Genomic DNA, 53,959 nt, shown 5'->3' on the forward strand with positions numbered 1-53,959 from the left:
AGATCGATGTTCATGCCGTTGATCACTGGATTGTGTGGTCCAAACGAGTATATACATACCGCCGCCATATATCTGGAATACTACAGAGTGCGGCGTTAAACAACAAATAAACCAAACAAATCCAAAGTGGGTGATCAATTGAAACAAACAAGCGAGATCGGGGTTCGATCCTCGGTCGCCTCATACCAAAAGTTGAAAGAGGGTATTCGATGTCAGCCTTCGCGGTGCTCGGAACTAAGGGAAGATACAAAGACTTGTCAGAATTTGGAGTCAGTGTATGCCGTGTTTGAGAGGGGTACCCATATCAAACTTAGTGGCATCTGAGTGGGCTAACACCATATTACAAGAATTACTACGAAGAAATACAAGCACAAGCATACACGCGTGTTGTTATTTACTGTTATAATTCTGAACGCTACATTAAACCACATATCACCTTCCTAACACGAAAGCCCGAAAGTTCGATACAGGTTTTCCTACTTCTCGCATTAATGGCAGGGCTCAGCTGTTATTCAAGCCTAACAATTGATTCAACAGACAGCTCAGATCACAATGTTTAGAGCTTGGCTTTAAACAGCTTTCTTGTATTTGGTTTCATAATCCATCTTAATTCGAGGTTTCATTCAGAAACTTAAAGGGTCACAAGATATCAATTTATTACGGATTTGCGTTGCTGTCATATCACTAGTACTAAGACTTGTATTCTGTCTATTACTATCAGTGCACTTGTGTCGATCATCGATCTCACAGCGGGTATCGCACCTCTCACTTCGATCCGGGCTTGCTTACACAGACATCCCCTCTATTGATCTGGCTGTATTCATGGTATCTCTCAGTGATTGATGAGACAGTCATTGTCTCATCACAACCAATAAGTACCAATTCACGTTTCAAATTAATTCCGCTATCTGGGAAAAGAATGATCCGTGGCCTCGCGGGGCTTTTTCAGTCCGTGCACAACAGGTGCATAGCCGTCACTTGTTACAATCGTAACGCTCAGTTCCAACAAGACTGTGCCTCTGATTCCGAGTGACAATTCGTAACAATACCGACTCTTCGCTTTACTCCGGAAAATCATGATTCTCGTGCAAGGGAATGACAGATGAAATGCATGTCGCATAACACGTGTTGATCCATGCAACCTAAATAGGGCCCCTAGGCCCAGATATCCAGTGAGATCGCATCTCCAGCCTTGTGTTCGGTTACTGTGTCTCGCACTGCTCACCAAACATGGAGCTTACGTTATTCTGCAAATGTCAGCTGATGCGTACTTCAGACTTGCTCGAGTACAGTTGGATGGTCTTTCCGCTATGTATCTGGGTTGTGTGAATTGTACTGCACACTTGAGTCTTTGTGTTGTGAGCAGATCGCCATTGTGTGGAATCGGGTCTCTTATTGCGCGTAACAAAATACAATACTGGCAAGGAAGCCGATTAGTCTGACTGACTGAGTTTGGTTTGACGCCGCTTTTAGCAATATTCCAGCAACATCACGGCGGGGGACGCCAGAAATGGGCTTCACACATTGTACCCATGAGGGGGATTCGAACCCGGGTCTTCGGCGTGACGAGCCAACGCTTTAACCACTAGGCTACCCCACGGCCCGGAAGCCGATCAGTAAATGTGCCGTTTGTTTGTTTGTTTGTTTGTTGTTTAACGCTGCCCTCAGCAATATTCCAGCTGTATGACGGCAATCTGTAAATAATCGAGTCTACACCAGATAAACCAGTGATCAACAGCGTGAGCTTCAATCTAAGCAAGTTTGATACGATGACACGTGTCAACGAGCCTGACCACCTGACCCCGTTAGTCGCCTCTTACGACAAGCATGGGTTACTGAAGACCAGTTCTAACCCTGATCTTCACGGTTCCTGTTCTGTAAATGAGTGAGTTTACTCCGCTTTTAGCAATATTCCAGCAATATTACGGCGGGGGACACCAGAAATGGGCTTCACACATTGTGCCCATGTGGGGAATCGAACCTGGATCTTCGGCGTGGCAGGTGAAAGTCTTAACCACCAAGCCACCCCACCGTTCCGTTCCGTAAATGATTGTTCACTCAACAACACAAACCTTCAACGTAAACGTAGCTATAACTTTGACTTCACAATACTGGCTATTACACTAGATAAAGAATTCCAATCGCCATAGCATAATGTTCTGTTAAAAACTAAAGAGAGTGGAGTGTATATAAACGTAAATTACACTAACTATTGGAAGGTGTGAAGATTTGTGTGTGTTTAAGTATTATTTGAAATTGTTAGAGTGTGTTAAACACTGACGCGTTTGTTTTGTTGTTTGAAAAAAAAAGAATAAACATTAAAAGACTGTAGCTTTAATTTAATTTCACAGATTGCCTGTAGGTAACGTTGTTTCACTTTATTCACGTCCACGTGTAAGCTGTGCTTCGTGACATCCGTGTTATGTAGAAATAAGAATAGAATGTTAGTTTAGAGTCTCTAAATAGTTAGACATGGTGTCGACGCAGTCGTGGCAATGCTATCAGCATCATAGACTAAGGCGAGTCGCTGTATTTAGTGTAGCAAGTACACATTTATATTGAAATGGAAAACAGCAGAGTTCCTGAACCTGGAATTTAGACTTGCTTTATTTATGGGCTTTAGCACTGCAGAGAAGCACAGCAATTAATGGAATTAATGCCACAGAAGTTCGCAGACAGACTATCAGCATCAGTGCGATCGCTGTTTTAGTGTAGCAAGTACAAAGCAAAACAGCTGTTCACCGGAGTTTACCTTGGAGTCAAGTTTGTGTGCAGACTCTTTCAGTGTTATCACAACCCCTAGTGTACAGTACACAACCCTGTGTACTTATGAAAACCCACGAATGTTGGTATATGACCAAATGGTGGCCACATGAATACGTGCAAACACCGAGTGTTACGGGTACAGCAACGTGCAGTTAACTTGGACAAAGTACTGTGACTATGTGTCCCAGTCCACCCAGCTGTGAATGGGTACCTCGTAAGGATGGGAAAGCCACAATAACCTGGTGCGCCTAGTGGCTGCAAGAGTTGTATAGTCCCCAGGGAGTTGAGATTGACAATACGATGTGCCGTTGAGATTGACATCCAATGATCGAGGAGAAAAAAACAAAGCGCCTTCGAGCACCCTAGCTGGAACTTGACGCTATATAAATAGATTATAAGTCAATCAATCAATCAATCAACCAACCAACCAACCAACCAACCAACCAACCAACCAACCAACCAACCAACCAACCAATTAATCAATCTATCAATCAATCTATGTATTCTTTCCAAATGAAATTACGGGCCCGGAAACACTCAATGCCCAATATCAGCTGACCAAGCTAACGGCATTAACAGTCAGCGTTTTACTGTGATATACAGTACATGTATGTTATAGTTTCAATGCGTCTCTATGCGGTAATAGGCTAATTTCGCATATTTTATCAACAATCACAAAAGCCTCTGCAAATCATGTAATATTATCAAATCGTTTTATTTATCTGGGTGTGTATTTGTCATGCGTTCAATGACAGTGTTAGAAATGCAAACTATCCGTTAAAACATATGTTGTCAGCATCCCCTCTGAAACCTGGATGTTGGAGCTCTGAATCAACGACGCTTCCTAGACATACAATGACTATTTGTTAACTCTCCTTAAGGCAATCTTATGTGAACAGACATGTTGGCCTACTTCTCACACATGTCTCATTTATCATATGTAAGTATGGCGTATGTGTGTTTCATAAACGTCAGACATGTATGTCATATCTCAAAGACAGGGTAGTGTTTGTGTCGCTTTTCTCCTTGTTCATGAAGCTGAACTGCACTAAATATGAACCCCAGCCTGACTCCACTGGACGTCAAAGTCCAGCGATTTTGTACGCCCTTGTTGTACTGAACATTGTACTGTAAAATTGAAAAATTGATTTCACATAACTATAATTATAATTATCTCTCATATCCTCAGTTAGCAAAAGCGACACACATTATCCATAATTAAAATATATACCAGGTTCCACTGCACGCTTTTGACCTCACAGGACTCTCAACAAACATTGATGACAAGTCCAGAACAAAAGGTTTTGAAATCCCCACCCAGGTGCCGGAATACTCACAACCCGACCAAGCATGATAATTACAGACATTTTACCTCAACTAAAAACTTACATGACGTATTCCATACAATTCGTGGAGCTAATCGTATTTTCCCAAATGAATCTTCTTATGACATTAGGAGCAGAGGGGGTAGCCTTGTGGTTAAAGCGTTCACTCGTCACGTCGAAGACCCGGGTTCAATTCCCCATATGGGTACACTGCGTGAATCTCTTTCTGGTGTCACCCGCAGTGATATTGCTGGAATATTGCTAAAGGCGGTATTAAACTAAACTCACTCACTCTTATGACATTGATTGCAAGTTCTTGTTTAAAAAATACTACGGTGTTAACAGCATGCATGTAGGTGCTCTGCTTTAAAGATGTGCTTATAGGCTAAGCTACAATAATGAGCACATAAGCTACAACAATGACATATGTTGTTTTCACCCTTCTTTCACTATATATTGAAATTAAGTGGATTAATTACAAAGATATTCGTAACAGCTTCGATTACTAGTTAATTTGATGATTGGTTCATTTCTAAACACACCCCTGCGTATTTATTTAAACTCCATGTTCCCATGGTAAAAACATCCCGCTATGGGGCGAGAACATTTGCATATTCAGCCACTAAAGCCAGGAACTCTGCCCTGGAACTCTCTGCCCCAGTACCTCAAAGACTGTGTAATCATTGTCTAGTGGTTAAGACGCCAGCTCAAAACCTTCCTCTCCACACCGTGCATTCTCTAAAAACGGCGTACTCAGCCAGCATCTCCTCTCGTGACATGTGCGCTTAGAGCATGTACTGTGCATGGATTCAGCGCGTTACAAGTAGACTATTATTATTATTATTATTTTAGCAGAGCTAAACAATGCTGACCTCTCCCATATATCAAAGGGGATTTGGTTGGCACCTACAACAGATACAACAGATTCCTAGCAGCTGCTCATTATATACTATTATTATTATAATACTTCAATACCTTAAAATTGCCACCATTACTCCCTCTCAGCGTCCTGCTGTACAACTTACGTCATGAGAAATTCACAGGGTACTGGGGTTTGATATCACACAGACACCCACACAATATACACAGACACTCACACAATATACACAGACACTCACACAATATACACAGACACTCACACAATACACACAGACACTCAAACAATATACACAGACTCTCACAATATACACAGACACACAGACACTACACAGACACTCACACAATACACACAGACACTCACACAATATACACAGACACTCACACAATATACACAGACACTCACACAATACACACAGACACTCACACAATACACACAGACACTCACACAATATACACAGACACTCACACAATATACACAGACACTCACACAATACACACAGACACTCACACAATACACACAGACACTCACACAATATACACAGTCACTCAATAATATTAAAGTATGCCGGCTATATTTTAAACGTCTAGAATCAAACCGAAACATGAGTCTCATTAACCAATTCAGACAATGACCTACTCTTCAGCCGATCCCAATTTTCTCGTGTGAAAGTGAAATGAGACACTACAAACAACTATGGTTACACTGAATTCCAATTCATTCTTTCATAAGAAAATGGTATATACAAATTAATTTTAATTTTGAAGTTTAAAATCATCGTATTTCTATATTCTATGTCGAGGTTTAGGGAGCATGTGGCGTCACAGACTGCCCCTGTCATAATTCATCTGGCTCACTGGTTACACCTGTTATGTGTTCCAACTGTTCGAAACCTTAATACCTCAAACACAAGGGATTGCATAGAAATGCACTATTTTTCATGCAGTGTAAAGAAACGAGATTTCTATGTTTGTTTGATTGTTATATTTATTCAGCAATGTCCCTGCTATATTGCGGCGGTCTAATGATAATCGAGTCTAGACCAGACAATCAAGTGATCAACAGAATGAACATCGATCTATGCAATTTGGGATACGATGACATGTGTCAACCGAGTCAGTGAGTCTGACCACCCGATCCCGTTAGTCGCCTCTTACGACAAGCATTGGTTGCTGAAGACCAATTCTAACCCGGGTCTCCATCTGTCTAAGGATGCTGAGACGCAGGACTGTTCATCATGGGACTAACGTCATACCCAACCAATTCTAACCCGGATTTTCACGGGTAGAAGGCAAGGAGAAAGGATAGATGGAGCTGATGAGGGGATGAGAAATTATGGAAACCATCTTCTCATTCACAACTTTGCCTAAATCTCTACTCTTCATACCCTTATGTAGCTGAGATATTTTCAACTGTGCCTTTCTGCAACATTCATTCACTCGTGTTATTTCCACCTATGCACTTTTTCAGAAACCTGCCACCGTCCCAGTCTACCGTGTATGGGTAGTTTTGCAGAGAGTGTGCCAGGGCTATCCTAGTGACCTTGCACCGGCACCGGCAAGTGTATGATGTGCCAAGATATCTGGCTTGACTGAATTGTCGGGATTTTTTCTTTTCACGTGGTGCCAGAATATCCGGGCTATTATCTACCCAGGAGAAATAAGCAAGACTGTGCATATTACATAGCATGATGTCAGCATGAAGATTAGGCTGGGATACACAGGAATGGTTCTCGGCAATCTACATATCCCTAATTTATAACGCATCCCTAATACATCAAGGAGAATCTGTTGCCCATGCTTGACAACTGCCATTGTTTTGTATTTTTGTGTTTTTTTAGCATTCCCTCCCTTGCCGCAGTAACGATATAAGAAAAAATCCCCACTTCCTCTTCATATTTGAGAAACATGTGTCTGAAGAACTTTTTTATACCGGCTAATAGCGCGATAACAGCCCCAATACATTCGTCAATCATAGAATCTTGCTGCCATCAGCATATTGTGATTCTTTAGCGGTTTGCCAGATGGTTGGTTGTTGTCTCCCTTTGTGCTAGGCTCGGATGCACACGCGTGAGCTTAGACTCTCGGGAAACAGCAGTTTTTGTGAGAGATGACTGAAGAAGATTGTGTTGTTACCTGGGTGACATGGGTGAGTGAGTGTCGTCATGGTCCAAGACGTTTCTTGTTATCCTTGTAGTCAACCACTGTGTCATCTGACCCAGACTTGATTATATTCCACCTGGGTTCCGATCCACAAACCGTTCGTAACGTTACGACCTATCGTAACTCTATACTTTATCACAGGCTTAGCTATTGGAACGTTTTGTGGATTGGATCCCTAATGTGACATTGTTTATCCAATACACGATCACACAGGACATGGGCACAACTACTTTGTATTTTAATGTTACAAAAATGTGCATATATACGTACAAACTCCATGGCATCACAACGCCTGAGCATTTCGCGGATCCTGGATAGAGAATTTCTCGTGCCTCGACTGCGGATACTATTTATGAACCACTGTCCCTACATTGGGATGGAACTCATTTTTACTACAGGTCTTACCTTGCGGGTGGAACAGACACTACACGAAGGAATAATGTTTCCCAAATTGTACCATCATTGTGTAAATAGACGTATCATCCGAGGCCCATATTGCCAACGTTTGAAATGTACGTGTCATTTGGCCGACAAATTTGTATTTGTTTCACAGGTCATGAAATAAAGGAGCATTTGGGAGACAGTAAACAAATATGACAGAGGTGTTAGGTGTGTAAATATGACAGAGGTGCTAGGTGTGTAAATATGACCACCCTTTTCATATTTTTATAAGGTCTGAAATAATTGTAAATGTTATTCGTTTATGTTTTAAATACCCTTGAAATCGTGTATGACCAGATTTAGACAATGTCGAATGAGACAAGTCAGATGTTTTGATTTATATTTTCGGGACATTAGTTCTTGAAATGCACGACGGTCTGGCTTCCACCGGGTGCTCAATAAATGCAGTGTCTGTATATCAGTATCTGCAGTGAACATTGCACTCTCATTGAAAACAAAATCATCGTTATTGCAACATGAGCTGTGCATGTAATGAAGGATAAGAAGCATCCTTTTCTATGAAGCATTAAGCAAGAATAAACCAGAACGCCAATCTACATGCAACGTGACTTTGAAAAATACGAAACACCCATTGAATAGAAAACACTTGTCCAGCATAGTCAACAGGATTAAATAGATTCACATAATTGTTTTGAATAGGACTCTTGCTGACTTTAAATGTGAATCGGGGACAATTGCACTCCGCTAATTGTGATCTAGCTGGAGGAATAAAATGAAACATCACTCGCGATATTCTTGGACAATATTTGTTTCAATAGATTCCTTTCAATGTTCATAAACTTATTCAGACGTCCATTTTTGTAATAGCAAATGGTATATATAAGGCGTATATGTAACACGCTACATACATATAACCTATAATACTCCTCAAACACAAATGTCGTTCAACGGACGGCAATTACAGTCAGCGTTTTAATGTGATATACTTATGCAGCTGTTCTAACTAGGTCTCACCGGTGGAGCTGAATCAGTACCATAGACGTCCTGTCTCGTTGGTGGATCTCATTCTGTTCCAGCTAGGTCTCAGCGGTGGAGCTGAATCAGTACCATAGACGTCCCGTCTCGTTGGTGGATCTCATTCTGTTCCAGTTAGGTCTCACCGGTGGAGCTGAATCAGTACCATTGAAGTCCTATCTCGTTGGTGGATCACATTCTGTTCCAGCTAGGTCTCACCGGTGGAACTGAATCAGTACCATAGACGTCCTGTCTCGTTGGTGGATCTCATTCTGTTCCAGCTAGGTCTCACCGGTGGAGCTGAATCAGTACCATAGAAGTGCTATCTCGTTGGTGGATCTCATTCTGTTCCAGCTAGGTCTCACCGGTGGAGCTGAATCAGTACCATAGAAGTCCTATCTCGTTGGTGGATCTCATTCTGTTCCAGCTAGGTCTCACCGGTGGAGCTGAATCAGTACCATAGAAGTCCTATCTCGTTGGTGGATCTCATTCTGTTCCAGCTAGGTCTCACCGGTGGAACTGAATCAGTACCATAGAAGTCCTATCTCGTTGGTGGATCTCATTCTGTTTCAGCTAGGTCTCACCGGTGGAACTGAATCAGTACCATAGAAGTCCTATCTCGTTGGTGGATCTCATTCTGTTCCAGCTAGGTCTCACCGGTGGAGCTGAATCAGTTCCCTTTGAAGTCCTATCTCGTTGGTGGATCTCATTCTGTTCCAGTTAGGTCTCACCGGTGGAGCTGAATCAGTACCATAGAAGTCCCGTCTCGTTGGTGGATCTCATTCTGTTCCAGCTAGGTCTCACCGGTGGGGCTGAATCAGTACCATTGAAGTCCTATCTCGTTGGTGGATCACATTCTGTTCCAGCTAGGTCTCACCGGTGGAACTGAATCAGTACCATAGAAGTCCTATCTCGGTGGATCTCATTCTGTTCCAGCTAGGTCTCACCGGTGGAGCTGAATCAGTACCATAGACGTCCTGTCTCGCTGGTGGATCTCATTCTGTTTCAGCTAGGTCTCACCGGTGGAACTGAATCAGTACCATAGACGTCCTGTCTCGCTGGTGGATCTCAGTCTGTTTTTATAGGTCTTATATCACCGGTGGAACTGAATCAGTACATACCCTTGAAGTCCTGTCTCGTTGATGGATCTCAATCTGTTCCAGCTAGGTCTCACCGGTGGAACTGAATCAGTGCCCTTGAAGTTCTATCTCGTTGGTGGATCTCATTCTGTTCCAGCTAGGTCTCACCGGTGGAACTGAATCAGTACCATAGAAGTCCTATCTCGTTGGTGGATCTCATTCTGTTCCAGCTAGGTCTCACCGGTGGAACTGAATCAGTACCATAGAAATCCTATCTCGTTGGTGGATCTCATTCTGTTCCAGCTAGGTCTCACCGGTGGAACTGAATCAGTACCATAGACGTCCTGTCTCGCTGGTGGATCTCATTCTGTTCCAGCTAGGTCTCACCGGTGGAACTGAATCAGTACCATAGACGTCCTGTCTCGCTGGTGGATCTCATTCTGTTTTTATAGGTCTTATATCACCGGTGGAACTGAATCAGTACATACCCTTGAAGTCCTGTCTCGTTGATGGATCTCAATCTGTTCCAGCTAGGTCTCATCGGTGGAGCTGAATCAGTACCATAGAAGTCCTATCTCGTTGGTGGATCTCATTCTGTTCCAGCTAGGTCTCACCGGTGGAACTGAATCAGTACCATAGAAATCCTATCTCGTTGGTGGATCTCATTCTGTTCCAGCTAGGTCTCACTCGTGTGGAACTGAATCAGTACCATAGACGTCCTGTCTCGCTGGTGGATCTCATTCTGTTCCAGCTTGTTCTTATCTCACCGGTGGAACTGAATCAGTACCATAGACGTCCTGTCTCGCTGGTGGATCTCATTCTGTTCCAGCTAGGTCTCACTTTGGTGGTACTGAATCAGTACCATAGAAGTCCTATCTCGTTGGTGGATCTCATTCTGTTCCAGCTAGGTCTCACCGGTGGAGCTGAATCATTACCATAGACGTCCTGTCTCGCTGGTGGATCTCATTCTGTTTCGGCTAGGTCTCACCGGTGGAACTGAATCAGTACCATACACGTCCTGTCTCGCTGGTGGATCTCATTCTGTTTTTATAGGTCTAATATCACCGGTGGAACTGAATCAGTACATACCCTTGAAGTCCTGTCTCGTTGGTGGATCTCAATCTGTTCCAGCTAGGTCTTATATCTTTGGTGGAACTCAATCAGCACCCTTGAAGTTCTATCTCGCTGGTGGATCTCATTCTGTTTCTATAGGTAGTATATCTTTGGTGGAACTGAATCAGTTCCCTTGAAGTCCTGTCTCGCTGGGGGATCTATTTCTGTTCCAGCTTTTTCTTATATCTTTGGTTCAACTGAATCAGTACCCTTGAAGTTCTATCTCGTTATTGGATCTAATTTTGTTCCAGCTTGTTCTTATATCTTTGGTGCAGGTATATCTCATTCGGTACCATTGTGGTCTGTAGAATCTAACTAGATATCATTGAGGTGCTTACTCGCTTGTGAAACTAACTCTGGACACGTAGCTTTCCATTTGCAGGTCCATATAATCAAGAACATACTGACCCAGAGATCAGCATTGTAGACCACGGCATCTGTCAGCTATACCTGATATCTGGGTGCAATTAGCGGGAGCGGGTTATATGTCAAGGAAGATACGACCCTCTCTGAAAACGCACAGGAAGTAAACCATATACGGTCAGTTGTAATTGACGCATCACTATACGAGTCAAAATAAAAGGTGATGTTGGGAATCACCGACCATCGTGAAGGCAGCAGTAACACAAGCTAGCCCAGACCAGAGATTCAAGAACCTGGAGGAAATCTGATGTTTATTTGCTTTAGCACTGCAGAGAGGGCTTGGCAGTAGGGAAAATAACGTGGTTCAGGGACTGTGAGACAGACTATCATCGACCGTGCACCAGAAACAAGGAAACGTGCGAACTATCACCTATAGTCTATGTTTAATCTTGATAGGAACAAACAGTTCCTTTTATATGGATAAGGAGCTCCTGTGAGTTGGGAGATTCTGAACCTGAGGAACTCTAGACTTGCTTCATTTAACGCTTTAGCTAGGCAGCACAGGCCCTCGTGTCTTTGCGAGGATTAAAGATTTTATAAAATATATTAAATAATTTGAGATGACCCCGACTCGAATTGCTTGCTTCACAGTATAATACATTATGACGTCATGATGCATTGTACTGTGAAGCATTTCGAGTCGGGGGTCATCTCAAAAACAATATTATTTTAAATCATTAATCCTGGCAAAGACACGAGGGCCTGTGCTAGGCACTAGGTAGACTAACGCTTAGTCTCTGAATATATATAATTGTAACAAATAAACCCATTTAAATTGAACAGGAGCCCGAGAGAGACCAGAGAGGCAAAACAATGCGGTATAGGGACAGCGAGGCAAACTAGAAGACAAGGAGACGAATCGGACTGGCGATGAGGAAGTGAAAACTAATTATTATTTTGTTTGAGTTTTCACTGCAGTCAAGATTGTCAAAGATACCCTTGGGGCGGGAAGTCTCGTGCGACCTCGTAATTTACCAGCAAATTATGATGGTGGATGTTGCGTAAGTTCGGATGAAATATTAACGTAGTCTGGTCTTACGTTCAAAGTAGTTGGGTTTTTTTATCTGCCCTGATGATGTGATCTGTGACAGTAATAGAGTTGGGTTTTACGCCGCTTTTAGCAATATGGGCTTCATACATTGTACCTATGTAGGGAATGGAACCCGGGTCTTCAGCATGACGAGTGAGTGAGTGAGTTTGATTTTACACCGCTTTTAGAAATATTCCAGCAATATCACGGCGGGGGACACCAGAAATGGGCTTCACACATTTTGCCCATGTGGGGAATCGAACCCGGGTCTTCGGCGTGACGAGCGAACGCTTTAACCACTAGGCTACCCAACCGCCCTTCAGCATGACGAGCGAACGCTTTAACCACTAGGCTACTTCATGGTTACATTGATGCGGTTAATGTAAGTCGGTCCGGTAATTTGTATGTTTCAGTGTGCAGTATTATCAGTTTACGAATACCATCAAGCAAACAATGTCAGTCACGGGATTGTCTGGTCGGTACCGTCTGGTCCACACTCGATTGAGTACAGTCCAGCGTCATATAGCTGATATACTTCGACGTTCGGCGTTAAGAAACAAACATGGCTTGAATATTGTAGAAAGTAGCGTATAATATTACTTACTCCTTTCAACCGATAATGATCCAGTGGCTGACATATAATACGTTCATACGCCCTAACTGATGTCACCTAGCAATAGTCAGGCATAACAGTTAACATATTAATAATAAAATTCTGAAATACAAAATAGCGAAACCTAAAACCGGCGCATATATCGTCAAGACAACAGGTCCATTGAACGAGTCAGGGTATTATACATGTAGTTCATCTTGGTACACAGCTGATAAATGTCATTCTCTGCCATGACGTACGTCAATCTGCTGACATCACCGTCACTGAGACGTACAAGAATAGTCTCAACTAGACTGACATTTAGTCTCAAAAATACGTTTATCATTTAAAGAAATTACATAACAATAAATAAAATTGATAAACCTGAAAAGAAGACCAGAATATATCTTAATTTCCGAGAACTTAGGCAATGTAGACTTTGCCCATTCAGGGGTGGAAATAACCCATTGCCCGACGCCCGAGTCCAGTTTTTTTTCTGTCGGGCAAGCAAATTTGTATATCACTCTGTACCGGTGTCCAGTTGATATTTCGATGTTAATTATGTTAAAAATCAACAAGAAAACGGCCGGTATAGTGGAAAGATTATCAGGGCAAGTGAATTTACATGTGCCACTGTACCGGAGTACACTAGCAATTTTAAAGTTATTTCCACGCCTGCCATCATTCTAGACTTTAGCTAGTTTTCTTTTTCTTTTTATTCAGTACACAACGCACAGCCAATCTATTGTGTATCCATTTAGGTTGAAGGTCCTGTTCTGTGCCTTACACGGACAGTGAGTGAGTGAATATGCTTTTACGCCGCTTTTGGGAATAATTTAGCAATATCATGGCGGGGCACACCAGAAATGGATTTAACACATACTACCCACGTTGGGAATCGAACCCGGGTCTTCGGCGTGACGAGCGAACGATTTAACCACTCGACTACCCCATCGCCCCTTTGACGGACAGACATAAATTTATACCTCAATTCTGTACTACTATTTTACAACAACAACAACAACAACAACAATAGCAGAAGCTTTACAAAACCGTACAACAATGATAGATGAGTGACAATTAAAATGCACGGTTAGACGCCACATAGCGTATAATATTCATACAAATTAGTATTTTTTAACTGTGCGCTGAAAAGCAAGGTCTCGTAAATGTTTAACATGTTTGCGTCATGAAATATATTTTGTAATGAAACATTTATAAAAATATAAAGTCTGTATATTTAGCAAAACATGTGATAGAATCTGCTCATGTGTCATCGTATCAGACGCAGTGGCACATTTCATTTCATATATTACCGTCCATATTGTGGACATTTACAGGTTTGAACTCGTGAAGGTCCGGTTAAGAACTGGTTTTCAGTAACCCATGCTTGGCGTAAGAGGCTACTAACGGGATCGGGTGGTCAGGCTTGCTGACTTGGTTGACACATGTCATCGTGTCCCAATTGTGTAGATTCATTGCTGTTAATCACTGGATCGTCTGGTCCAGACATGATTACTTACAGACCGCTGCCAAGCTAGTGATCCAGTGAGCTTGAGGTGTAGGGATCGAGCCCACCTGTGACCGGGTGTAAAAACCTTGGAGTCAACTTTGTGTGCAGACTCTTTCAGGGTTGTCACCACCCGTAGTGCACAGTACACAACCCTGTGCACTTGAAAGAAACCACGAATCCGTTGGTAAATGACCAGATGGTGGTCACACGAATACGTAAACTTGGACAAAGCACTGTGACTATGTGTCCCAGTTCACCCAGCTGTGAATGGGTACCTCGTAAGGATGGGAAAAGCCACATTAACTTGGTGCGCTTAGTGGCTGCAAGAGTTGTATGATCCCTAGGGAGTTGAGATAGATAATGCGATGTGCCGTTTGAGATTGACATCCAATGATCGAGGAAAAAACAAAGCGCCTTTGAGCAGCTGACCTGGATATTGGCGCTATACAAATATTAGCAGTATAGTATAGTATAGTATAGTATAGTATAGTATAGTATAGTATAGTATAGTATAGTATAGTATAGTATAGTATAGTATAGTATAGTATATAGTATAGTATAGTATAGTATAGTATAGTATAGTATAGTATAGTATGTAAGTAAGTTTCATTGTCTCTGGTGCACGTATTATCTACGTAAATGTAAGCAAGATTTATGTAGATGGTTTGTTTTAGTCAGTGGCACCATTAAGCTTCCTTGAATATTCTTATACATTGTATCTGCCATTTTCTATCCGTTTAAGAGCCTCACCAAGACGTATTGTTTCTATGGGAACGGAACATTTGGTTTGAACCATACATTCAGTGCAGTACCTCTTAAAGACGACTCATAAATGCTTACTATATTCAGACCTTGAGGGCCTCATTTTGTCCCATTAAACCCTTGCATAATTTAACACAATTTAACCATTGCATAATTTAACACAATTTAAAGACAAAAGCTTTGCTTAGGAACATACAAACTTCTTAATTATTCTATTACGCGTATTAAACACATGTCGTACACAAAATAACGGAATTCTTTCTTGGCCTACAGTTACATTTTTTAACCTTTCATCGCGAAGTTTTCAAACTGTTCGAGTGAGTGGTTATTATTTTCCGCCGTACTTAGCAATATTCCAGCAATATCACAGAGGGGGGGACACCAGAAATGGGCTCCACACATTGAACCCATGTGGGGAATCGAACCCGGCTCTTTGGCGTGACGAGTGGACGCTTTAACCATCAGGCTACCCAATCGCCCGACAGAACATTCGTACACACATCTAATCACTACGGTACACATATACTCCGCATCTAGGAGTTATACCATTCAGTCCAGTCCTTGCTAGTGTCCGCTCGTCACGATGATGACCGTTGTACAACCCCCATTCCGACCCAGTGATACTGCTGGAATACTGATAGAAGCGGCGTAAAACCATACTTACTCTGAGTGAGCAAGCACTATTATATCGTTCCAGGTACCATCAGACAGTACCAGTGAAGATCCGGGCCAGAACTGGTATTAAGCAACCCATGCTTGTCGTAAGAGGCTACTTACGGGATCGGGTGGTCAGGCTCGATTTGGTTGACACATGTCATCGTATAACAGTTTTAGATATGGATCGATGATCATGCTGTTGATCACTGGATTATCTGGTCCAGACTCGATTATTTACAGACCGCCGCCAAATAGCTGGACTATTGATGGGTGCGGCGTTAAACAAGAAAACCATCCAAACAACAGACCGACACACGTGCATGCTGGTCACAATGTAGGTGTTGATGTTGATTTCAATTTCACCCAATCACCACACGTTGAAATGGAATAGTTTACTCGGCAACCTCGAACGTTTGTATTTAGGCAAGCATTTCATTATTTCTCTTCGTTCATCTCTCAGTCCCTCAACTGTACTATATTCCATTCTGCTTCGCCCTTTGTGCAGTGCTAAAGCCCTAAATGAAGTCCAGATTTCATCAGGTTCTGAATCTCCATTCTCATTGGGTAAAACGACTATTAGTTTCTTCCAAATTATATGTATTCAAAAGATTTAGCATTAGTCTGACCGCCTCCGTGGTTAGAACGTCCTCGGAAAATTATATGTATTCAAAAACGTTAAAATATGGCGGTCGGCATTAATGGGTACAACAAGAACTGGTCGGCTCGGAGTCAGTATAATGTGTCTGAGTGGGGTATTCATGCTTCACTGCGGTATGGTATCTCAGTGGGCTAGCACTATAAAACCAGCTTCAGTCTGGGCTAGTACAAGCAGCCGCACATACCCATACACACGCATGCACGTCGTCATATGAGCGAAATATTCTCAAGCACGACGTAAAACCCAATTTCACCTCACCTCACCTAGCATTAGTCTAACTGGACTCGTTCATTGAGAGACACTGCCTGCTGTATGTACCCTACCAATTTCGACATATGAGTGTTATGTAGGTGTGTTACCATAGTACCAAGCATATATACTTTTCTGTTCGATTGAGTTGCCTAGCAACGAGTTAATTAGACGCTTACACTGAAAGCTATGTCTACAGATATACTGCTGCTCGCCAAACAATCGAAGTCCTATGCTCTTCTGTCTGACGCGAGCCGTTGTAGCATCTCATTGTAGACAGTGCGTTCATTATTAGGGCCAGGGTCCTGGCGGATGGCAATGCTGATATCGTTACGCCTCGTGCCGCACAGCTTTTAGCACGAAGTCATCCACAACTACTACTACTACTACTACTACTACTACTACTACTACTACTACTACTACTGCTGGTTAGAGCGTCCGCCCGGATAGCGGAAGGTTGCGGGTTCGATCTCCGACCGCGTCATACCAAAAGACATTAAAATATGGTACTTGTTGGTCCAGAGCTCTGCATATTTGTTCCAAGGACTGGTCGGCTCGGAGTCAGTATAATGCGTCTGGGTGGGGCATTCATGCTTCACTGCGGCATGGTATCTCAGTGGGCTAGCACTATAAAACCAGTTTCAGTCTGGGCTAGTACAAGCAGCCGCACATACCCATACACACGCATGCACGTCGTAATATGAGCGAAATATTCTCAAGCACGACGTTAAACCCAATTCCACCACCACCACTGCTACTACTACTACTACTACTACTACTACTACTACTACTATTACTACTACGGGTTATAAATGGGAATGGTACAGAGTAATATTTGTTCCATCACAAATATGATGGGTAACCCCTGATGATGGGGTGTTTATAAGTTACAGCAAAGTGATTATTGTTGATACTGAAATGATATGTAAGGAAGCTTACAAGTGATTACCACTCACAAACCCATCATACTTGTGATTATGTTCGTATGAACCTTTCACCTTTGTGAAGATCGGGGTTAGAATTGATCTTCAGTAACCCATGCTTGTAAGAGGCGACTAACGGGATCGGGTGTTCAGGAACGCTGACTTGGTTGACACATATCATCGGTTCCCAATTGCGTAGATCGATGCTCATGCTGTTGATCACTGGATTGTCTGGTCCAGACTCGATTATTTACAGACCGCCGCCATATAGCTGGAATATTGCTGAGTGCGGCGTAAAACTAAACTCACTCACTCACTACTACTACTACTACTACTACTACTACTACTACTACTACTACTACTACTACTACTACTACTACTACCACTACTATTACTGTTACGGTGATTGAGGTGAAGGAGAGAGGAGGTTACGGGTGGCCAAGTCATTCAAAGAGCCCACCCGTGAAGATCCGGGTTAGAATTGGTCTCCAGTAACCCATGCTTGTCGTAAAAGGCGACTAAAGGGATCGGGTGGTCAGACTCGCTGACTTGGTTGACACATGTCATCGGTTCCCAATTGCGCAGATCGATGTTCATGCTGTTGATCACTGGGATGTCTGGTCCAGACTCGATTATTTACATACCGCCGCCATATAACTGGAATATTGAGTGTGGCGTTGAACAACAAACCAACCAACCAAAGATAGAACAGGGGCCTGACGGGTGACAATGCTGATGACGTTACATCACGTACCCTACAGCTGCCAGAACGACGACATCCACACTACTACTTCTACTACTACTATAGTGGTGTTCTGGTGGGGGTGGCCCAGTCGGCCAAACCTGTGACTGAGTTTTCGAATCCCAATTCAGCCCTATTATGATGCTAGGTTTGTCGGCAACATTTCCCGTGCTTTTTGGTTTGTCCAATGTGGTTAACGTCTCACGGAGGTCAGGATGACTTCTGGTTTCCCAAGGCGGTGGAATAGCCTAGTGGTTAAAGCGTTCGCTCGTCACGCTGAAAACCCGGGTTCGATTCCCCAGGTGGGTACAATGTGTGAAGCCCATTTCTGGTGTCCCCCGCGTGATATTGCTGGAATATTGCTAAACTCACTCACTCACTCTGGTTCCCCTCCCACATTAAACTGACACGCCATGATATGACATGGGAGCGACTTCTACTACCACTATTTGAATGTCACTACAATACACTGAATAATTTACAATGATTATACCATGCAATGTGAGTAGTATAAGAGTAGGCTTTTGCCGGACATTTTCCAATGGAGTTTTAACATTGGAATTACTCCTTCGGCAAGTCAAGCGGAACGAACTAACCACTGACGTCACAACACGACCGAGCGACGGGTGCCATCAATCAAAAAGAGAGAGTGGACATTTTCCAATGGAGATTTAACATAGGAATAACTCCTTTGTCAAAAACAGCACTCTCCACATTAAGAGTATATCCACAGTTTGGTTGTGGTTTTCCCCCGTAAATAAGAGGTCATTGCACGGAATTACATATACACTATGAATATATATCTCAGGGGTCGGTGGACAAGAGAGAAAAATATTCTCCGTCTCCACATACCAACGTCGTTTATGGTTTCATATTAATAGTAATTCTTTTACTCGTCCAAGCTCTGCCCGGACACATCCAGATTCCGAACATCGAACAGAATCGAATGCTACACATAACCATATATGGCTATACCAACACACGAAGGCATCTACGGAGCATCGGGACCAAAATACTACCTGTCTTATACACAAGGCATGAACTCGGTAGCTGGTATATTAGAAAGAATAAGACAGAGAAAAGGTTCACGAAACTAAGGCCCACATTCGTTTATATAGTATTACAATCACCTCATCATTTTTATTATACTGTACATCGGTAATGTTTGGAATCCTGGAAGGGACATTGTCGCGTTGTCGCCCTCTCAAAAACAAATAAAATGAGGCAAAATAAACCAAAATGCGACATCGCGACAACGCGACATTTCGCCCATTTGTCGCTATGTCGCGTGTCGCGTGTCGCGTTTTAGTCAATTTTAGGCTTCTTTACACATCTTAGATAGGGCAATACGTGGCAATGCGACATATTTTGACCTTGAAAATTGTCGCTATGTCGCGTGTCGCCCTTTGGAGGAATAGAAAAAATATTATTCAAAACGCGACACGCGACATCGCGACAATGCGACAAATGGGCGAAATGTGGCGTTGTCGCGATGTCGCATTTTGGTTTATTTTGCCTCAGTTTATTTGTTTTTGAGAGGGTGACAATGCGACAACGCGACAATGTCCCTTCTCGGATTCCATAGTAATGAGAATACTGCATGCATGCATTCCACAAACTTTATATGTGAATATATTTCCACAGAATATCATAAAAATCAATTTCGTTCTAACTGAGGAGAGAAGTAGACTAGACATGTCTTGGTATGGTGAGTGTGATGTGGGTATGGTGAGTGTGATGTGGGTATGGTGAGTGTGATGTGGGTATGGTGAGTGTGATGTGGGTATGGTGAGTGTGATGTGGGTATGGTGAGTGTGATGTGGGTATGGTGAGTGTGATGTGGGTATGGTGAGTGTGATGTGGGTATGGTGAGTGTGATGTGGGTATGGTGAGTGTGATGTGGGTATGGTGAGGTGATGTGGGTATGGTGAGTGTGATGTGGGTATGATTGTCATGTCATAAACCTTTGACAGAGAATGAACCCATGTACGATAGGAATGAAAGATAAGAAACATCAGAACGTGATATGTTCAATATGTAACTTCATCAGCTTAGACTCGTTCACAAGTACAGTGGAAGATACCCCATTCAGTGGAAGATACCCCATTCAGTGGAAGATACCCCATTCAAAAGACAGCTCTATAGGTCAGGCCTGACTGCGCACGTATAGTCCTTTCGGTCACGTGAGCACACTTATAGCCTGACTCTCTGTCTCCCGTTCTCTTCATCACTTCATCCTTTTCGCCAAAACATGATATCTTCCCGAAAAGCAATTCTAGATTTTTAGCCCAGTTTCTTTAGAGGCTCCTTTCTAACAGTGAATAAAAATTTATTTAATAGTCATTTTTTTATATGAACTGACACATTAAAACTCATAGTGTTTTTTTTCGTAGACTAAGTGTCAGTCTACCAGGAAGTGTGTACTGTATAGCTTTAACCTACGGCCTCCTGTAGCTACAGACATTAACATTAGATTTGCCTCCACCAAACGGTCTGTCTACATTCGCCATATGAAAATGTGGATATGTTGACCATTTCAATACATACAATTTTCCCCTCCTATTCGTTTCAGATTGAGTGCCGAGTGTGTATTGCATCGAATGTCCTCAGAGAAAGTGTATCACTGCTCAGTAATATAAGTAAGTAAGTAAGTAAGTAAATAAATAAATAAATGAATGAATGAATGAATGAATGAATGAATAAATGAATGAATGAATGAATGAATGAATGAATTAATTAATTAATTAATTAATTAATTAATAAATAAATAAATAAATAAATATTTTAATATCAAATGAATAAATATGTAAATAAACACATGAACAGTGGTATGTAATAAATGTAGAATTGTACATTCCATGTATATCTGTTATCAATGAACTCAATGGACGGGCGTTGTGTCAATATATTCTCGCTGTCGGAATGTTAAGGCTATGCTAGAAAGACATGAGCCATAACATAGATACTATCTTATATTATCTTAGATTGTTGACTCAGTAGGTCGACTGTATTTTGAAATTATTAGATCCTGTCCGCATGACCAGCTGTCTGGGTTAACATCATCTTATGAGTCGGTGTTTTACGAGTGGGTAATTATAAGCCTTTACTGTACCATTACTGAGAGAAAAACCCAAACAACGTGCATGAGCTATAAGCTATTCATTGAAACCAAAGCTGTGATGCAAGTTAACAGATATTCGCAATGATATATTTTACATATGCAGTAAACTGGATATATTCGGTACATGTTGCATAGATAATTTCTAAAACCAACATCGAGTTTTGAGTTCCATGTAACACCTTCAGTGTCTCGGCATCAGAAGCAGCGTTTAGGTGTTGTACACAAATACTTTCGCACATCCGTGTGTTTAAAAAGACTGTCTGCTTCGTCAGAGAGACACAATTCCACAATAGTCAGAAGTTATTGCCTGTTGGATGGATTGAGTTTTGTTAACGATTTCACTCCAGGGGGTCCCAGTTTTAAGAGTCCTCTCACGTATATGGAAATCTTTGTCTCCTTCGTCTTGCCATTTGAGCGTTTGAGTTGATGAGGTGTTTTCAAGATATGAATCAAACTTGACCTGGTTTGAGACCGCATCCTCTTCCTTCCACTCGTTGGATTCGACTAACAAACAGATGCCCTGAACACACAGATACCTCCACCTCGACCCATATGGGAGGTTGAGTCTCTGACGACATTGTAAACATCTTCATCATTGCCATTCTCGTCACTCTCGAGTGTGGCACGCTTTCTCTTTGGGTTAAAGGTATTTTCCGGACGCCAATGTTTGATATGTCGCTGTAGATCATGCATGTTATCTATCAGCACCCCACAGTCAGCTCAGGCCGTGGCCATCGTGAATGGACCCTCACTACTACTCGTGTCAGAATCCGTGTTTTCTTCCTGAGTGAGTTGATGACGATCGTGTGATCTCTCTTCTTCAGTCGTGGTCAGCTTGAGAGGAACACAATCCAATGAGGCTCCTGTGATGGTGCTGGTGGTGGTAGTGAACTGCTCCGTAGGCAGATGCGGTTTGCTCTGAGCTTTTGCTGTCTCATACTCGTCTTTTATAATGTTAATTCACATGCAGACGATCCTTGTCATTCGTGTTAGGTTTCAGATTGATAGTCAGTTGTCCAAACGTGTTTTCTGCAACCTCTTCATACATGGACATAACATGATCAATGTTATCGGGGAAGATTCTGCGGGCAAAGACTTTGATTTGTTGTCTGTCTATGGGCGAATGAAACAGGGTGACATAATGAGCGTTCAAAGCAATGTTCAAAGCAATGTGGGGGCGGTGGGGTAGCCTAGTGGTTAAAGCGTTTGCTCGTCAAGCCGAAGACCCGGGTTCGATTCCCCACATGGGTACAATATGTGAAGTCCATTTCTGGTGTCCCCCGCCGTGATATTGCTGGAATATTGCTAAAAGCGGCGTAAAACCATACTCACTACTCACTCACTCACTCACTCAAAGCAATGTGTCTGGATTCTTTACCTCTCGGAAACAGATTTTGTATTAGAAGGAAGATCACTACATTCTTGTGATGAGAAGTTTGAGCAAACAGTCTAGAGATACGCTTGTCATGTTTTACTTCAGCCAGGAAATCATCCAAGACCAGCACGTTGCGCTGACAAGCATCAAAGTAATCCTCCTCAAATATATTATCAGGAATTCCTTTCACAAAGGTCACTTTAGGCAATTGCTGATGGTATGATATCATGGCTGCCACTGAGTATAACACCAAACAATACGGTCAGGGAGGGGTTTGATCAAGCCGAGTTGTAGCAGATGGAAGGTAAACCCAGACTTTCCACAGCCACAGGGTCCAACAACGAGAACATTCGAAGGAATCAGGAATTTGAATCCCTCCTGTCGGTCCATATCCAGAGGAGGAGGATGAGGAGGAGGAGGAGGAGGAGAGGAGGAGAGGACGAAGAGAGGAGGAGGAAGAGGAGAGGAGGAGGAGGAGTCTTGAGTTGTTCTGTGCCTCTGCTTCTGATGTCTCTGTAGGTTGTCTTTCCGTGTAAAACTCTTCCCGCAAACTAGACAGGTGCTCATGTTGCAAGAGGATGTCTTATACGTCAGCAGGCAAGAGTGAAAATGTCAGTCGTTCGACACTACAGTGGGGTTCTATACTTCTTTGGTAGTGTGACATGTACAAGAGTGAAATTTTGAAGACATTGTTTTCTTCACAACACACTTGTTGATGTGTATTGAGTGTTAAGTCTCTTAGTAAACAAACGTTTACCAGTGTGCGTGTGTATGTGTGCGTGCATGCGTGCGAGCCTACTCTAATACTAGACCTATAGAGCTGTCTTTTGAAAACGCAACCGCCTTTCTCCAAAGACAGTATGTAGCACAACTGCACCGCTTTCGATAACGTGACACAAGATCTAGTTAATAAACAGGATCAATTACTGTCATATACATTGCTTTGATTCTGATCAAAGTGCCTCTCTGAATGGACATGAAATTGAGAAATAATGACACACCGTGACACGTGGTGTCAGCAGTTAGTTGATAACACGGCAAGAAGCCATCAATGAAATTAACCAGATAAGAACACGAATAACGTGACGTGGATAACTCTGTTCATTGCTACTAACAACGTTAAAAGGAGATATACAATCCTCTGTCATTCCGACATTTCTCTGGAATTCCTCCCTACAAGCTCCGTGTTATCAGTTCCGTAACTTTATAAATCCGTAGCTAGAGAGAGAGAGAGAGAGAGAGAGAGAGAGAGAGAGAGAGAGAGAGAGAGAGAGAGAGAGAGAGAGAGAGAGATAGAGAGAGAGAGAGAGAGAGAGAGAGAGAGAGAGAGAGAGAGAGAGAGAGAGAGAGAGAGAGAGAGAGAGAGAAAAATTGTGTGTCTGTGATGGCTTAAGTAGAGTATGATGTAACGGTCAGTAAAAGGATTATACTTTAGCACTGTTTGCGTGAGGGGAAGAGTAAGACAGAGAGAGAAAGAGTAAGAGAGAGAGAGAAAGAGTAAGACAGAGAGAGAAAGAGTAAGAGATGTAACGGTTTGTTTGTCAGTTGAATGTACACAATGTAGACATATATTTTGATTATACAGAGCTCAATAGAAGCTTGGGCGATAGGGTAGCATAGTGGTTAAAGCGTTCGCTCGTTCACTCTAGAGACAGTGAATGGAGCTTACAAGGCATATAGCCCTCACTACAGTGTCACTACGATTCTGACAGCGTCCGTTGTTCTCTCCTCGCACCAGACAAGGGGACTTACTTATACCATTGTCGCGTTGACCGGGGCGATAATCGGTCATGTCCTTAAGCATGCCCTTCACTGTGACGAATCTAAATAGGCGGACTAATAGCATTACAATGGCTGTAGATCCGAGGCCTGGTTATAGTCGGATTATAGTCATAGTCGTAATTCAACAACGGGGTCTGTGTCAGACTAACATCTAGTCTCTCAAATAAACATATATTACAGAAAAAACCCAGTTTCTAAAATATGTTTATAAAATATAATAGAAGCCCAGAGACTTTCTTTATTTTCAGAAACTGTAGTAAGGTATAGACTTGCCATCTAGTTTTGGATGAGCTGCATTGGGTATATTTGTTTCAGGGTCTGTATGACTGACTTGGGTCTCTGCATTTGTGAACACGTTTCCAGTAGAAACTGTTAGCTGCGTCTGAAGGTACAAAAATTACAGTGAGTGAGTGAGTGAGTTTAGTTTTACGCCGCACTCAGCAATATTCCAGCTATATGGCGGCGGTCTGTAAATAATCGAGTCTGGACCAGACAATCCAGTGATCAACAGCATGAGAATCGATCTGCGCAATTGGGAACCGATGACATGTGTCAACCAAGTCAGCGAGCCTGACCACCCGATCCCGTTAGTCGCCTCTTACGACAAGCGTAGTCGCCTTTTGCGGCAAGCATGGGTTGCTGAAGACCTATTCTACCCCGGATCTTCACGGGTCTAAACAATTACAGCATCATTGGTACGGGTAAAGATGACGATTATAACTTCATATAAAGTGATAAATGTTTAAATGCGGCATAATTCATAAACGTCCTAACCAAGTGTTTAAATGTATTTCGAACAAATGAAGTACGTCAATTTTGAAAATATCCACAACATAATGTATATTTCGCGTGTATCTGTAAAATATAAAAAATCAACGCCTGTAACAAAAGTCGGCTAGCCGCTGAAAAAGATTCTGTTAGACGTGAAAATGATAAACTAGTGATGACAGTGAGGCTCTTGGCGAATGAGTATAATCGATAATCGATAATGTCCAGGCATATGCAATGATAATTTAAAAATAATAATTCGATTACATTACATTACATTACACCTGGTATCATCATTATTTGATAGTGATCCATACACACATCAAGTAGTCTCTCATACAGACCCTGGGGCGGTGGGGGTAGCCTAGTGGTTAAAGTGTTGGCTCGTCACGCCGAAGACCCGGGTTCGATTCCCCACATGGGTACAATGTGTGAAGCCCATTTCTGGTGTCCCCCGCTGTGATATTGCTGGAATATTGCTTAAAGCGACGTTAAACTAAACTCAGTCAGTCAGTCAGTCATACACACCCTAAAACAAATATATCCAATGTGGCAAGTCTTGATTTCAACAGGTTCAGGAAGATGAAGAAAGTCTCTGAGCTGCTTTCATAACATTTTGTGATTATTTTTTATGAACAGTTATTCCCCGTAAAATATGTTCATTTCAGAGACTAGATGTTAGTCTAATGATCATCGTACAGTAGGAATTGTACTGGCGACTCTGCTTTAAGTAGACATGTCTTATTGATGTGTAATAGACCGGGTTTTATTGCTTTATAGACTTTATTATTATAAGAAATACGATACGCCTTTTTCCAGCCGACCTGAGTAATTCAAAACTTTATGGCATACCAAATATATTTTAATCAATGGTAAAATGGTAGCTGAAGATCATGAAAACAAAACACAGAGCTATAGTAAAATGTGCTACATGATTGACCATATATATATAAATATCCTATAATATAATAACAATAATAGATATACGTTCGTGTCGCAGCGGTTTGGAACGAAAACGATTTACGGACGATTGAACAATAGTATGAAAGGTTTTGTTCATATAGATGCACGTGTTTGATCTTGGTTGACAAAATCACTGAACTGAAAGAACAATTGATTTAATATGTTTTATATACACGAAACAGAAACAATGCTTACGTTTTGATTAAAATTAATTGATTAAACATTCACAGATAGTTTCAAGTAACGCGGATTTACGTTGCTTCCATGACGCCATCAGTTGAAGGATAGCCTGATGGTCCGTGTGCTCATCAAGCTGAAAAGTGTTTGATCCTAAACTCTCATTTTTCGCAAAGTTCAGTATCCAGATATTTCTTGTGTACATCGTGTTTCTTTGCGAAATCAGTTTTCGAAGTCAAAATTAGGAATACAAACACGTTTGAAAGAAATTTCTTTCGCTGCACGACAATACTGGTCCGTTGTCATATAACAACTCTGTAGTTTGTGAAAGTGGTGCACAAGGGACAAAACATGACGTAGTTTTGGCACGTAGTGTAACGTGAATATCTATTGGAGACTGGTTCTTTGCACTTTATACAATAATAACTTTGTATTAAAATATTTTGCCACATTTATCAGTGTATGAAATAAGCCCCAAATCCAGCCAGACATCAGGGCTGGCTACTTCAAAATGTTACCAGGCCAAAATGGATTTAACCAGACCAAATATGGTGAATTTACTCAGATGTATGGAACATCTAAAAATTTTACCAGACCATCGGGCTGGCTAGCTGTAAATTTAGACCGTCCGCCAGAAATCTAGACTGTCTCGGGCGGTCGGACGGGCCTTATTTCATACACTGCATTTATACAAAAAAACGTCAGTCCCAATACACGCCCCTTATAAAAAATGAAACATTTCCACATTTTTTTGGTGCTTGCTGACAGAAAATTAACGTCAGTGCAGAAATGTTTCACATATATTAAAATATAGGCATGGACAGTTCAATTAGTGCAATTGGTCTTCCATTTCCTTACGACATTGTCGACTATAGCACTCCCAGGATCCGATACTATGGACAGAAATGCATTAAATATGATGTAAAATATGAACCAATCAGGATAATTGTAACATCAACATAACATACGATTGGGTGTCGTATCCTGATCTAAGATACACGTTTCTGATTAGATGCTAAGTGGGCGGTTCCCCGTAAAGTACCACACCGAGTTATAAGGTACTGATGTCACAAGTCCGCTGGGATATGTCGAACTTTAACCGATGTGAATACAAAGATACGATTCTATTATCTCGAAACTGAACACCAGACAAATGCAGTTAGCGAACTTAACCGAACCCAACCGATGGTAATGCAAGGGCGATAACTCTGGATGTGGTTACTGCGTCTACTCGCTGTCAAATTGAGGACAGCATTTAAGATAAAGAGTCGACAGTCGGCGTATATTATGTAAGAGTTATTTTTCATCTTGGGACAGTTATCGGGTAGCGAAAAGGTGTGACCTTATATCAACGCACTTAACCACAAGGTAGTCTATGATTTTTGTGTTCTTGTGTCTATCCGTTTAGTGTAGACAGCTGAGGTTTTGAGGGTCTAAACGTGTTTAACAGATTAACATATTTAGGGTCTAGATGTGTTAAGGCTGGTATCCCGGTATTATCTAAAACAGATGAAATACATTACATTCTGTTGAATGCATCAGAATATGAAATTGAAAGGAAAAACAAGACATCATCACTTACACTATAAGTGACACTGCCACAAAGAGGCGTACATCAGACCGTATTACCCGAGGGTGAAGCATACAACGTAGTTATCTTACCGCCATGTTAAATGTACAAAATATCATTTTATTTTATGTGAAAGATCGCTACCGACTATATGACATGCAAACAAAATGGCGTATGCCTCTCGACTGGATTTTTAACATCAGTGAAACATTCTGAAAAGCATAAAACTGTTATAAAAATTGTTAAACTATGTTTAAGCTGAGTGTGCAAACCACTCAATGTATAAAATAGCTTAAATAAAGCATTGAAAGTCGGTAAAATAAATCTGTACAAAGTGAACACAAAAACAGCTGATCGAACGGTTTTCGAACTCCGGGCACAGCATGCGTCATATTATGACGTCATATGATTGTTAGCACTTCAGCTTCTCGGCGGAGAGCTTGGCGGTTACCGTGGCAGCGGGTATTATTTTTTCCAGTTGTCACCCTCCTGGGAAGGTGACACGGAAACTTGTTAAACCGTCATTAACTAATGAAATTAAAGTATTTTATTTTATTGTACATGTATTATCTAAAAGAGACGGTTAACCTGCTGGATGTCTTTCATTGTTTCATGTACTTAAAGATCAAAGGCATGAACTGAAAAAGAGAATTCTTTATTGGGCCATGCCATGTACGTCATGCCAAGTACGTCAGATACAGGCAGTGTGCGAAATAGCCACTGGCCCGCTAGCCCGTGGCTAGTAAAAATCCAGTCACTGGCCCGACTGGCTAGTGAATTTTCATGGGGTCATTGGTTCTTTTTTTTATGGTATTTTACCTTTTTGTAACCTAACGCTTAGTTTCTACATTCAAATTGTAGTGAATTATTTTGTGGGCTAGTAACTTTCAGGTATAGCTAGCCAGAGTGGCTAGCAAAATTTGGAATTTCGCACACTGGATACAGATTTGTCATATTAGCCACAGAACACATTGTTGAAAGAAAATGAAAATGAACACTGCCCCAGTGTAGATCTCAAACCGACCCTTTCCTACTCCACCCAACCCCAGAGGGTAACATTAGCTTCTCCTGTTTATAGCTATTGGTAGTTTTGACGGGATCGCTTCTTGAATATATAACATATACAGTTTGATAGATTTATTACTGAGTGCTCTTTCATCCTAGTTTTGCAAAATAGACAATGTTTGTCATATTTGGGTTATTTCTATAATAGGAAGGTCTGTAGAGTTTTCGAAAAATGTTATAGGATGGACACATTAACAAACGTGTTATTGATTTTCAATATTTGTCAGACAAACTGGAATAATATTTCTGTAATATGTAATTTCGGATTTTTCCACCTACCCCTTTCAATCATTGAACACTGTGACCTTAATCTGAACGTGAAAGAACCAATCTGAATCTTTAAACATCAGTATAATTTAAATCATCTTCCATTTCTAAATTTTGCTTTATCAATAGATATATTCTTCAATATATAAAACAATGATGTAGTACGTACTTTTCCTAACGCCAAGAATTGGACTCAATAGCTACTTCTACGGAACCACATACCACGCTAGCATAACATATACGTGAACAGTAGATATACAACACTGTTATGTCTGGATTATTTCGAGAGATGCGATAAATGAAAGGTAGAACCTTAGATAACTGATCCGTTCAAGCTTTCTGTGCTTCTGCAAAGCTAAGTTTTGGAGTAAAAACCACAATTTTCAAGATTTCTTAATTGCACAGTCATTATTTCATCTTAATTTCTTTACAGCCAGCATTAAGTCTTACAACGAAATATCAGTGTCTAGTTTGATCACATACAAATGAATATTATCAGTGTCTGAACTACCAATATCATTTACATCTGGTACATCGTCATGGCTTGCTACATCACGTAAAGGTTTGTATTTGTTTTGCTAAGTGTCACGTGCTCTTAAGGTGTTTTCCCCCCAATTGTCTTGAGACGATGGGGGCGTAGGGTAGCCTGGTGGTTACAGCGTTCGCTCGTCACTCCGAAGATCCGAGTTCAATTCCCCACATGGGTACAACGTGTGAAGCGCATTTTTGATGTCCCATTATATTTCTGGAATATTGCTAAAACTAAACACACTCATTCACTCTTGAAACGATGACCTGGTTCGTTGTACAAACCAGATGAAGTTCGAGGAGTTCGTACAGATAGCCGCCATAGTCACTCGTATGACCCTTCCTCTTACTTCAGAAATTCATATGAATGACTTGACACACTTGTCGATTTTACTTCGGGTGTCAGCTGATTAATCCAGTATACTAGGGATATTACAGACTTCAGATTTTATCTTGTTACTCTGGAGCGCTCAAAAATGATTGTTTCTTCAATTCGATCCTTTTTTATTTAATTTGTTTATTGACATTGATGTGATCAGGAACTTGTGAGGTTCCTAAGATGTTTAGTGATTTGTACATGATCAGAGAAGTCCGTCATGTAACTTCCAGAAAACAAACAAACTGCAAACAAACACATCCATGTTCAAAATCGCATAGTCCAATGTTCTGTTTTGGATCATTTCTCAGTTTAGTTTAGTCCATTAAAACTGTATGTATGTTGTACGTTTGTTAATCAAGTGATTGAGTTTAGGTTTACGTCGCTTTTAGCAATATTCCAGCAATATCACGATGGTGGACACCAGAAATGGGCTTCGCACATTGTACCCATGTGGGGAATCGAACCCGGGACGTCGACGTGACAAGCGAACCTTTAACCGCAAGGCTACCCCACCGCTCCTAATGTCATAAGACGGTTCATTTGGATAAATACTATTTACTCCACAACACTGCTCCCATAAATGTCTGTAATTATCATGCTTGATCGGGTAGTGAGTATTCCAGCAACATCACGATGGGGGCACCAAAAAATGGTCTTTCACATTGAACCCATAGGGGTAATCGAACCCGGGCATTTGGTGTGACGAGTGATAGCTTTAACCAGTAGGCTACCTCACCAGTCCTTATTAAGGAAAGAGAAGCCCAAACTACATATCGACTTAGGAATGGCCAGCAGCCAGGTGGCATCGATCTACCACATATAATAGCACAGCCAAGAATGAGATGACTTGATCTGATTTATGTCACAATATGCATTTGTCCATTCTGGGCATAGAAAATGCATTACTGCAAGAGTTATTGCAGATGATTTTTCTACAGAAATCTCTGTCAGCAACCGGGATAATCCAATAGATATTTGCCTCTGGGAGGAAAATATATCCATGAGAAGCAATACTATCTATATCGTATAGTATATTGTAAATGTATTTCTGTTAATTGTGGACTGGAGGAGGAATTATTCGCAAGTTCACTTTTAGATGGTTCAGCAGAGTTATGTTGTTTGCCTTCACAAGAAATCAATATGCGTTATGACATTTCCTGGTTCTTCAAGAATGTGTGTTCAGATTGTAATTATTCAAATTGAAAAAATATGCACTATGTTTAAAAGGATTTACACTTCGCTGGCGAGAAATTCATTATATTGATTCGAAAACAAGCCGCTTTCGTCAATTTCGATGTCTTTTTCCGCCTGTACCGCATCGATGGAAGTACTGTTGAATTTCCAATTCACTTGTAATGAAGGTTTGTTATATGCTCATTATACAATCAATATTGCTCGTTACGTTCAATTAGCAAAACAGCAGATAGCAGAAAATATTAAGAGGAAACTGGAAGTTGAAACGACTTTTGACATTCACGATGATAATGAATTACATTTTAATGATTAACTGTCACTTTTCAGTTTTATGGAATAATCTATAAAGCATATGTATGATTGCATATTCTTAACTCTTAATTCAACTCTTTGGCAACTTTCAGACTTCGTAATTCGTACACTGACACCATTCTTGCAGTCGGGTATGTTCGTTGAGAACTATTCAACCATTGCTGCCATGCATACTTTATGTACGGCTTGGTGAATGTCATCTTACATCGCTTGTGATGTAAACGTTGCAGCGTGTTGTGAAGACATCGTTGCAGGTACATGGATTGCAGTTTTTTTGTTAGTCGAAAGCCTGCAGACATGTCCATTTCTTCATTATATTTTTTGCGCAAAGCTCCATAAATATTGCAAGATGTGTGAACTGCATATTGTGAACATTGTACGCAGTGGTCATTCCAAGAGGTACCATGCGGGCTCCTCTTCTTCCGATAAATCTGTTTCCTGATGCAAACGAGTCAGAATTTCTGCTTGGATTGCCAGCTCAAACCAAGAGGATCTGGCACACAAATTAAGATTCATGACTCGCAAAAACCCTTCCTTACACATCTTCCCGAGAAATAAGGAAGATCAATGAAAACGCCTCATACCGGGTCATAGATGTCGAGTAATATTCCAGTAACTCACCCATGGCGTCATCATTGCCTACGTCCGTGGTTCGATCGAGCGTACTCGTTCTCGGAACAGAGTTTCATTTACACAGAGAGCTTCATAATCTGGGTGTGGCATTGAGTTACTTAATATTGGTGGACTTCGCTAGGGAATACGTTCATTCTGGCTACAACGTTACCAAAGTGAACACAATCGTTGGGATAAACAACGATCCTTGACAGGCAGGTCTCCTGTGCCTTAATGTCCCCTCCAATGTCCCGGGTCTGGCATTCTGTGGAGACATCAGCTGAACGATGTAACCATTTTGGAGTCTTCGTGCATCTTTCACCTATAAGATTTGTTTCAAATCAAGGACACGTTCCTTTGAGAAGTTAATTTTAGAATTTCCATAGAAGACCATTCTGCGACATATTCCTCGTACAAATATTACCAATTCATACATTTTACTTGTTTAAGTGGGGATAGTATTTGAAAGCCTTCTGGAAAGGTCGACCCGTGAAGATCCGGGGTAGAATAGGTCTTCAGCAACCCATGCTTGCCACAAAAGGCGACTATGCTTGTCGTAAGAGGCGACTAACGGGATCGGGTGGTCAGGCTCGCTGACTTGGTTGACACATGTCATCGGTTCCCAACTGTGCAGATCGATGTTCATAATGTTGATCACTGGATTGTCTGGTCCAGACTCGATTATTTACAGACCGCCGCCATATAGCTGGAATATTGCTGAGTGCGGCGTAAAACTAAACTCACTCACTCTGGAAAAGTCAGGTATGTTGTTCAAGTCGAGATTGCCGCTGGATTTGTAGAATACTGCTTCAAACAACATTCCATCTCTCATTCACCTGATATGTTTGGTCAATCACTTGATTGTCGTATTTGTTTACAGACTGCCGTCGCAAGGCTAGCGTGTACTGCTGGGCGACGTTAGGCAAAAGACTTACATGTACATTTCTATGCAAATTGTGTGAATGAATGAATGAATGAATGAATGAATGAATGAATGGTTTATTCTCATGAAGATCACGCAATAGTGACATAGAGAAAAATACAAATGTACAGATTTGTTTCATGGGAGCATACGTAGTCCGGTTTTCACATAGTTGCTTATTTTAAACAATAGAGCTCTATGCGTACAAGACATGAGGGATATAAATGATGGATAATTACAGTAATAATTTGGTAGGAATGAATTTCTTACATTACTTAAACATGGACAATATAACAAGAAGTGATGTTCATCTCCTATTGTGTTCTTACACAGTGTACATAATCTTTCTTCTTTAATAATATTATACCATCTACCTGTTTCTATTGAAAGTTTATGGTTACAAGTTCTAATATAGGTAAGCCAAGTGCGTACATTTAATGGGAGATGTAATAGATAACTTTCAAGGTATGGAGATATCTTAAACATATTATAATAGTGGCCTTTAGTAGATTTCGATTTACATTCGTGTGAACTGCTGCTACTGGTAGAACATGATTGGTTTACCATTATTTGTGAAATATTATTATTATTATTTGTATTCACCAATTTTCAGTACACAATAGAATCTGTTTCGTCCTATAGTCGAGACTGGTTAATCTTTCATTTTCCTTTATGTATGTATCACTGAAAGCAGAATACCAACAATCTGTCTCATTTGAAATCATGAAAAATAGTCAAAGCACCAAGATTGCCTGTCCACAACAAATATGAGAAGTGTCAACAGGTGTGAGTTCAACGTTTGCCCAGGTAATCCCCGATCATTTCTTACACAATATTCTGAATCCAGGCGATGACTTTGAACCTAGTACTGAAAGCTAAAGGGTTAATGACAAAGTCATTGATGGACACTTACACTGCATACAATAAATATATATAAAATTTGTCTCGCATTGTTAAACACTAATCACTATTACTTGCATCAAACAGCATTAAACAACAACAAAACAAATAGGGTAGCAACACGTGTCTACAATTGCCCGATACTCTCCAGTAAACATAGTAATATACCGTAATTAAGATAAGCCAAAATATCATGACCTTCAACTGATCGGTTAGATACTCACAGTTCTATAATTCTCTTTTTAAACCAGCATTCTCAACATGGATGATTATGACATAATAAAGTCCGTATTAGCTAAAATACCTAGTGTTTCCACCAGAGATATTCTTATCCCTGCCCTAGTAATCCGCTCAACATTGAGCGATCCTTGTTCAAACATGACCCCAACTGACTATGGCGACCGTCTGTTTACCAAAGAGTCATGTAACGGCGTACCTGATTGGCTGAAATGTTATCAGCAAACTTTATCCAGGACATAGGTGGGTTCCATGGTTGTCGTGAACGCACATATATAGCTAGTCCTGTTAGTACATTCCACCAATTAGTCTCAAGTGCATTTTATTATTTCTATTTCATTACTTTTTCTTAAAAAACCGCCATCATGTCCGTGGAAGAACTCTGGAGTAAGCTCAAGAATGCTGCCGGGTGTAAATCACTGCTGAAAACACATTTAACTGAAGAAAGGTATAAAAGTCTGAAGGGCAAGAAAACTGATTTTGGAGGAACTTTGGCAGACTGTATACGTTCTGGTAAGTGGGTCTGGGTTTCTTGCACGTTTTCATACATTCCGAACGAAGTCCACTCAGAATCAGCTTCATTATTGATTGCGGTGACTTTGCATGTCCTTGACGAATGGGGCTGAGTGTTGCAGAAGAAAATATTACAACGTTTAGTTCAATATGTACCATTTCAGTGAATGTGTGGGTTTTAAGATAGTATTAATAATGATTAAAATGTCTATGTTATAGTTTGTTAAATAAGGGACATACCATGACGACGACCAGACGCCATTTTATGTCGGACTTACATTGAAACAAAATAGACATGTGATCCCTCATAAACATATTTCCATTCATTTTTTATGTAATTATTTTGTGTGTAAATAACTAGTTGTTTAAAATTATATAATAGCTGAACTGATTGTAACATTTCCATGTTGTGGAGGTTTCACCTTGACCTTCCCCCATTTGACCTGTGCAAGTGGCAGATTGTTGATACACGAAGCTGTTGAAAGTGATCCTCGTGTTTGTTTCGGAAGATGGATTATGAGGGGCAAATGAAAGAGTAAAAATAGTTTCACCCCACATGTGTTGTTAAAACAGCCGCACACCATTAATCACTGTATACATGCAGGAAATATTTCAAAACAACATGGCCCTCGCCACATAAGAGAAAGCTCTCGTTTTTTCATGTATCTATTTGAATGCAACATATGCACTGCAAAAAAATAATTATGTAAGGATTTAATAATTTAGTGCTCGGCAATGTATATTTATATATATGTATTCACTTAGCTTCACACATTAACAGTGTAATTAAATGGCAATTGGTTGCAAATGATGACTCGCTACGCCATATCATTTACGTGCAAGTTTCACTGAATTTCTGCAATCAACGTCACATTCAGATTACGCGGAATATGACTGCAGTCATATGACAACCTGTGCCATGTTGAAACAGAACCATCCGAGTAACAATATTTTTGAATGATGACGAAGGAATAATGGCATAGTTCTTACTGGCTTACTAGTTCTTACTATACTTTTTATACATGCTTTAGTTTAACGGAAGGCGAAAGTGCTGAATCAGCAGAATTTTGTTATCCTGCTTATTAGTAGGTATTGATGTGGTTCACATTGTTACAGCGGATGATTGCATCAACATATTCCAATATCAAATCTAGCAGCCATAGCTTGATAACTATCAGACGGGTATTATTTTCGCAGCAGTCGTAACGTCAGACAATATTTAACCATGGGTAAATAAAAATATGGGTAAATGGTAAACACGTTTTAGCTGATGAAACAGGGCACATCAGCGAGTGGGTTGAGCTTAAGGTCGTTTTACCATGAATAACACTCATTTCTATGTTATTGAAATGATAAATGTATTGTATCAAGTGGTTATCTTGAATTTTGCTATCGGTGTGATAATTATGAAGATCAGAAGAAAATACATAATGTTCACATGAGGAAATAAAGTAAGGTTGATTGTATCATCATAATAGGAGAGACGGGTTGGTTGGTTTGTTGTTTAACGCCGCACTCACGAGCATTCTAGCTATATGGCTGGTTTGTAAATAATCGAGTCTGGACCAGACAATCCAGTGATCAGCAGTATGAACATCGATATACGCAGTTGGGAACCGATGACAGGTGTCAACCAAGTCAGCAAGTCTGACCACCCGATCCCGTTAGTCGTCTCTTACGACAAGCATGGGTTCCTGAAGACCAATTCTCCACGGGTAGTAGACACGGGGTGCCTGCAAGGGGAGAAGTAGACAGACTTCCCGGGGAGGGGGTGGACTGACGTGAAGCTAGGTTGGTGTGCTGGGGGTTGGGGACTAGTTGTGGGGGTGGGGGACTAGAGATACGTCTGTACACGAGAGTTCTCAATCAGTCAATATCACATTCCACCGATCACTTAACAGACCTGGTACGACTGACTGACTGAGTTTGGTTTTACGCCGCTTTTAGCAATATTCCAGCAATATCACGGTGGGGGACACCAGAAATGGGCTTCACTCATTGCACCCATGTTGGGATTCGAACCCGGGTCTTCGGCGTGACGAGCCAACGCTTTAACCACTAGGCTACCCCACTACCCCACCTGATACGAACGCTAAGTAACAACATAATGTGGTAAGCAGACCACAGATTTTCACTGCATGTTAATTACATTATTGTAAATCGGTCTGTACTAAAATAGAATATTCATTTATATACTTAATCCCTTTAAATCATATTTCTACAAAGCATTATCACCAGTACTCAATCAACACAGGAAATGATTTGTGGTTCTGATTCATATTAGCTCACAAAGGGTACAATGCGGGTATTGACAATATGGCTCACGTTACCCATTGGTGGATGAAAGGCAGACTAGGCGTATCCAGGGCTCTAATCTTGAGGTCGAACAAGGACGTGGTATATTCCGCTGACATGGCTGATTTGATATTCCGAAGTCTAGATACCGTGCGTTATAGATAAGCAGATTGATAACACGGTAGGTTAACTGTATGATAGGTAAAGTAAACTTAAAAGCCTAGCAGAAAAGTAAATTGGTCAGAATATTGACAGGTCAAGAGCTTGACAGGCTGACTTATGTAGATCGATATACAGATAAATAGATAAATGGTCAGACGGATAAATATGTAGGTAGGTAAATATACAAGCGTACAGAGAGGTGTGTGTGTGCAGCAGGTTGGTGTACGGGTAGTTATAAAAGTAATGCTGAGTCAGAGAGAAAACGAACATGGAGCAGGAAGTTAATAACACTCGTAGCTCAAGGATAGTGTTGAACATTTGTATCGAGGCAAAATGAGACAAGGTTTGAGGGAAAATAGCGATCACGTGTTTCTTTTTATTATGAAAACTAATGAACATCAACGACCAAATTTTATTTATTGCACATTTGTGTAACATGAATTCGGATGTGAATTCTGTTCATTGATTACCGAGTCATAACCAATCAGGGCTCGATTTAAGAGATGTTAACCTACTTGCACCAGGTGCAACCTAAGATAAAAACCTAGTTGCACCAGCCAAATTCCAGTTGCACTGATTTTATGGAGAAATGAAAGAAATGTAATGAAAGAAATATGCTATTGAGTTATTTAGATGTTTTATTCAGAAGTTTACCCACTCAAAAAATGACCTGCACCTGGTGCAAGTTAGAATAATAACTACGTTGCACTTTGTAATATTGGCTAGCATCAGTGCAAGTAACAAAGCACTAAATCGAGCCCTGCCAATACATCCGCAAGTATGACCTGTAGAGGAAGGTTTTGTCACCCACTAAAGATTACCTGGCCAGTAAATCAGTAACATCATCAAACTACTTAAAGTAAAGAAAGTTACATGATAAAATACCTTAACATATAGCAAAATGTCTTCAAAATGTGTACTCCTGACGTAGAAGATGTGCGGGCTTCGCTGATTAAGATCAGCAAGGCTCTGCGTGTGAATTCTGTTTATTGATTACTCAGTTATAACCAAAGCCTGAAGTTCACTACGCAGTCGATGCACACTATGCACTGTTTCTCCCAGTGTTATGAAACAAAAACAGCAAAGCTTGAAAATACACCTGACATGCAAGTCCAGATCTGCTTATCACCTGCATCATACACTTATTTTTAGCTGTATATACATGTATATAGACAGTTCCTACCCCCAATACAAATCCCAAACAACGATACATCGAAAAATATATCATTCTTAGATGAAAATAAAAATACTGGCATAACTACACAAAGTTTTGGACTATAGCAATTCAGATATTTCTCTAAGTAGACATATAAAGGATAAGCATATGAATGACAAATCTACAAACTACTTACTGCGAAGAGGCGAATATAATGATAGGGGGGTTGGGGTGGGGGTCACTGACTTTGTTGATTCACGTCCCCGTATTTCAACTGAGTAGATAGATGCTCATGATGTCAGTCACTGGATTGGGGCTTAGTACGGCGTTAAACAACACACAAAACGTCTTACTACTGGTCAAAGTGGTATCAATGAATGTGTTGTATCTATTATAAACAAACACACCAGAAATATGTCGTGTAGACCTTGATTGCATGCCACAACTAGATGATGAGTGAGTGAGTTTAGTTTTACTCCGCTTTTAGCAGTATTCCAGGAATATCAAGGCGGAGGACACCAGAAGTGGGTTTCACACATAGTACCCATATGCAGAATCGAACCCGGGTCTTTGGCGTGACGAGCGAACGCTTTAACCACTCGACTACCCCACCGCCCGTTCCACGGACAGACATACAGAAATTTGTTAATTTAAACCTCATTTCTGTACATCATCATCATCATCACCTCCACCACCACCAACAACAACATCAACAACAACAACAACAACAACATCATCATCATCATCATCATCATCATCATCAACAACAACAACAACAATAACAGAAGCTTTACAAAACCGTACAACAATGATAGACGACGGACAATTAAAATGCACGGCTAGGCGCCACATAGCGTCAAATTATGCAAACAAAATAGTGGTGTTTTTAACTGTACACTGAAAAGCAATATCTCGTAAACATATGTTTGCGTCATGAAATATGTTTTTCAATAAATCGAACCTGGGTCTTCAGACTGCATAGTCAAAATATCTACACATATGGACATATGCTAATAATACTAAATTTACACTAAAGTAACTTCCGTACACAATACCCTGAAGCGTGTTGATCTTATTGATGAAATCTAGTAGTTCGTATGAATGTGGAAAGGTTTTGTCGCTTCTAGAATATAGGCATGTCTATAGATCTGTTAAACGCCGCCATTCATAACATATAAATACCTACCATCCCAGCACCATCAAAAACATCCACACTGTACAATATATTTACCGTATGCTTGATGAAAGCTAAAAACTGAACACGGACAAATAGACGTTCAGATGAAGAGAGAAACAACCAAACCCAAACACACACAAGCGCATTCACCGACACGATGGTAATTATATCTATACTAGTATTATACTTTTTAGGTTATAATGATTATCTCAATCCTCCATGTGTGTAAATGATTTGCACGCAGTACGTATCCAATCTGAAGTGTACCGAATACTGCACGCTTCAATAACCTACAACTGTGTGCGACAGGGGTATCTTGTCTTCTTTATCGATGAGGGCGGTGGGGTAGCCTAGAGGTTAAAGCGTTGGCTCGTCACGCCGAAGACCCGGGTTCGAATCCCCACATGGGTACATTGTGTGAAGCCCATTGCTGGAATATTGCTAAAAGCGGCGTAAAACCATACTCAGTCAGTCAGTCTTTATCGATGAAAGAAGAATATACTCAAACGGCGAGGAGCTTTGGGGTAGCCTAGTGGTTAAAGCGTCCGCTTGTCACGCTCATGACCCGGGTTCGCTTCCACACATGGGTACAATGTATGAAGCCCATTTCTGCTGTCCCCGCTATGATATTGTTGGAATATTTCTAAAAGCGGCGTAAAACCATACTCACTCACTCACTCAAAGGGCGATGTAATATGCGGAACCTTTTCCATACTATATCTGCACATTTTTTTTCCACATACGCTTTGAACATATTAAGCGACCAAGGAAAGCAAGTAGAGGTTTACTCGTTCAACATGTCCAATAAATTTTACAACAATATTTAGCAACTAGTCTTGTCCTCCTTGTCCTGGCTGTGACCTTGACCTGAAACATATGCATGTCTGTCCTTTAGGATGTGAGAACCTCGACAGCGGTGTCGGCATCTACGCCTCCGACCCCCAGGCCTACACCGTCTTCGCCGACGTTCTGGACGCTGTCATCAAGGACTACCACAAGGTCGACAAGCTTAATCACCCTGAACCTGACTTCGGGAACATAGATAAACTCGGATTCTCTGATCTGGACCCTTCTGGTGACTTCATCATATCAACCAGGGTCCGCGTGGGCAGAAGTCATGACAACTATGGGTTCCCTCCCGTCATCACAAAAGAGGTAACACGCTAGATAACATTCAGATGTTCGAGATTGAGATATTTAACTAAACTCACTGGAAGATTAAGCTAAGGGAGGGGGCGTTCTTTCCATTTCTATAAAGATCGTATGGGTCAGGAAGAGATTTTAAATGAGTTATTTGGAGATTTGCCTGAAATGAATTGTGTGTTGCCAGCGGTAAAACATTTAAACGTCTGTTTTGTGGAAAAATCTCAAATGTCAAAATATTTGTTAATAATGAAAATGCATAGACTGTTTTGTGGTGCTTAGTAACTAAAGAGCTTGTTAGAGATAGCTTGGAAATTACAGGTGTTTCTCAGGAAGATCCCCTCCCCTTACAAAAAATAGATATTCTCTAAAAACTCAGCTGAATATCGTCTGCTGCGAAATCTAGATAAGTGTCTGCTGCAAGATTTAACATTATAAATGTCGTCTGTTTCAAGTTTCATGAAATGTCGTCTGCTTCAATAATCACCAAAATATCGTCTGAAGTTTGAAATATGTCCCGTCCATTGCAATGTTTGAAATATTGGAGCAAGACTAGAGAACGATTGATGTATTTTGTATTTGCACTGGCCACCGTTGCTGGAAAATCCACTGACAACTGCTTTCTTTATTTAAGCAACGTCTGGCAATGGAAGCAGCGACTGTGTCTGCACTGGATAAGCTGAAGGGCGAACTGGCCGGCAAGTACTACCCCCTCACTGGCATGACCAGGGACACTCAGAAACAGCTAATGGACGATCACTTCCTCTTCAACGACAGCGATAGGTGAGTGCATCTATTTGGTATTCACAACCACAAACACTAGTACACTCGATATAAGTTTTCTGGTACTTTTTGTTCCTACCCAAAATATCAGCCATCTTCCTGTTCGCTTACATGTCTCTTGGCAATGTGTCGCTCCTTCTGGACTAAGAACAACCAAGCTATGTAATTCATCCCTCGGTCCAAATTATAGCCATTGATGGGCCTGGACTATGCTATGTGTTCGTGGTAGCCTAGTGGTTAAAGCGTTCGCTCGTCACGCCGAAGACCCGGGTTCCATTCCCCATATGGGTACAATGTGTGAAACCCATTTCTGGTGTCCCCGCTGTGATATTGCTGGAATATTGCTAAAAGCGGCGTAAAACTAAACTCACTCACTACTTGAAGTGAATTAGTGTTAAGCGTCAGCTGGAACGTCATGATATAACTGAACCAAAGCACAATGCTGACTCATCGTTTCTGTGTTTCAGGTTTCTCCGTGACGCCGGCGGATACAAGGACTGGCCATCCGGCAGAGGCATCTACTTCAACCATGCCAAGACCTTCCTTGTGTGGGTGAATGAGGAGGACCATCTGAGGTTTATCTCCATGCAGAAGGGAGGCAACCTCGGGGAGGTTTACAGCAGACTGGTCAAGGTCAGACATCACATACAATCTCGCTGTCCAACATTAGTTTATATTCGTAGATTACATCAGTAATCTTGAATGTAGCACGAAGACATGCTAAACATCTGGGCCAAGATTTTCGAAGCTCTCCTAGAGCTAAGATAGTTGTAGGTTAATATTTATGTATGGCACTTGCGACCATCTTAACACTAGGAGAGCTTCGGAATTTTAGGTCCTGGATTCTTAATACAAACAGATCTCTTGCTACAAATAGATGAATTGTTTTAGCTGAAAATCAGATATGATACTTAACTAAATATTTCTAAACTAGAGGATCTTCTGCATGGAGAAGGAATCTGGACTACTACTACTACTACTACTACTACTGCTACTACTACTACTACTACTACTACTACTGCTACTACTGCTACTACTACTACTACTTCTACTGCTACTACTAGTACTACTACATACTACTATATACTACTACTCCTCCTCCTACTACTGCTACTACTACTACTACTCCTACTGTTACTACTACTACTACTACTGCTACTACTACTGCTACTACTACTACTACTACTGCTACTACTACTACTACTGTTACAATTATATTGTTATCACCTGCTTTAGGAGGTTAACGGCCAAATTAGCAGCTCATCCTATCGGGCACCCACTAGATCATCCAGCTTGTAGACGACAATGGTTTTGCATTACTTAAACGGCTGGGCGAAGGGGAAAATAATAGTATTACAGCTTCTTGACTGTAAGACAGGCTTTAAGAGCATTTTGATTTGAGATAACCTTTAAATGGCGTCTATCTCTCACAGGCTATCCGTGCAATGGAGTCTAGTGGTCTGTCATTCGCCAAGCGTAAGGGTCTTGGCTACCTGACCTTCTGTCCCTCCAACCTGGGCACCACCCTCCGTGCGTCCGTCCACATCAAGATACCCAAACTTGCCGCCTCGCCAGAGTTCAAGGCCTTCTGTGATCGCTACAACGTTCAAGCTAGAGGTAAGACTCTTTGCACTGCAGTTATTACTCCGGACAGATGAATCAACAACTCCGTCAGATTACTGATTACTCCGAGGCCAAATGTAGAGGTAGTATCAAAATCAGGCAATATGGTACATCCGTCCTTATCACCCATACTGAATATCTTGACCGTGTAAAACATCAGCCTTTGTCACCCTCCATTAGACCAGGGGGTTAATATTCATGCAGTTGGTCTATGGACATTTGGACAGTGTGGGTCAAGCACTGAGGCAAACTTTGTTTGTTTTTTGTAACCTGATACATTCTGTGGTTAGTTCCATATTGACAAGAAGTTTTGGACGGTAACACTGTTACTTCTGCTGAGAGATCCTAAAAGATAGGCACTTTTCTGGCATCTGGCCTAGGACTATGATTGAGAGTTAGCAATTGAGAACTCATTTCAGAAAACAGTGTATCAAAGAAACGTGATGCAAGTTTCAGGAAGCAGTCAAAATTTAAACATGGATGATAATTCCATATTTCCAGGCATCCACGGCGAACACACCGAGAGCGTGGGCGGCGTCTACGACATCTCCAACAAACGTCGTCTTGGTCTGACGGAGTTCGAAGCTGTTCAGGAGATGAGGAAAGGCGTTGAGGCCTGCATTTCACAAGAAAAGAAACTGGGTAAATGGTGGAGGATTTGGTAAAAGTCAGTTAGGTAGCAGACGACAGTGAAGCTTGTGAGGCAGACGACACCAGGGAAGATCGAAACATCTTCATCCAAGCTATATCTTTGCAGCTACAACCACCAAACATTCATTGATACTTGTGTCTGCGGAAAACCTAACTAAATAACAAATTATGACGAACTTTGACGAGTTGACGTTTCATTGCTTTGCATCGTGTCTGTGCATACGGTATATTGAAGTATCTGAACGACTACTCGGACTTCCGGGATCTCAGTAGTCAGGAGATTCGGAAAAGATAACATTTCTGATGCTTTTACAGACTTTTTTTCGAGAGCTTTCACCCCAATTCCAGGGGTCTGTGATATGTGTGACAATAATGTGTTTTACGAAAATGCAAATAAAGTTATATTTTACGACAAAAATTCTTATCTCGATTATTTTGATGAAAGTAAGCTAAGTATATTACTCAAACAAAGTTGAGGACCATCCGATTCCTTCATATTAACAGTTATTCGGTCATTAAGAAGCTGGTATTCCTTAACCGACTTTGAGAAGTATATTTGCAGACCATATAACACCATGTCAATGACACACGCAATTACCTCCGACGTCATTCGTAGAAGACTTTGTTTGCATCTGATATTAAATATATATATTTCCTTTTTTGAGGAAACAATTGAACATCAAATCAGAACTCCCCTTCGGGCCAAATGTTCTCTTCATTCTTATTCATTCTGATATAATTATATTGATGAAAATGGGACAGAACAATTACTTGGAAGCCTTGGTACATGAACATATCCTTGGGTCATCAGTCAATGTAAAGTGCAGGGGAAAGAAAAAAAATACATTTAAAAAATGGATTTGACCAAAAGCACAAATGATCCATCAAAAGGTTACTAGGCGGGCAGTTGTCACACAAAGGTCCGGTACACAGTGGCGACACCTGCATCAAATACATCGCCATAGAAAAAAACCGATTTCTGTGAGCTTCATTTCCGTCACTATCAAACATGGATACAATCAATAAATGGCTCTTGACCGACAGATAGTTTCATAATATACCATAAGATACCATTCATATCTTGTCCGCAGGAAGATGAAAATGACTACTCTACACTGTATATACTGCATCCACACAACACCCTGGCTCTTGACCGACAGTCCGCTTGTTTCATAATACTATGAAGCGATTAAGATACCATTCATATCTTGTCCGCAGGTTGATGAAAATGAAAATGACTACCCTACATTGTACATACTGTCACTGCATCCACACAACACCCTGGCTCTTGACCGACAGTCCGCTTGTTTCATAATACTATGAAGCGATTAAGATACCATTCATATCTTGTCCGCAGGAAGATGAAAATGAAAATGACTACCCTACATTGTACATACCGTCACTGCATCCACGCAACACCCTGGTTCTTGACCGACAGTCCGCTTGTTTCATAATACAATGAAGCGATTAAGATACCATTCATATCTTGTCCGCAGGAAGATGAAAATGACTATTCTATAGAATACATACTGTCGATGCACGCAACACTCTGATGAAATTATTTTTTCGCTAGATTTGTATACTGCGGCAACAATGGAATCCAAACACTCTAAGGTCATAGTCGTCAATGACATTTGCTACTTCACGAAATTTCAAGGTTTTAAAGAATTGTGAGAAAATTATTGAAATATCTATAAAATAATTGATATAACGAGAAAATACTCCCAAGCACCGACAAAATAATCGAAGCAACAAGAAATTCCGCCGAAAAAAAGCATAAGGCTTTCGTAAAACCTATCGGCAGCTGCTTCAATTGCTTACGTACTGTTTCAGGGGTGGGAGGAAAGCTCTAGGTAGTGGACAGGTGAAACTTCACAAGAAGGCTGAGCGCTGGGTATCAACATTTTCTTTCTTTACATTTCATTTTTTAAAACATGGTCATATTTCTAAACAGTAAAGAAATATTCTAATGATCGAGTTGTCTAACTTTGTGAGAGTAACATCTGATTCGATCTAGTTTGATGTTCTCAGCTCAAAATCTGCAAATTTCGCTGTATATAATTTTTATTTTCCGAATAACAAAGAAAATAGAACAAATACTTTTTAGGACAATTTCTTTTTTTCGTTTCCAGATGCAGACTTCCCATACCCACTCATAAACAAGAAAAATATAGCTGTATCAAAGTTGCAGGTGTGTTTGTCTTCGTATCATTTTTAAAAATTATTATTTTTTTTAGTTAAACCGACCGACCTAAAATTAGGAATTTAGAGTGAGTGAGTGAGTTTAGTTTTACACCGCACTCAGCAATATTCAAGCTATATGGCGGCGGTCTGTAAATAATCGAGTCTGGACCAGACACTCCAGTGATCAGCAGCATGATCATCGATCTGCGCAATTGGGAACCGATGACATGTGTCAACCAAGTCAGCGAGCCTGACCACCCGATCCCGTTAGTCGCCTCTTATGACAAGCATGGGTTACTGAAGGTTCATTCTAACCCGGACCTTCACGGGTCAAAGGCATTTAGAAGTTGGTGTAGATATACAAGACAAATCTTATGGATAACAACTTCTTGATTTATTTTTCACAACGTTTCTGGGCTAGTTCTTGCTCCTTCTTCGGGTGGGCTAGTTCTTGCACCTTCCACCTGAAGAAGGGGCAAGAACTAGCACAGAAACGTTGTGAAAAAAATAAATCAAGAAGTTGTTATCCACAAGATTTGTCTTGTACGACCGACCTAATTTTAGATAACGGTGGCTATAAATAAAACACATAAAATAAAACTGCTGCCCTAACCAGCTTTGGTGGCAGAGATCTTTGTGAGATTGACAATGACATCGGTTTTGTAGGCCAGAAAACATGACCTTTTCAGAAAGTGGGTCGTAAACAGTAAATCACATCAAACAAGAGACGAAAGAAAATATATGAGTAAGTTTGACAAAGAATGACATGCTGACTAAACAATAGATACCGATAGATATGGAGCGTGTCGGGATTTAACTGGGGACTTAAAGTGTATATGACGCCTTGTTAACTTTATAAGGTAAGATTGGGTGGCGGGGAGCCTAGTAGTCAAATCGTTACCTGGCTACGCCGACAGTTCTGGTTTAATTCCCCTCATGGATACACTGCGTGAAGCCCATTCCTGGTGTAGTCCGCCGTGGTATTTCTGTATTTTAAAAAGCGTCGTAAAAGCCTCACTCACTCAATGTAAGGTACGTCCAAAGAATATTGCTATACGCCGCAGTCAGCAACAGTGTAAAATAGTCTGTAACAGACACACCTTTGGTTGAAAGCATGATCAACGTCCCACGTCGCAGCACCTCAGACCGCCCGATCCCCATGATATTAAAGGGTTTAGGCTAATGGTTCAAGTGTTCAATCAAGAACTGGTTCAGATCCCCACAAGAAAACAACGTGTAGAGATTATTTGTTTCCCTCGTCACGATATGGCTATTTACTTCACATAGTAAGGGACAGAATTAATCTTGCTGCACGTATTTTGATATCAGATTATTAACACAATCATTCTTAAAACCATTTGTTTGTGAACAGCCATAACCACTGTTGTTTGAGTAAAGGGCACAGCTAGCTAGCCAGCTTCGATACCAGATCTAGACATGAGAAATATCGCTTGATTGTGACGTCAGTCACTGATCTTGTTCATATGATCTTGTTGAGATAAATTCGGTATACATGTATAATATGTAGAAAGTACGAGCTCTCAGGGTGATCAGTTTACGAGAGATCGCGCGCTTTCTCGTGGTCAACAAGCCCATTGACCGCCTAAAATCCCGTACACCAGGGGCCAGTGTAGTTATTATTGCGTCATCTCGAGATATAATCAATCTCTTCAAAATTATTACACGGTACTAAATATAAATAATATGGTGACAACCTGTCCTAACATGTTAGAAAGGCCAAGGGGTTGTTTGGTTGTTTTTAAAAAAAAATTAATATCTTATTTCTGAATCCCTGTTACATACAAAACCATACAACCAGTGTTTGTCCCAGATGTCAGGTTTTCCAGGGTTTTGTCCGTCAAGAATAGAATGAAACACGTAAAGTTGTCTAGCCTGCATAAATTACAACGTGTGACCGAATGGTGTCACATGTCAAAATCACTTGACAGAGTTCCACGTCCTACTTAGGGTTGATGGAGTGCACATTGGCCTTCCGTAGAGGACGTTGCAAGGACAGTCAATGACGAGTCCGCTAGCTATATTTAACGCCCCAACTCGGTGTACATACAGGTCAGATCTCGTATCACAGGGCGAGTGACATAGTTTTACACACTGGCAGGTAGGACTGGCGTGTGATAAATATCTATAAAAATATATGATATTGCAGTGGTCGTACGGCTTGTCTGTTGTGTGCGTGAGAAGTGAGTTGAGGACGGGTAACCGTTCTTGGTGAGAGTTATAATCCTGAAAAAAAGTTATCTTTTAAATGCATTTCAACGATATAACAGTTGGTTTTGACAAGGTATAAGCTGTTTATGTCGTAAATATTTTCCACCTTGTTGAAACACGCATGTACTCCAAGGTTCGTCACAAGTGAGAATGTGGGATTCGAACCTTCAATCAGAAGTTTATCTCTTCTTTGATCAGTGCGTTAACACTTGTAATTTCAATGCTAAAATTATACCTTAAAATAAAGCATCAAAACCTCTGCTTCCATTTTATTAAGACCAAGAGGCCCTAAAATATCCTAGAATTCAAAATGCCCCGATTGTTGAATAAATTTATATTTAATGGTTATATATGTATAAGGTTGAGAGAAAGTGTATTGTCTGTCGTGCTAACTGTCACTTCCATAAAAGGAGACCTAAAAATAGAAAACATTAATATTTATATTTTATCTTTTTATATAAATCGTCGAAGTATTATATAACGAATACGATTTCGCATCGTGTGAGTAGGTGTGTTCATCTTAATTCGAACAATTAACTTTGCAAAAGACTAAGACATGGCCGTCTGTCGCCTCCTGTCAAGCAGAATGGAACCCAAATCATTCATGTCCACCGATAGGATTTGGACAGGAGGTAAACCACGCGTAACACAAGCTCGTCTTAACACAAACTGAACACATTGTGGCCTTTCCTTACAGGACCCCGCCAATGTGCTGATTAATCAATATTCATTCACCCACCTTCAAACACACAGAAGACCGTGCGACCATGTACAGTCACCGTGTCTGGTCATATCCTATCGCTAAATAAATTACTTGCTAGCCACAGAACTGTTCATAGTAATTAGACACATCGTAGACCATGTAAAGGGGCTCTAGTCACATTGAATGTTTGTGTTAAAAATTAATGAAACAGATCTCAGATGTCTGAAAATCGCTCTGTTGTTAGAGTGAATGAATGCCCAACGAAAACGGGGCTCAGCGGTGTCGAATCTCTTTCCATTTAGCTCTGTCTGGGGAAACATAGTGTTTCAGCCAAACTACGGTGTGGCAACAAGACTGGAATTCCAATGATTTGCTTGCTTGTGAAGAAGGAACAATCGGGTTACTCTGACCTAGCCATCAGGGTCATACCTGTTGGGACGTTTATTGACAAAGGATCACGTTTCCATATTTACTTTCGAGGGGGAAACGTGGGTTTGGGGAAGGTACATGTATGGCTATTTGCACTGTGGAAGGTAGGGAGGCTGTCCTTGTTTTATCCACGACACCTTTCTGGGTTCTAAGATCCTTTGACCCACTCAACTGGTATGGGATATTATTATCATGTCCACATTATATTTATCATTATTCTTCGAGTTTTGTCACAATTTTCAACACGAAACAGGATATTATGTTTGTTTTATGCTTGTTGCAAACCGACTGTTCAGAGTTTTTTTTACACTGATTCATGTAAGGTGAGATGACATGGGTTTAACATTGCTTCAGGAGTTTTAATTACATAGTGTTCAGTATGTGAGTATGTGTGTGTGTGTGTGTGTGCGTGCGTCCGTGCGTGCCTGCCTGCATGTGTGCTTCTACCAGTTTAGAGTAATTCTAGTTTTGTTTTACCTCCCCCCGAGAGAATACATGGCAGTAACAGTTTACCTACAATCAGCAGTTTTCAGCTATATGACCGCCAGTTTGACACCATGAGCATCAATCCACACAATTTGGACATGATGACATGTGTCATTCGAGTCAGTCACCCCTTACCACAAGCATTGGTTGCTGAAGACCAATTCTAATCCAGATGATGATATGCATCTTCCTAGTCAGTCAGCCTGACCCGTCAGAAACACCTCACCACAAGCATAGGTTGCTGAAGACCAATTCTAATCCAGATGACGATGTGCATCTTCCTAGTTAGTCAGTCAGCCTGACCCGTCAGAAACACCTCACCACAAGCATTGGTTGCTGAAGAGCAATTCTAATCCAGATGATAATATGCATCTTCCTAGTTAGTCAGTCAGCCTGACCCGTCAGAAACATCTCACCACAAGCATGGGTTGCTGAAGACCAATTCTAATCCAGATGATGATATGCATCTTCCTAGTCAGTCAGCCTGACCCATCAGAAACACCTCACCACAAGCATTGGTTGCTGAAGAGCAATTCTAATCCAGATGATGATATGCATCTTCCTAGTTAGTCAGTCAGCCTGACCCGTCAGAAACACCTCACCACAAGCATTGGTTGCTGAAGAAAGAGCAATTCTAATCCAGATGATGATATGCATCTTCCTAGTTAGTCAGTCAGCCTGACCTGTCAGAAACACCTCACCACAAGCATGGGTTGCTGAAGACCAATTCTAATCCAGATGATGATATGCATCTTCCTAGTCAGTCAGCCTGACCCATCAGAAACACCTCACCACAAGCATTGGTTGCTGAAGAGCAATTCTAATCCAGAGATGATGATATGCATCTTCCTGGTTAGTCAGCCTGACCCACAGAAACACCTCACCACAAGCATTGGTTGCTGAAGAGCAATTCTAATCCAGATGATGATATGCATCTTCCTAGTTAGTCAGTCAGCCTGACCCATCAGAAACACCTCACCACAAGCATTGGTTGCTGAAGACCAATTCTAATCCAGATGATGATGTGCATCTTCCTAGTCAGTCAGCCTGACCCATCAGAAACACCTCACCACAAGCATTGGTTGCTGAAGACCAATTCTAATCCAGATGATGATATGCATCTTGCTAGTCAGTCAGCCTGACCCGTCAGAAACACCTCACCACAAGCATTGGTTGCTGAAGAGCAATTCTAATCCAGATGATGATATGCATCTTCCTGAGTTAGTCAGTCAGCCTGTCCCATCAGAAACACCTCACCACAAGCATTGGTTGCTGAAGAGCAATTCTAATCCAGATGATGATATGCATGCTTGTAGTATCCCAGTCAGCCTGACCCGTCAGAAACACCTCACCACAAGCATTGGTTGCTGAAGACCAATTCTAATCCAGATGATGATATGCATCTTCCTAGTTAGTCAGTCAGCCTGACCAAAATTCAGAAACATCTCACCACAAGCATGGGTTGCTGAAGACCAATTCTAATCCAGATGATGATATGCATCTTCCTAGTCAGTCAGCCTGACCCATCACCACAAGCATTGGTTGCTGAAGAGCAATTTAATCCAGATGATGATGCATCTTCCTAGTCAGTCAGCCTGACCCATCAGAAACACCTCACCACAAGCATGGGTTGCTGAAGACCAATTCTAATCCAGATGATGATATGCATCTCCTAGTCTGTCAGCCTGACCCATGAAACACCCTCACCACAGTGTTGCTGAATACCCCATTCTAGACACAGATTATACTGACTATGAGTCGATCAGTCCTTGTTCCTACCCATTAATGCCAGCCAGGCAGGGACCAACAAGTACCATATTTTAACGTCTTTTGGTATGATGCGGTCGGGGATCGAACCCGCGACCTTCCACTCTCCAGCCGGACGCTCTAACCACTACACCACGGAGGCGGTCGGTTGCTGAAGAGCAATTGTACCTTGGATCTTCAAGGATACTCTGCAGTAAAATCCCATTAAGACACCTCCACTCTTCTGATCATGTTTCAATGTCTGTTGGTATTAAATGGTCTGAGATTGAACCACAGACCTATACTCTCCACTGAACCATGGAGTGGTCTGTTTCATTTGACAGCTACTTTGTGACTAGATAATGAAGCGTGGGAGGTCTGGTTGTGAGAGGAGGAAGGGATGAAACTCTAATAACACTTTGTCATGACAATGCATCTATAACACAAAATGCAAATCAAACCAAAAGATAATAGAATAATATATATCTATTTTTAATATTAATAAATTCTTATGATCCATCATCACAATAAAAAACAAATATATTTTCACAGAAATATACTTCATCAACCATCACAGAATACTGACTCACACACTATAAGAAACAATAACACACGATATACCAAGATAACAGATACACCAAACTGTCACAGATAACACATAAAAAATACAATGACATAAACAAAATACCCATAACTATCAGCTGGACACACAAATAGGTATAGGAAACGTCTCAGCCACACTTTGTCCCAGGCAAGATCCATACTAAATATATAAAATATCTTCCTTGCATCGATGGACATCCTGGCCATCAGGCTGTTGTGGAGCTTACATGTACAGTGGAAGGAACCTTGGTTTGGCAGAGGCCGAATGGAACTTGAGAGGACATCAGATGAGTGAGTGTGTAAGTGTAGTTTCACATTGATTTTAGCCATATTCCAGCAATATCATGGCGGGGGACACCAGAAATGGGCTTCACACATTGTACCCATGTGGGAATTGAACCTGGGTTTTTGGCGTGACGAGCTAATGCTTTAACCACTAGGCTCCCTCACCGCCCCTACATCAGATAAAAGTGTACCTTGCTCTTCTGTATAAAAACACAGTAAAACCTATATAATCCAGACAGTACAGTTAACGTGGAACTGACTGGATTAGGTTCCACTACAACTACATCTCAAACATGGTCCAGATTAACAAGGTCATATTGTACTAAGTGACACATCTCAAACATGGTCCAGATTAACAAGGTCATATTGTACAAAGTGACACATCTCAAACATGGTCCAGATTAACAAGGTCATATTGTACTAAGTGACACATCTCAAACATGGTCCAGATTAACAAGGTCATATTGTACTAAGTAACAAGGTCATATTGTACAAAGTGACACATCTCAAACATGGTCCAGATTAACAAGGTCATATTGTACAAAGTGACACATCTCAAACATGGTCCAGATTAACAAGGTCATATTGTACAAAGTGACACATCTCAAACATGGTCAAGGTCATAGATTAACAATGGTCCAGATTCATATTGTACTAAGTGACACATCTCAAACATGGTCCAGATTAACAAGGTCATATTGTACTAAGTGACACATCTCAAACATGGTCCAGATTAACAAGGTCATATTGTACTAAGTGACACATCTCAAACATGGTCCAGATTAACAAGGTCATATTGTACTAAGTGACACATCTCAAACATGGTCCAGATTAACAAGGTCATATTGTACTAAGTGACACATCTCAAACATGGTCCAGATTAACAAGGTCATATTGTACAAAGTGACACATCTCAAACATGGTCCAGATTAACAAGGTCATATTGTACTAAGTGACACATCTCAAACATGGTCCAGATTAACAAGGTCATATTGTACTAAGTGACACATCTCAAACATGGTCCAGATTAACAAGGTCATATTGTACTAAGTGACACATCTCAAACATGGTCCAGATTAACAAGGTCATATTGTACTAGGTCAAACAATAAGGGACACATCTGAAACAACATCATCATCTCATCACATTCTCAGAGTTCATATGAACATTCTCAGGCAACTGCTTCACAAATTGGAATAACCAATGATTTTGGAAAAGTAAGTCCATTTTTGTGGATAACACACGTTGTCCCAACTATTTATTGAGACAGATCAACAGATTCAGGGTCACTCCTGGATACATACACCATGGTTCTCCCTCTCTCAGCAAAGC

At 41.0% G+C, this 53,959-nt stretch overlaps 1 protein-coding gene and 1 long non-coding RNA gene across 3 annotated transcripts; both read left to right on the forward strand.

Annotated features, from left to right (window-relative positions):
- Positions 1 to 34,680: 34,680 nt before the first annotated feature.
- On the forward strand, positions 34,681 to 46,125 carry LOC124290085 (arginine kinase-like). 2 transcript variants are annotated; one of them, XM_046726774.1, is made up of 8 exons: positions 34,681 to 34,972; positions 40,658 to 40,917; positions 41,540 to 41,688; positions 42,156 to 42,321; positions 43,122 to 43,305; positions 43,813 to 43,953; positions 45,796 to 45,856; positions 46,095 to 46,125. In XM_046726774.1, the coding sequence occupies exons 1-7, from the start codon at positions 34,825 to 34,827 to the stop codon at positions 45,813 to 45,815; spliced, it is 1,068 nt and encodes a 355-aa protein (XP_046582730.1). In that variant the 5' UTR covers positions 34,681 to 34,824; the 3' UTR covers positions 45,816 to 45,856; positions 46,095 to 46,125. The 2 variants fall into 2 exon arrangements, with proteins under 2 accessions (XP_046582730.1, XP_046582729.1); XM_046726773.1 differs by lacking the exons at positions 45,796 to 45,856; positions 46,095 to 46,125 and having other exon boundaries at positions 43,813 to 44,380.
- A 6,740-nt stretch (positions 46,126 to 52,865) lies between these two features.
- Positions 52,866 to 53,440, forward strand: LOC124290078. The gene is made up of 3 exons (XR_006901824.1): positions 52,866 to 52,938; positions 53,037 to 53,085; positions 53,320 to 53,440. It is a non-coding gene; the product is annotated as an uncharacterized LOC124290078 (long non-coding RNA).
- The last annotated feature ends 519 nt before the right edge of the window (positions 53,441 to 53,959 follow it).

The sequence above is a fragment of the Haliotis rubra genome, unplaced genomic scaffold, assembly GCF_003918875.1.
Source record: "Haliotis rubra isolate DU_JTF1 unplaced genomic scaffold, ASM391887v1 Scf456, whole genome shotgun sequence".
NCBI classification, from domain to species: Eukaryota; Metazoa; Mollusca; class Gastropoda; order Lepetellida; family Haliotidae; genus Haliotis; species Haliotis rubra.

Excerpts from the sequence above, each read along its gene's own strand:
- LOC124290085 (XM_046726773.1), top strand. The coding sequence starts at position 34,825 with ATGTCCGTGGAAGAACTCTGGAGTAAGCTCAAGAATGCTGCCGGGTGT. Across the intron at positions 41,689-42,155 it reads CTCTTCAACGACAGCGATAG|GTTTCTCCGTGACGCCGGCG; the intron begins GTGAGTGCATCT and ends TCTGTGTTTCAG. Across the intron at positions 43,306-43,812 it reads CTACAACGTTCAAGCTAGAG|GCATCCACGGCGAACACACC; the intron begins GTAAGACTCTTT and ends CCATATTTCCAG.